The sequence below is a fragment of the Petromyzon marinus genome, unplaced genomic scaffold, assembly GCF_048934315.1.
Source record: "Petromyzon marinus isolate PM22_M1 ecotype Great Lakes invasive population unplaced genomic scaffold, UKy_Petmar_22M1.pri1.0 PM_G_Scaffold_141, whole genome shotgun sequence".
In the NCBI taxonomy this organism is placed as follows: domain Eukaryota; kingdom Metazoa; phylum Chordata; class Hyperoartia; order Petromyzontiformes; family Petromyzontidae; genus Petromyzon; species Petromyzon marinus.
The window spans coordinates 302,774-374,862 of record NW_027422697.1 but is presented as its reverse complement, the minus strand read 5'-3'; the positions used below and the strand labels follow the sequence as shown (position 1 = coordinate 374,862).

Genomic DNA, 72,089 nt, shown 5'->3' with positions numbered 1-72,089 from the left:
GTGGCCAAACAGCGGAATAAAACCCATCGCATTTAGAGGACATTGTCCCTTGTGATGCTTTGAATGTTGAACTGTGTCCATGTACATACAGAACAGAACAAACATACTCGTGATTAAAAAACACAAACAAACATCATCAATACCAGCTAACATCATCAATACCAGCTAACATCATCACACGCCTCACCAAGGAGAAGCAGTTCCAGCCCATCGCATTAGGGGGCGAGTTAATGAAATGTTTGACCAAATATTAACGGGCAAATTTTTAAGGTGATGATTTTGTATGGCCCTGCGAATGATGATGTTATATAAATATCCGAATGTCCCTTGGCAGAAAAAATGTTCCCCACCCCTGCTCTAAGACTTCCAGTGATTTCTTTTCAGCCGTCATTGCTTCAAGGAATGCAAGAGGGCAGCTTTACAGGAGGCACTTAGCACAACAAGTTGCAACCATAACCTGCTGTACCAGCTGGGTTGTGACAAGTGTTGTCGTGGTGTCGTTGTGCACGGTACGATACCAGTTCTCGCTATTACGTACGACGATTGTCGCGATATATGAACTTTCCGTCACGGGAGAGAAAACCACAGACTCGGTATTCATGTCCGTTATTAACGTTTTAATGTTCGGTTTTGCACGACTGCAACAGACGTAAAAAAAAAAACGTTACCGTCAAAATAAACGAAATGTATAAACACTTGAACACGTGGTAGCAGTAGGAAGCTTTTGCGACCAATTTTATCCATGAGGGGGTTTTTTTGGGGGGGAGTTAGATCACTTAAATGTGTGTCGTGAAACCCGCCACCACCCGACAGCCAAACAGGGAGGTTTGTCACGTGAACAAGACGTGCCATTTCGTTACGAGTGCAGCACGACACCGGCTGTGTGTTGGGAAGCCAAATCTGGCTGTCGCCTGATGATGCCGGCTGTAATCACTGGTGAAACGTCGTCCTCAAATAGTAAATGTTGTGGATTTACCCTCAAACACAGCGGTGTGCTGTACTAGTAAGGAATTGTCCACGTTCTATTTACCCTCAAACACAGCGGTGTGCTGTACTAGTAAGGAATTGTCCACGTTCTATTTACACTCAAACACAGCGGTGTGCTGTACTAGTAAGGAATTGTCCACGTTCTATTTACACTCAAACACAGCGGTGTACTGTACTAGTAAGGAATTGTCCACGTTCTATTTACCCTCAAACACAGCGGTGTGCTGTACTAGTAAGGAATTCTCCACGTTCTATTTACCCTGAAACACAGCGCTGTGCTGTACCAGTAAGGAATTGTCCACGTTCTATTTACCCTCAAACACAGCGGTGTGCTGTACTAGTAAGGAATTGTCCACGTTCTATTTACCCTCAACCACAGCGGTGTGCTGTACTAGTAAGGAATTGTCCACGTTCTATTTACCCTCAAACACAGCGGTGTGCTGTACTAGTAAGGAATTGTCCACGTTCTATTTACCCTCAAACACAGCGGTGTGCTGTACTAGTAAGGAATTGTCCACGTTCTATTTACCCTCAAACACAGCGGTGTGCTGTACTAGTAAGGAATTGTCCACGTTCTATTTACACTCAAACACAGCGGTGTGCTGTACTAGTAAGGAATTTTCCACGTTCTATTTACCCTCAAACACAGCGGTGTGCTGTACTAGTAAGGAATTGTCCACGTTCTATTTACCCTCAAACACAGCGGTGTGCTGTACTAGTAAGGAATTGTCCACGTTCTATTTACACTCAAACACAGCGGTGTGCTGTACTAGTAAGGAATTGTCCACGTTCTATTTACACTCAAACACAGCGGTGTACTGTACTAGTAAGGAATTGTCCACGTTCTATTTACCCTCAAACACAGCGGTGTGCTGTACTAGTAAGGAATTGTCCACGTTCTATTTACCCTCAAACACAGCGGTGTGCTGTACTAGTAAGGAATTGTCCACGTTCTATTTACCCTCAAACACACCGCTGTGCTGTACCAGTAAGGAATTGTCCACGTTCTATTTACCCTCAAACACAGCGGTGTGCTGTACTAGTAAGGAATTGTCCACGTTCTATTTACCCTCAACCACAGCGGTGTGCTGTACTAGTAAGGAATTGTCCACGTTCTATTTACACTCAAACACAGCGGTGTACTGTACTAGTATGGAATTGTCCACGTTCTATTTACCCTCAAACACAGCGGTGTGCTGTACTAGTAAGGAATTGTCCACGTTCTATTTACCCTCAAACACAGCGGTGTGCTGTACTAGTAAGGAATTGTCCACGTTCTATTTACACTCAAAAACAGCGGTGTGCTGTACTAGTAAGGAATTTTCCACGTTCTATTTACCCTCAAACACAGCGGTGTGCTGTACTAGTAAGGAATTGTCCACGTTCTATTTACCCTCAAACACAGCGGTGTGCTGTACTAGTAAGGAATTGTCCACGTTCTATTTACCCTCAAACACAGCGGTGTGCTGTACTAGTAAGGAATTGTCCACGTTCTATTTACACTCAAACACAGCGGTGTACTGTACTAGTAAGGAATTGTCCACGTTCTATTTACCCTCAAACACAGCGGTGTGCTGTACTAGTAAGGAATTCTCCACATTCTATTTACCCTCAAACACACCGCTGTGCTGTACCAGTAAGGAATTGTCCACGTTCTATTTACCCTCAAACACAGCGGTGTGCTGTACTAGTAAGGAATTGTCCACGTTCTATTTACCCTCAAACACACCGCTGTGCTGTACCAGTAAGGAATTGTCCACGTTCTATTTACCCTCAAACACAGCGGTGTGCTGTACTAGTAAGGAATTGTCCACGTTCTATTTACCCTCAAACACAGCGGTGTGCTGTACTAGTAAGGAATTGTCCACGTTCTATTTACCCTCAAACACAGCGGTGTGCTGTACTAGTAAGGAATTGTCCACGTTCTATTTACACTCAAACACAGCGGTGTACTGTACTAGTAAGGAATTGTCCACGTTCTATTTACCCTCAAACACAGCGGTGTGCTGTACTAGTAAGGAATTCTCCACATTCTATTTACCCTCAAACACACCGCTGTGCTGTACCAGTAAGGAATTGTCCACGTTCTATTTACCCTCAAACACAGCGGTGTGCTGTACTAGTAAGGAATTGTCCACGTTCTATTTACCCTCAAACACACCGCTGTGCTGTACCAGTAAGGAATTGTCCACGTTCTATTTACCCTCAAACACAGCGGTGTGCTGTACTAGTAAGGAATTGTCCACGTTCTATTTACCCTCAAACACAGCGGTGTGCTGTACTAGTAAGGAATTGTCCACGTTCTATTTACCCTCAAACACAGCGGTGTGCTGTACTAGTAAGGAATTGTCCACGTTCTATTTACACTCAAACACAGCGGTGTACTGTACTAGTAAGGAATTGTCCACGTTCTATTTACCCTCAAACACAGCGGTGTGCTGTACTAGTAAGGAATTCTCCACATTCTATTTACCCTCAAACACACCGCTGTGCTGTACCAGTAAGGAATTGTCCACGTTCTATTTACCCTCAAACACAGCGGTGTGCTGTACTAGTAAGGAATTGTCCACGTTCTATTTACCCTCAAACACACCGCTGTGCTGTACCAGTAAGGAATTGTCCACGTTCTATTTACCCTCAAACACAGCGGTGTGCTGTACTAGTAAGGAATTGTCCACGTTCTATTTACCCTCAACCACAGCGGTGTGCTGTACTAGTAAGGAATTGTCCACGTTCTATTTACCCTCAAACACAGCGGTGTGCTGTACTAGTAAGGAATTGTCCACGTTCTATTTACCCTCAAACACAGCGGTGTGCTGTACTAGTAAGGAATTGTCCACGTTCTATTTACCCTCAAACACAGCGGTGTGCTGTACTAGTAAGGAATTGTCCACGTTCTATTTACACTCAAACACAGCGGTGTGCTGTACTAGTAAGGAATTTTCCACGTTCTATTTACCCTCAAACACAGCGGTGTGCTGTACTAGTAAGGAATTGTCCACGTTCTATTTACCCTCAAACACAGCGGTGTGCTGTACTAGTAAGGAATTGTCCACGTTCTATTTACACTCAAACACAGCGGTGTGCTGTACTAGTAAGGAATTGTCCACGTTCTATTTACACTCAAACACAGCGGTGTACTGTACTAGTAAGGAATTGTCCACGTTCTATTTACCCTCAAACACAGCGGTGTGCTGTACTAGTAAGGAATTGTCCACATTCTATTTACCCTCAAACACAGCGGTGTGCTGTACTAGTAAGGAATTGTCCACGTTCTATTTACCCTCAAACACACCGCTGTGCTGTACCAGTAAGGAATTGTCCACGTTCTATTTACCCTCAAACACAGCGGTGTGCTGTACTAGTAAGGAATTGTCCACGTTCTATTTACCCTCAACCACAGCGGTGTGCTGTACTAGTAAGGAATTGTCCACGTTCTATTTACACTCAAACACAGCGGTGTACTGTACTAGTAAGGAATTGTCCACGTTCTATTTACCCTCAAACACAGCGGTGTGCTGTACTAGTAAGGAATTGTCCACGTTCTATTTACCCTCAAACACAGCGGTGTGCTGTACTAGTAAGGAATTGTCCACGTTCTATTTACACTCAAAAACAGCGGTGTGCTGTACTAGTAAGGAATTTTCCACGTTCTATTTACCCTCAAACACAGCGGTGTGCTGTACTAGTAAGGAATTGTCCACGTTCTATTTACCCTCAAACACAGCGGTGTGCTGTACTAGTAAGGAATTGTCCACGTTCTATTTACACTCAAACACAGCGGTGTACTGTACTAGTAAGGAATTGTCCACGTTCTATTTACCCTCAAACACAGCGGTGTGCTGTACTAGTAAGGAATTCTCCACATTCTATTTACCCTCAAACACACCGCTGTGCTGTACCAGTAAGGAATTGTCCACGTTCTATTTACCCTCAAACACAGCGGTGTGCTGTACTAGTAAGGAATTGTCCACGTTCTATTTACCCTCAAACACACCGCTGTGCTGTACCAGTAAGGAATTGTCCACGTTCTATTTACCCTCAAACACAGCGGTGTGCTGTACTAGTAAGGAATTGTCCACGTTCTATTTACCCTCAAACACAGCGGTGTGCTGTACTAGTAAGGAATTGTCCACGTTCTATTTACCCTCAAACACAGCGGTGTGCTGTACTAGTAAGGAATTGTCCACGTTCTATTTACACTCAAACACAGCGGTGTACTGTACTAGTAAGGAATTGTCCACGTTCTATTTACCCTCAAACACAGCGGTGTGCTGTACTAGTAAGGAATTCTCCACATTCTATTTACCCTCAAACACACCGCTGTGCTGTACCAGTAAGGAATTGTCCACGTTCTATTTACCCTCAAACACAGCGGTGTGCTGTACTAGTAAGGAATTGTCCACGTTCTATTTACCCTCAAACACACCGCTGTGCTGTACCAGTAAGGAATTGTCCACGTTCTATTTACCCTCAAACACAGCGGTGTGCTGTACTAGTAAGGAATTGTCCACGTTCTATTTACCCTCAACCACAGCGGTGTGCTGTACTAGTAAGGAATTGTCCACGTTCTATTTACACTCAAACACAGCGGTGTACTGTACTAGTAAGGAATTGTCCACGTTCTATTTACCCTCAAACACAGCGGTGTGCTGTACTAGTAAGGAATTGTCCACGTTCTATTTACCCTCAAACACAGCGGTGTGCTGTACTAGTAAGGAATTGTCCACGTTCTATTTACCCTCAAACACAGCGGTGTGCTGTACTAGTAAGGAATTGTCCACGTTCTATTTACACTCAAACACAGCGGTGTACTGTACTAGTAAGGAATTGTCCACGTTCTATTTACCCTCAAACACAGCGGTGTGCTGTACTAGTAAGGAATTCTCCACATTCTATTTACCCTCAAACACACCGCTGTGCTGTACTAGTAAGGAATTGTCCACGTTCTATTTACACTCAAACACAGTGGTGTACTGTACTAGTAAGGAATTGTCCACGTTCTATTTACCCTCAAACACAGCGGTGTGCTGTACTAGTAAGGAATTCTCCACATTCTATTTACCCTCAAACACACCGCTGTGCTGTACCAGTAAGGAATTGTCCACGTTCTATTTACCCTCAAACACAGCGGTGTGCTGTACTAGTAAGGAATTGTTCACGTTCTATTTACCCTCAACCACAGCGGTGTGCTGTACTAGTAAGGAATTGTCCACGTTCTATTTACACTCAAACACAGTGGTGTGCTGTACTAGTAAGGAATTGTCCACGTTCTATTTACCCTCAAACACAGCGGTGCGCTGTACTAGTAAGGAATTCTCCACGTTCTATTTACCCTCAAACACAGCGGTGCGCTGTACTAGTAAGGAATTTTCCACGTTCTATTTACCCTCAAACACAGCGGTGTACTGTACTAGTAAGGAATTGTCCACGTTCTATTTACCCTCACACACACCGCTGTGCTGTACTAGTAAGGAATTGTCCACGTTCTATTTACCCTCAAACACAGCGGTGTGCTGTACTAGTAAGGAATTGTCCACGTTCTATTTACACTCAAACACAGTGGTGTACTGTACTAGTAAGGAATTGTCCACGTTCTATTTACCCTCAAACACAGCGGTGTGCTGTACTAGTAAGGAATTCTCCACATTCTATTTACCCTCAAACACACCGCTGTGCTGTACCAGTAAGGAATTGTCCACGTTCTATTTACCCTCAAACACAGCGGTGTGCTGTACTAGTAAGGAATTGTCCACGTTCTATTTACCCTCAACCACAGCGGTGTGCTGTACTAGTAAGGAATTGTCCACGTTCTATTTACACTCAAACACAGTGGTGTGCTGTACTAGTAAGGAATTGTCCACGTTCTATTTACCCTCAAACACAGCGGTGCGCTGTACTAGTAAGGAATTATCCACGTTCTATTTACCCTCAAACACAGCGGTGCGCTGTACTAGTAAGGAATTCTCCACATTCTATTTACCCTCAAACACAGCGGTGTACTGTACTAGTAAGGAATTGTCCACGTTCTATTTACCCTCACACACACCGCTGTGCTGTACTAGTAAGGAATTGTCCACGTTCTATTTACCCTGAAACACAGCGGTGTGCTGTACTAGTGTACTGTTGTAAGGACGAGCAGACTTCTTTAGGAGGCACACTCTGTTTATTGTATTATTTCCTTATACAACGCTTAACACACACAGAGGGATATTCGGTCCCCTCACCCGATACCCTAGCGAGGTACAGCCTCCGGACCTGGCGGGACTCACACGTCTACCGCTAACCTCCTTGATACCTAAGGAGGTACAACCTCCGGACTTGGCGGGACTCACACGTCTACCGCTATCCTAGTCCTCCGGCTAGGACCTGGGGGAGGCTATCTGACCCACCGCTGGCCCGGTGGGTCCTGACCACTGGGTATGCCGAGCCTTAGCCCTTAGAAGGGCTGAAAGGCTGGTCCAGGGTCCTAGCTAGGCTTCAGCCCAGTCTTCTGTCTTCGTGCAGGGAGAGAACTTCCCGAGGTCCGTTGGGTCACCCATCTTATACCCCTTCGTGGCCAGGTAGAACCAATCATACATTCCCACGTGGAACCGTCTGATTGGTTCGCACCAAACCCTGGCCACGATCCGTTTCACCTCGACTGACCCCAACCGTTGTACCCAGGGGTAATGCTGCACTGCCCTGGTGGCAACGCAGGTTACGCAACAGCGCGTAGTTAACACCTCTACATCACCCCCTCCTTCGGAAGCTCCAGCCGTCCCGGCTGCAACAATGGGAAACTCCGAAATTACCAATGGTAGAAGAATTGTGAGTGTGCCTCACGAACAACAAGAACAATTAAACCCCTATAAATACCCCCCTTAACAACATAACGTATGTACAAGGCACTAGACATGCCAAAAAAAAAAACATTATAACAACTGGCGAGATTTTGCGCGCGTGCGTTTCGCGGGGCCATCGTAGGGGATGGCAGGCTTTGTCGGCGGCACAAGGGAAGGAGGAAGATGAGCCAGAGCATCCGGTGGGCCTTTAGTCATCTCCACGGGGACACCTGCTGCTCCACGGTCCATTGAGGCCGAACGTGGCCTGCATGGAGCCGTCACTACCGCGTCATCTGCAGGAGGAATGACATGCCTGCGCTGTGGGTTAGGCACCAACGGGGCAACATCCGGCTCGTCGGACGCGTCGCACACTCGGCCCCCATGTCGTGTGTGTTGTGGAGGGACGCGCGGCGTGACGAAGGGTTTTAACCGAGAGGGGTGAACGCACCAGCGACGCCGTCCCCAGCTAATTTTAACACATTGGGGACGCAGGACTTCCACTACCTCAACCGGGCCTCGCCATGGTCTGAGGAGTTTTGCCGACGTGGACACCGGCACCTGGGGGCAGTGGAGCCATGCCCTGTCTCCCGGTGCCCACCGATGCGTGTACGACCGAGGGTCCCGCAGTCGCAAATTCGCCCGTTGGCGGGAAGCCGAATTTTCAATGGCGGCCTCCCGTGCCTCGGCCAACTTACGGAGGTTGAATCGCAAGTGGTCAACGAGCTTTGACTTTTGCGGTGGCTGTTCGATTTCCAGCCGAACGTCGGCGGGAGGAAAGGCATCCCTGCCGTACATTAGAAAGAACGGGGAAAATCCCGTCGCCGCGTGAGGTGTCATACGGTATGCGGCGAGGACCCCCGGAACCTGCAAGTCCCAATCGAGGTGGGATTCATCGACCTGATGGCATAACATAGCAGTGAGAGTTCTATGAAGGCGCTCCACCATGCCGTCGGTCTGGGGATGGTAGGGCGAAGTGCGCACTTTCTTATTGCCCAACAGGCGGCACACATCAGTCAGCAAGGCTCCTGAAAAATTTCTTCCCTGATCGGTCAGCAACCGTTCTGGTGCGCCCTTGTCCAGGACGTAGCCTTGAACAAAGGCGTCCACAACGGCCGCCGCCGACTGGTTGGGGAGGGCCCAGGCCATAGGCCACCGTGTAAAATACTCTACCCCAACCAGAAGGTACTTATTACCCCGTGGCGTAGTAGGAAAAGGGCCCAAAATATCGAGAGCCACCAACTCATTTATACAAGAGACCGAAATGGGTTGCAGGGGTGGACATGCCGGTTTAGCCGGCGGTTTACGTTGCGCACAATGGGTGCATCCCAGCAAAATGTCAGTGACGTCGCGCAGCATGCCCGGCCAGAAAAATTGCAACCGCAACAACCCAATGGTCTTATGAACACCCAGGTGCAATAAACGCTCATGCGCCGCCCATACGGCCTTGCATCGCAAGGCGGATGGCACGACGATTTTATGTTGACACGAGTCAGCATCCCAATGCATCAACAAGCCGCGCTTCATGACAAATGAATTAAATTTGCCCTGTCTTGGAACCGCATTATTCGCGTGGCGACGCAACCTCAATAACGACATGTCCTCGCCCTGGTGCCGACCCCATTCGGCCAAAGTTAGCCCCAGCAAATCGTCACTGGCCATTGGATCTGCATGATCCAACATCGGCGCTGAGGCGGCGGGAAGTGCGGCTGACACCGTTGTGAGAGGCGCGACCTGCGCAGGCAGTGGCGGCTTACAATGGCCCGAGCCCAAAAAACACGCACATTTTTGAGCCGGCGGAAGGCGAGACAACGCATCGGCATTCGTGTGTTGTGCACCCCTACGGTAAGTGACATTGAAATCGTAGTCCTGAAGGACTTCGAGCCACCGAGAAAGCTGCCCGGACGGTTGGTCAACCCGCAGAGCGTACTGTAAAGCCGAATGATCAGATCGCACGGTAAAATGCTGACCATACAGGTACGGCCTGTATTGCTGAATAAAAAAAACAATGGCCAGCAGCTCACGTCTGGTCACACAGTATCTTTGTTCAGCAAGAGACACGACTCTGCTACCATAGGCAACAACCCTTTCAATGCCATCAACTTTTTGGGACAGAACACCCCCAATCCCCGTATTGCTAGCGTCGGTGTCCAACACGAATGGCACGGAAAAATCGGGGTACGCAAGGGACGGTGCCGTCACGAGCGCGTTCCGCAAGGAGTCGAACGCAGCCTGTTCTGCGTCCCCCCAATGAAACGCCACCCCTTTTGACATAAGGGCGTGGAGCGGCTTGGCAATCGTCGCGAAGCCAGCAACAAACCGGCGGTAGTACGACGCAAAACCAATAAAACTACGAACATCGCCCGCAGATGTAGGGGTCGGCCAATGTTGAACACATTTGGTTTTTTCAGGGTCGGTAGAGATGCCCGAGCGGCTAACTATGTGGCCCAGATAGCGCACAGACTCACGCAGAAGGTGACACTTCTGCGGCTTGAATTTCAAGTTAGCGGCCCGCATTTTCAAGAAGACAGCACGCAACCGTTCGATGTGTTCGCCGAACGTGCGGCTAAAGACGATGACGTCGTCAAGATAAATGAGACATGAGCCCCACTGGAGCCCAGCGAGGACCAGCTCCATGAGCCTCTGGAACGTCGCTGGGGCCGTGTGGAGACCCATGGGCAATCTATTAAACTCGAAAAGGCCCTGTGGTGTCCGAAAAGCAGTCTTAGGTTTTGACGATTCGTCGAGGGGGAGTTGCCAAAACCCCGACAGAAGGTCCAAGGTGGAGAAATAGTGCGCCCCTGCCAGGGCATCCAATGACTCGTCCATACGAGGGAGAGGGTAGGCGTCCGCTACCGAGATTTTATTTAGGCGCCGAAAATCAACGCAAAAACGGAGACTGCCATCGTGCTTTTTGACCAGCACTATTGGAGCACCCCAGGGACTAGTGGAGGGAGAAATTATATCGGCCTTCAGCATGTCATCCACAGCCGATTTAACATGCTGTTTCTCCGCCGGGCTAAGCCGAAACGGGTTTTGTCGAATCGGGGCAGCGTCACCAGTATCAATGTGGTGACGCAGCAGCTTGGTGCAGCCAATATCAAATTTAGATTTAGTAAAGACATCGGAAAATTCTCGCAGAAGAGCGCGCAATTTAATTCGCTGCGAATGAGACAGATCACCCGTGTCTGTGCAGAGCGCGTCCAACCATCTCTCATCCGATTCGGAAGGAGGTGGGACCTGCGGCGTGTCATGCACGTGTCCCGCGACTCCGGTCCCCAACGGCACCGGGGTCGCGTGAGCGAGCACAGTTCCTTGCGGAATGACGGTTGTGGACAATCCGACATTCAAAACCTGCAAGAACGGCTCCCTGTCGGCTGCTACGAGGGTCTGTGCAGCCACCAAATCTAACCCCTTAGCAGCTGCGTTTGAAGGCCCCAGCAAAATGCCATGTGCCGAGGCCTCCGGGGCTAGCGGTTTTTTAAGTTGCAAGGGCACGAGCATTTGTGTCCCTGGTGGAATGCGGACTGTGCTCGCAACAAACGCCTGCACCGAGGCACTAGCCATGCGCGGATGTGAGGGTGTGGGCAAGAACGCCATCCGTCGACCCGACGGGAGTTCGATGCAGCCTTGATCTACAAGGATCTTAATAGGCATTTTCGCGAGAAAATCAGTGCCTAACAAACACGGCACGGCGAGGGAAGAAGAGACCAAAATAGGCCCTGCCAATTTAATGTCTCCAATCGAAATTTGCGCCCGAATTTGCCCAATAATGCCAAGTGAACTGCCATTAGCGGCGAAACACGGGATAGAAACCCGTTCCAAGGGGCGGCATCGTACGGGCAGTATATTGTAAATCAGATCCCAAATGATCGTAGCCGACGCACCAGTATCGACCAACACGCGAAATTCCACACCCTCAATTGATCCGACAACCACGGACGAACCTGCCGTCGCTGCGACTACCCTATGGGCCAACTCAGACCACTGCCCAGGTCCGAGTGGCCGCGAACAAACGCCAGAATACCCCCCATCACACGCCGAATCGCGAGCCCTTCTTATGGTGCGTTGCAGTGTGTATGGTGTGAATGAGGGCCGAGCGTGAGAGGCGTCGCGACTTGCTTGGTTTTGCCGCGATGCCGTGGACGTCCTGTAGTCCTGGCCCCGGGATGCGGAGGGGCGTCGTCAAGGCGCACGGCAGTCAGAGGAGATGTGGCCTCGTCGGCCACAGTTGAAGCACGTCAAGTCGCCGCGTGGAGCAGGCCGTCCCCGCTGCTGGTCGTTGCGGCGACCAGCGTGGTCGGACGATCGCCGGCCCGTTGACCTGGTCGCCATGAAGGCCCGGTCGGGGGAGAACTCGGCGTCCCTGCTGGCAGGCTCCGACGTCGAAGCCGAGGTGGCGATGGTCGATTCCGTGTGGAGCAGCAGATGTGCGTGGATGCACCGAGCGGCTCGTAGCGAGCACATACCGTCGTCGTCCACTGCTTGGATGACGATGCGCAGCTCACGCGCCAGCTCCAGCATCTTCTGGAGAACGATGGCATCGATGGCCTCGTCGTCCATGCGAGGGTAACCCGCTCTTGCCATCGCCAGTAGAGCGGTCCGGAATGCCAACGGAGACTCTTTAGGGCGGCGTCGCCTGTCGTAAAATCGGCTGCGGACGTCGGATGGAGGCCAGTACACGTCGGACATCCGTCGGAGGGCCGATTGAAGAGTCGCCCTTTGTTGCCTGGGGATGGTGAGGAGCGAGGCGAGAGCATCGTCATCCAAAGTGGCCGGTAGTGCTCGGAGCGCCTGTGCGTCCGACCAGCCCACCATCTCTTGGTGGCTCAGGAAGCGACGCTGGAACGCCGCCCAGTTGCCCCCTTCAGATGTGAATTCTCGGAAGATGGGCAGGCGTTGTTGGAGGGCGGACGTCGTCTCCCCCTCAGCTTGTACCGTCTCGAGCCGGAGATCGGCGATTTCCCGGCCGATAGAGTCTACTGTACCGTGTCGGTACAGTGATGACGCGGCGTCTGCTGAGGAACTTGAATCTGCAGCGTCGCGTGCTGATGACGTTGCGGGTTGTGATTGGCCCCCCGCGTTCCCAGGATGCCCCTGGCTTCCGCTTCCGGCGGAATCACGTGGTTCCCCGGCGGGAAAATCAAAATGTCTGCCCCGGCCGATGGCGGGAACGTCTGCCGGCGGTTGACTCGGCCTGCCCGCAACCTCCAAGTTGATCTCTTCGAGAATGGAGGCCGCGGCGTGTAGGAGTTGAGCGAGACGGCCGTGTGCTGCCCTGAGTCCGTCCCCCATGGCAGGGGGAGCAACCGGCTACTCAACCGGTGGCTGGACGGCCGTCAACGCGGCAGCGTTTTCAGCGGAGCTGGCGGTGCTTGCAGGTGAGACAGCGTTATCTTCGTTCTGGCTCTGCGCGTGGGCTGAACTTCTGGTTTCCATTTCCAACCACTTCTGACTCCAGTTGTAGTGTTGTAAGGACGAGCAAACTTCTTTAGGAGGCACACTCGGTTTATTGTATTATTTCCTTATACAACGCTTAACACACACAGAGGGATATTCGGTCCCCTCACCCGATACCCTAGGGAGGTACAGCCTCCGGACCTGGTGGGACTCACACGTCTACCGCTAACCTCCTTGATACCTAAGGAGGTACAACCTCCGGACTTGGCAGGACTCACACGTCTACCGCTATCCTAGTCCTCCGGCTAGGACCTAGGGGAGGCTATCTGACCCACCGCTGGCCCGGTGGGTCCTGACCACTGGGTATGCCGAGCCTTAGCCCTTAGAAGGGCTGAAAGGCTGGTCCAGGGTCCTAGCTAGGCTTCAGCCCAGTCTTCTGTCTTTGTGCAGGGAGAGAACTTCCCGAGGTCCGTTGGGTCACCCGTATTATACCCCTTCGTGGCCAGGTAGAACCAATCATACATTCCCACGTGGAACCGTCTGATTGGTTCGCACCAAACCCTGGCCACGATCCGTTTCACCTCGACTGACCCCAACCGTTGTACCCAGGGGTAATGCTGCACTGCCCTGGTGGCAACGCAGGTTACGCAACAGCGCGTAGTTAACACCTCTACACTAGTAAGGAATTGTCCACGTTCTATTTACACTCAAACACAGCGGTGTGCTGTACTAGTAAGGAATTGTCCACGTTCTATTTACGTGATACCATACCAATTGGTTGGCGGGTTTAACGGCACATTTTTATTGAAGTGATCTCACCCAGAAAATAAAACCATATGGATATATAACAACTGTCTTGGTACGAAGCGTACCAAATGCCACTAGGTTTTTATTTAAATTCTAGTATGCATTATCTCCACAAGGGTGCACACACACACATATACATTGTACCCAGGTTTAATGATATCTTATCGCAAAGAGGAAGCATGGTCTTTGGTTCTTTCGGTAAAGTCACGTAGGTAATAAAATAAATGACGACGTTTCGATTGTAACACAAGCGTCCATCATCATCATTGGGAAAACCACAGCAAGAATTGCGTGGACGCTCCCCTCCCCCTACCCCCCTCTCTTACCGACACTGTATAACCTCTTACCACAGCATCTCTCTCCCACTTCATCAAATAAATGTTCTTTCTGTGTCCTGACTGTAGTGAGTGTCAAGGCACGTGCATGCCGGGTGTGTGCTCACTGTCATCAGGAAACGTTTATTAAGAAGTCTGTTTACTCTTTAATTCAGCAGGACGTGTTTATTTAAAGTTGCGCATTTTGACGTGACGTCACATTTCTCGTCACACATCGTCACAAATGTCTGACCCCTCCCCCACCCCCCCCAGGTGCGTTACGTCATTTATGGACGGCCCCTTAACACATGTTTCAGCTATCATTTGTATTACCATACTCATCCTATCTACGAAATTCATTATATTACCTATCCAGACTAGGATTTAAAGTCTGAATCTTATCCTGGCTATCATTTGTATTGCCCGACTTATCACGTCTATGATAAGCATTAAACAGCCCCCCCGCCATGACTGAGATGGACAATACGAATGTCTTAGCACTGTGAGAATCACTGCAGAGCTTACGTTAACTAGAACCGATAACGCTCGCAATCATTCATCAATCAAGCGATACGTAAGGTCTAACTTACACACGTTACGACTAAGCAAAATGGGCCTCAATTCTGGCAGCCCAAACAAATGAACAATTTCAAACGCCGCAAAATCGTCAACAACTATTTAATACTTAATAAAAACAATTAACAAATAAGTGTACGCGCAGACACACACACAGACACACACACAGACACACATACAGACACACACACACACACAGACACACACACAGACACACACACACAGACACACACAGACACACACACAGACACACACACAGACACACACAGACACACACAGCGATCAAACCCCTAACATCGATGCGCTAGCCATGCGGATCGCACGCCCAGAGAGAGACGAGACATCGCCCTGGAGAGAGACGCCGCCACCACCCATCATCGCCCTCCTCCGTGTTCGCGTGGATCACCTTCGCCACCTTCGCCACTTCCGCCGCCACCGTCGTCGTCCACACCGCCGCCGCGTCCGACTAAAGAGTTTCGTGGGGGGCTACAACAATCGGGGGGGGGGGAGGATGGGGGGGGGGAGGAGGAGGGGGGACAGCCCCCCAGGACCTGGGCAGCTCTCCCTCACGCCAAAAACAAAACCTTCACTCGCGACGTCGTCGCCATCGCCGCCAACGACCGGGACGTGACGAGAGCGGCACGCGGACGAGGGGGTCCCTCTACCGGGGTCCCTCTACCGGGGTCCCTCTACCGGGGTCCCTCTACCGGGGTCCCTCTACCAGGGTCCCTCTACCAGGGTCCCTCTACCGGGGTCCCTCTACCGGGGTCCCACTACCGGGGTCCCTCTACCAGGGTCCCTCTACCAGGGTCCCTCTACCAGGGTCCCTCTACCGGGGTCCCTCTACTGGGGTCCCCCTACCAAGGTCCCTCTACCAGGGTCCCACTATCAGAGTCCCTCTACCAGGGTCCCTCTACCGGGGTCCCTCTACCAGGGTCCCACTACCAGGGTCCCTCTACCAGGGTCCCTCTACCGGGGTCCCTCTACCGGGGTCCCACTACCAGGGTCCCTCTACCGGGGTCCCTCTACCAGGGTCCCACTACCAGGGTCCCACTACCAGGGTCCCACTACCAGGCCTCTACCAGGGTCCCTCTACCAGGGTCCCTCTACCAGGGTCCCTCTACCAGGGTCCCACTACCAGGGTCCCTCTACCAGGGTCCCTCTACCGGGGTCCCTCTACCAGGGTCCCCGCTAGTCTGAGGCGCTAGTCTGAGGCGCTAGTCTGAGGCGCTAGTCTGAGGCGCCAGTCTGAGGCGCTAGTCTGAGGCACTAGTCTGAGGCGCTAGTCTGAGGCACTAGTCTGAGGCACTAGTCTGAGGCACTAGTCTGAGGCGCTAGTCTGAGGAACTAGTCTGAGGCGCTAGTCTGAGGCGCCAGTCTGAGGTGCTAGTCTGAGGCACCAGTTTGAGGCGCTAGTCTGAGGCACTAGTCTGAGGCACTAGTCTGAGGAGCTAGTCTGAGGCGTTAGTCTGAGGCGCTAGTCTGAGGTGCTAGTCTGAGGCGCTAGTCTGAGGCGCTAGTCTGAGGCGCCAGTCTGAGGCGCTAGTCTGAGGTGCTAGTCTGAGGCGCTAGTCTGAGGTGCTAGTCTGAGGCGCTAGTCTGAGGTGCTAGTCTGAGGCGCTAGTCTGAGGCGCTAGTCTGAGGCGCCAGTCTGAGGCGCTAGTCTGAGGCGCTAGTCTGAGGCGCTAGTCTGAGGTGCTAGTCTGAGGCGCTAGTCTGAGGTACTAGTCTGAGGCACTAGTCTGAGGCGCTAGTCTGAGGCGCTAGTCTGAGGCGCTAGTCTGAGGTGCTAGTCTGAGGCGCTAGTCTGAGGCGCTAGTCTGAGGCGCTAGTCCGAGGCGGTGCCCTCGTGAGGACCGCTCCTGCGGCTGCGCTTGCTGGGAATCTCCTCCTGGCTGCAGCCCTGGAAAGGGAGGGGGTGGGGAGTTACCCACACACAGAGACCCATAGACTCACCACATAGAGACCCATAGACTCACCACACATAGAGACCCATAGACTCACCACACACAGAGACCCATAGACTCACCACACACAGAGACCCATAGACTCACCACACACAGAGACCCATAGACTCACCACACACAGAGACCCATAGACTCACCACACACAGAGACCCATAGACTCACCACACACAGAGACCCATAGACTCACCACACACAGAGGCCCATAGACTCACCACACAGAGAGACCCATAGACTCACCACATAGAGACCCATAGACTCACCACACACAGAGACCCATAGACTCACAACACACAGAGACCCATAGACTCACCACACACAGAGACCCATAGACTCACCACACACAGAGACCCACAGACTCACCACACAGAGACCCATAGTCTCACCACACACAGAGACCCATAGACTCACCACACACCGAAACCCATAGACTCATCACACACAGAGACCCATAGACTCACCACACACAGAGACCCATAGACTCACCACACACAGAGACCCATAGACTCACCACACACAGAGACTCATAGACTCACCACACACAGAGACCCATAGACTCACCACACACAGAGACCCATAGACTCACCACACACAGAGACTCATAGACTCACCACACACAGAGACCCATAGACTCACCACACACAGAGATCCATAGACTCACCACACACAGAGACTCATAGACTCACCACACACAGAGACCTATAGACTCACCACACACAGAGACCCATAGACTCACCACACACAGAGACTCATAGACTCACCACACACAGAGACCCATAGACTCACCACACACAGAGACCCATAGACTCACCACACACAGAGACCCATAGACTCACCACACACAGAGACCCATAGACTCACCACACACAGAGACCCATAGACTCACCACACACAGAGACCCATAGACTCACCACACACAGAGACCCATAGACTCACCACACAGAGACCCATAGACTCACCACACACAGAGACTCATAGACTCACCACACACAGAGACCCATAGACTCACCACACACAGAGACTCATAGACTCACCACACACAGAGACCCATAGACTCACCACACACAGAGACCCATAGACTCACCACACACAGAGACTCATAGACTCACCACACACAGAGACCCATAGACTCACCACACACAGAGACCCATAGACTCACCACACACAGAGACCCATAGACTCACCACACACAGAGACCCACAGACTCACCACACACAGAGACCCACAGACTCACCACACACAGAGACTCATAGACTCACCACACACAGAGACCCATAGACTCACCACACACAGAGACCCATAGACTCACCACACACAGAGACTCATAGACTCACCACACACAGAGACCTATAGACTCACCACACACAGAGACCCATAGACTCACCACACACAGAGACTCATAGACTCACCACACACAGAGACCCATAGACTCACCACACACAGAGACCCATAGACTCACCACACACAGAGACCCATAGACTCACCACACACAGAGACCCATAGACTCACCACACACAGAGACCCATAGACTCACCACACACAGAGACCCATAGACTCACCACACACAGAGACCCATAGACTCACCACACAGAGACCCATAGACTCACCACACACAGAGACCCATAGACTCACCACACAGAGTCACAGCATTACCGTCTGACACCAATGAGGTAGGGGATCGTTTCGCCGGACAGACAAACACACGCACACTTACACACAAACACACATACACAGAAACACACGTACACACACACGTACACATCCACACACACACGTACACACACACGTACACACAAACACACGTACACACAAACACACACACATACACACACACATACACACAAACACACATACACACAAACACACATACACACACAAACACATATACACACACACGTACACACACAAACACATACACACAAACACACACAAACACGCACACATACACACAAAGATCAAAGATCCCCCATATAGCCTGTAACAGACTGTAGGGGCAAGTGCTGTTAGCGAGCACCTATGAAGGCCGGAACGGTACACGAGGGGGTGGGTGGCCAGCACCACGCCCGACCGCCTTTGTCTCCCTAGTGGCGATGTTTACACACCGCACCAGGTACTCATTTGAGGCTGAGTCGACCTAGGGGAGGCCCGGGACCGGTTCAGATAATCGTCACTGGTGTTGGCCGTGAGCGGGAATCGAACCCGGGTCGCCAGGTTCATAGCGCAGCGCGCTAACCGCTACACTATCGCTCCCCACACATACACACAAACACACATACACACACACACGTACACACATACACACAAACACACGTACACACACGCACACACACACGCATACACACGCACACGTACACACACACAAACACGCACACATACACACGCAGACAAATACACATACACACAAACACACGTACACACGCACACAAATACACATACACACAAACACACGTACACACGCACACACATACACACACACGTACACACACACACCACGCATCGTGACGGTGCCCTCACCAGGTCAGCCAGCAGTGGAGTGAACTTCCCACTGCTGCTGTTGCCGCTGCTGCTGCTGCTGTTGTTGCTGCTGCTGTTGCTGTTGTTGTTGCTGCTGCTGCTGTTGTTGCTGGGTAGCTCCTCGGTGCCCGGCTCTCGTAGAACCTTGGTTCCACTCCTGGCCAGGGCTGACGCAGGGACGGCGCCACCACCACCACCAGCGACCATTCCTCCTCCTCCGCCGGCAACGAGCTCGGCGCCGGCGGCGCCGTCGGCACCGAGCCGGGGCGCCGGCGACGCCGCCGACGGGCACAGCCGCGCCACCACGGCGCTCACGTTGTCGGCCTTGGTGCCGAGCCGGTGCCAGCGGGACAGCGCCTCCGCCACCAGCGCCTGCGCCGGCGTCAGGTCTACACCGCTGCTGCTGCTGCTCGAACCACCGGCACAACAACCGGCACCACCAGCAGCACAACCACCGGCACAACCACCGGCAGCACCACCAGCACAACCACCGGCACCACCAGCAGCACAAACACCGGCACAACCACCGGCACCACCAGCAGCACAACCACCGGCACCACCGCCGCTGGCCTGCAGGATGAGACGTGTAAGTGCATGTAGACGTGTGTATGTGTGTATGTACATAGTATGTGTGTATGTAGACGTGTGTGTGTGTGTGTAGACGTGTGTGTATGTAGACGTGTGTGTGTATGTATGTATATAGTGTGTGTGTATGTAGACGTGTGTGTGTATGTAGACGTGTGTGTGTGTGTATGTAGACGTGTGTGTGTGTATGTAGACGTGTGTGTGTGTATGTAGACGTGTGTGTGTGTGTATATAGTGTGTGTGTGTATGTAGACGTGTGTAAGTGTATAGTGTGTGTGTGTGTATGTAGACGTGTGTGTGTATGTAGACGTGTGTGTGTGTAGACGTGTGTGTGTATGTAGACGTGTGTGTGTATGTAGACGTGTGTGTGTGTGTATGTAGACGTGTGTGTGTATGTAGACGTGTGTGTATGTAGACGTGTGTGTGCGTAGACGTGTGTGTGTAGACGTGTGTGTGTATGTAGACGTGTGTGTGTGTATGTAGACGTGTGTGTGTGTGTGTGTATGTAGACGTGTGTGTATGTAGACGTGTGTGTGTGTAGACGTGTGTGTGTATGTAGACGTGTGTGTGTGTGTATGTAGACGAGGGGGCTAAGCGGGCGTGGCACGGGCTAGAAAAGAGATGGAGTGATGTGGTACAGGAGGACGTGGAGCTGAGTGGACTTGCCGATGACTGGTACCAGCGGTGTCAAGATCGGCCTCTGTGGAGGAGGCTCGTGAAGGATGCTACTGGGCAGTTGGAGTCAGTCGCCCTCCAACAACAACGGAGGGTGGAGGAGCGACGCTCACAACAGCGAGCGGAGCGCCGGGTGGCTAAAGCACAGGAGGTTGGCACAGTAGGGGGCACAGGTGGTGCATCAGCCAGTCATCTCAGTCAGTCGACCCGTGGCACCTGGGTCTGCCCCGTGACCTCCTGCCAGCGGGCGTTCGACACTTCACGTGGCCTCAGGGTGCACATAGCCTGGCACAAGCGTCGTGGTGACGTCACCGCCACTTAGTGGCGAATGGCGGTTGTTGTTGTTGTTGTGTGTGTATATAGTGTGTGTATGTGTATGTATAGTGTGTGTGTGTATGTAGACGTGTGTGTGTGTGTAGACGTGTGTGTGTGTGTGTATGTAGATGTGTGTGTGTATGTAGACGTGTGTGTGTATGTAGACGTGTGTGTGTGTGTGTATGTAGACGTGTGTGTGTGTATGTAGACGTGTGTGTGTATGTAGACGTGTGTGTGTGTGTATGTAGACGTGTGTGTGTATGTAGACGTGTGTGTGTGTATGTAGACATGTGTGTGTGTATGTAGACGTGTGTGAGTGTATGTAGACGTGTGTGTGTGTATAGTGTGTGTGTAAACGTGTGTGTGTGTATGTAGACGTGTGTGTATGTAGACGTGTGTGTGTGTATGTAGACGTGTGTGTGTATGTATGTAGACGTGTGTGTGTGTATGTAGACGTTTGTGTGTATGTAGACGTGTGTGTGTGTGTATGTAGACGTGCCCGTGCTCGCTGCTGCTGCTGTGCGTCCGCACGATGACAGAGCGCCACGGCCTCTGTGGGCGTGAGGACATCCCAGACTCCGTCGGTGGCCAGCACCAGGTAGCGGTGGTGCCCTGGGTCCAGCCTGTAGGCGCTGACGTCCGGCTCCGGGGAGACCACAAACTGGGCGCTCGCAAAGTCGTAGCTCCAGAGGTCCCCTGTGGGATATCGCCAACACACACACACACACGTACACACACACGTACACACACACACGTACACACACACACGTACCACACACACACACGTACACACACACACGTACACACACACACGTACACACACACACCCACATGTACACACACACGTACACACGTACACACACACACACGTACACACTCACACACGTACACACTCACACACGTACACACTCACACACACGTACACACACACACGTACACACACACACGTACACACACACACGTACACACACACACACACGTACACACTCACACACGTACACACACGTACACACACACACGTACACACGTACACACACACACGTACACACACACGTACACACACACGTACACACACACACGTACACACACACACGTACACACGTACACACACACGCACACACGTACACACGTACGCACACACGTACACACACACGTACACACACACACGTACACACACACACGTACACACACGTACACACACACTTACACACGTACACACACACACACGTACACACACGTACACACACACACACGTACACACACACGGACACGTACACACACGGACACACGTACACACACACGTACACACGCACACACGTACACACACACACACACGTACACACGTACACACACGTACACACACGTACACACACACGTACACACACACACGTACACACACACACGTACACACACGTACACACACTCGTAAACACACACGTAAACACACCTACGCGTACACACACATATACATGAACACACGTTTCACAACAACCGCCATTCGCCACTAGGTGGCGATGACATAACCAGGGCGCCTGTGCCAGGCTACGTGCACTTTTAACGCCAGATGAAGTGTCGAATGCCCGCTGGCAGGAGGTCGCCAGGAGATGCCACGGGTGTGTATAGGTGTGTGTGTAGGTGTGTGTGTAGGTGTGTGTAGGTGTGTGTAGGTGTGTGTGTGTGTAGGTGTGTGTGCCGGACGGGCAACTCTGTCGTGGACAGTGCTGTGGGGGGAGGTCCAATTTTGATTGGCTCCTCCCCTCATGGCATATGTGTCCACCACAGGGGCTAAACGGGGGCTCTGGATGGATGCGAGGGGCTGGTAACCCCTCCACTTCAATTAATTACCACTAAACCACGAATTAAGAATATATAACTAATAAGCTTGTGCCGGAGGCCCGGGGAGGCCAGGCGTCTATGACGTCTCCTGGCCAAACCCCAATTGGCGGAGCCAGGAGATTGAATATCTACCCTCGGGGCTCCTCCAGAAACAACGAAAAACCACTACGGGTGGCCACGTGGAATGTTCGAACACTCACTGCGGAGGAGAGGCTGCCACTCCTCTGTCGGGAGCTGGACCGGTACCGCCTGGATCTATGTGGCATTCAGGAGGTCTGGTGGACCGGCTCTGGCTCCTGCCACTATGAGGGGTGGACAGTCCTCTACTCGGGGCAGCAGACTGCCAAACAACAGGGTGTGGCTCTTCTTTTGAACAAAAGAATAAAGGGGCGTGGGAACATGGCGGTGAGGTGTGGGAAGCTGTAAATCCCAGGCTACTTTGGGCTCTCCTTCCCATCAACTGGAGGCGAGGAATGGTGGTCGTGGTTACTTATGCCCCCACCGAAGATGAACATCCGTGGTGGGATGCAGGCAAAGCCGATGAGTCAGATGCCTTCTATGACCTCCTGTCACAGGTGCTGGCTAAAGTGGCCCCTCGGGATAGAGTCATCATGTTGGGTGACTTCAATGCCCGAGTTGGTCATGATACTGGCACCTGGTCTGGAGTGATTGGAGGGCATGGGCCAGATCAGCTCAATAACAACGGTAGAAGGCTGCTAGATTTTTGTGCAGCCCATGGGCTAGTAATTACCAACACGCTGTTCCGGCATCGGCGCATCCACACAACATCATGGATGCATGCCGGGTCCAAGCAAGAACATCTGCTGGACTACATAGTGACGGACCAGCGGATGCGAGCCCATGTCCTTGACACCAGGACCTACCGTGGAGCTGATCTGCCTTCTGACCATCTGACTAGTCATCTGTAAGATGTGCCTGTTATTCTTAAACTCCGGTGGTGGGTGTACACCCAGGACCCCATTCCAACCTAAAGTGGCCTGGTCTCAGTTATCTGATGAAAGTTGCAAGCGAGAATTTCATCATCGCTTGCGGCTGGGATTGGCATCGTCCCCGACTCCTCCTGATGTCGAGGGTAAATGGGCGAGGTTTAGGACTGTGACTCATGCAGCTGCAATGGCTGCTTTGGGTACGCGGTCCAGACCTCCCCAGAGACCCTGGCTGACAGAGGAGGTGTTCAGGATGGTTGAGAAAAAACGACAGGCCCACTGTCATCGGTTACAGAATCCCACGTCAGAGAATGAGGAGGCTTACTGCAGCCTTCGCTCGGAGGTTCGGAGAGCCATGAGGTGCTGCAAGGATGGGTGGTGGTCGCGGGTTGCTGAGGAGATGGAGTCTGCCTCAGTGGCCCGTGATCACAAATCTCTATTTAACTCCATCAAAAAAGTAATCTGCAGCGCCACACCTATTACCATCATTAGGGGAAAAAACGGTGACCCAATCTTCGACCCCCAGGAACAGGTTTGCAGATTTGCTGAGCATTTCTGTGAGGTCCTGGGGGAGGGAAAATCCCTCAGCCGGGAAAACATCGTGGCACAAAGTGAGGATGACCCTGCTGAGGCTGCGGTGCCTCAAATATTGGAAGAAGTCACCCCCTGTGAGTGGCTGGCTGAGGTGCCATCTGTTGAGGAAGTACTGAAGGCGATCCGGAGTCTGAGACCAGGAAAGGCAGCGGGCAGAGATGATCTCCCAAGTGAAATGCTGAGGGAGGGCGGCGTTTGTGCACAGACTGCCCTATATGACATCATAACAACAGTCTGGACCACTGGACGGGTTCCGCAGGATTGGAAGGATGCCCTGGTGGTCCCCCTTTTTAAGAAGTGGGACCGCACAGACTGTAACAACTACAGGGGCATCTCACTCCTCAGTGTGCCGGGAAAGGTCCTGGCAAGGATTATTCAACATCGCCTTGCCAGGCACGCTGAGGAGAGGCTTGCGGAGCCCCAATGCGGTTTCAGGAAAGGGCGGTCCTGCAAAGATGCCATATTTTCTGTCCGTCTGCTACAGCAGAAGTGTAGGGAATTCCAAAAAGACTACATATCTGCTTTCTTGACCTGGTCAAGGCCTATGATACCATCAGTAGACCTGGGCTCTGGGTTGTTCTTCGTGCTTTTGGAGTACCTGACCCTCTGCTCACGATCATTAAGGACCTTCATGATGGTGAGCGGGCCCAGGTAAAACTACGTGGCCGGGAGTCAGAGCCATTCCCTGTACACCTTGGGGTGCGACAGGGATGTCCTCTGGCTCCCACATTATTTGACATCTATTTTGACCATGTAGTTCATGAAGCCTTCAATAGCTGTACCGGGGGAATCTCCATATGGTACATATATAATGGTAGGCTGATCGATGCCCGGGTGCGGTCAAGGGATGGCTCCCTATTGCTCAATCACGTCATGTATGCTGATGATTTGGTAATAGCTGCTCATTCAGAGGAGGAGTTTGAGACGCTGCTGCTGAGACTGGAGCGTGCCACTAAGAGGTGGAGCGTTACCATCAGCCCCACCAAAACTAAGCACCTGCCTGGGTATTTTGTACCATCGGACACTCCACCCCCACAACTCCCAATCGGTGATGGGGCAGTTGTGGAGAGAGTGGAGAGTTTCCCAAATCTGGGCAGTGTGCTTATGACCGGCTCCAGTTTAACAGCAGAGGTCTCACTCCGAATCAGTCGAGCGGCAATATCTTTTCATCGGTTGCGTAACGCTGTGTGGAAGCTACCTAGTCTGTCGCTCCGCACTAAGCGTCAAGTCTTCTCGGCCACGGTCATTCCCTCCCTTCTCTACGCTTGCGAAACGTGGACCCCCCTAATGGAACATCTTCGCCGGTGTGAAACATTTAGGCTGGCCTGCCTACGATCCATCCTGGGTTTAACCAGGCTGGATTGTGTGAGGAGCTCACAAATTCTTGAAAGATCTGGGCAAGGCACCATCGGTGAGCTCCTCCGGCGGGCAAGGCTGCGATGGCTGGGTCATGTAGCCCGCATGCCCAGCCACCGCATGCCGAAACAGCTTTTGTTCGGCCGGATTGAGGGGGCTAAACGAGCACGGCACGGGCTAGAGAAGAGATGGAGTGATGTGGTACAGGAGGACGTGGAGCTGAGTGGACTTGCCGATGACTGGTACCAGCGGTGTCAAGATCGGCCTCTGTGGAGGAGGCTCGTGAAGGATGCTACTGGGCAGTTGGAGGTAGTCGCCCTCCAACAACAACGGAGGGCGGAGGAGCGACGCTCAGAACAACGAGCGGAGCGCCGGGTGGCTAAAGCACAGCAGGTTGGCACAGTAGGGGGCACAGGTGGTGCATCAGCCAGTCATCTCAGTCAGTCGACCCGTGGCACCTGGGTCTGCCCCGTGACCTCCTGCCAGCGGGCGTTCGACACTTCACGTGGCCTCAGGGTGCACATAGCCTGGCACAAGCGTCGTGGTGACGTCACCGCCACTTAGTGGCGAATGGCGGTTGTTGTTGTTGTTGTGTAGGTGTGTGTGTAGGTGTGTGTGTATGTAGGTGTGTGTGTGTGTGTAGGTGTGTGTGTGTGTAGGTGTGTGTGTAGGTGTGTGTGTGTAGGTGTGTGTAGGTGTGTGTGTGTAGGTGTGTAGGTGTGTGTGTGTGTGTAGGTGTGTGTGTAGGTGTGTGTGTGTAGGTGTGTATAGGTGTGTGTGTAGGTGTGTGTGTAGGTGTGTGTGTGTGTGTACCGAGGGAGCGTGACACGGCCAGGAAGGGGATGTCCTCCGTGGCTGAGCTTTGCTGCCCAGGGCCGCAGTGAGCCACAAGGGGCCTCCTCCAGGCCACACGGCAAGGCCCCCCTGGCTTCCTCATCACCCTGGTGGGCAGACACACAAAGACAAAGATCCCCCGTGTAGCCTTAACAGACTGTACGGGCAAGTGCTGTTAGCGAGCACACACAAAGACAAAGATCCCCCGTGTAGCCTGTAACAGACTGTAGGGGCAAGTGCTGTTAGCGAGCACACACAAAGACAAAGATCCCTGTGTAGCCTGTAACAGACTGTAGGGGCAAGTGCTGTTAGCGAGCACACACAAAGACAAAGATCCCCCGTGTAGCCTGTAACAGACTGTAGGGGCAAGTGCTGTTAGCGCGCAGCACCTACGAAGGCCGGAACGGTACACGAGGGGGTGGGTGCCCAGCACCACGCCCGGCCGCCTTTGTCTCCCTAGTGGCGATGTTTACACTTCGCACCAGGTATTCATTTGAGGCTTAGTCGACCTAGGGGAGGCCCTGGACCGGTTCAGATAATCGTGACTGGTGTTGGCTGTGAGCGGGAATCGAACCCGGGTCATCAGGTTCGTAGCACAGCGCGCTAACCACTACACTACTCCTCCCCATACACCCATACACACACACATACACACACATATATACACAACAACCGCCATTCGCCACTAAATGGTGGTGACGTCACCACGACGCTTGTGCCAGGCTATGTGCACCCTGAGGCCACGTGAAGTGTCGAACGCCCGCTGGCAGGAGGTCACGGGGCAGACCCAGGTGCCACGGGTCGACTGACTGAGATGACTGGCTGATGCACCACCTGTGCCCCCTACTGTGCCAACCTGCTGTGCTTTAGCCACCCGGCGCTCCGCTCGTTGTTGTGAGCGTCGCTCCTCTGCCCTCCGTTGTTGTTGGTGGGCGACTGCCTCCAACTGCCCAGTAGCGTCCTTCACGAGCCTCCTGCACAGAGGCCGATCTTGACACCGCTGGTACCAGTCATCGGCAAGTCCACTCAGCTCCACGTCCTCCTGTACCACATCACTCCATCTCTTCTCTAGACCGTGCCGCGCCCGCTTAGCCCCCTCAATCTGGCCGAACAAAAGCTGTTTCGGCATGCGGTGGCTGGGCATGCGGGCTACATGACACAGCCATCGCAGCCTTGCCCGCCGGAGGAGCTCACCGATGGGACCTTGCCCAGATCTTTCAAGGATTTGTGAGCTCCTCACACAATCCAGTCTGGTTAAACCTAGGATGGATCGTAGGCATGTTTCTAACCGGCGAAGATGTTCCATTAGGGGGGTCCATGTTTCGCAAGCGTATAGAAGGGAGGGAATGACCGTGGCCGAGAAGACCTGAAGCTTAGTGCGGAGCGACAGACCAGGTAGCTTCCACACAGCGTTACGCAACCGATGAAAAGATATTGCCACTCGACTGATTCGGAGTGAGACCTCTGCTGTTAAACTGGAGCCGGTCATAAGCACACTGCCCAGGTATGGGAAACTCTCCACACTCTCCACAACTGCCCCATCACCGATTGGGAGTTGTGGGGGTGGAGTGTCCGATGGTTACAAAATACCCAGGCAGGTGCTTAGTTTTGGTGGGGCTGATGGTAAGGCCCCACCTCTTAGTGGCACGCTCCAGTCTCAGCAGCAGCATCTCCAACTCCTCCTCTGAATGAGCAGCTATTACCAAATCAGCAGACATAACGTGGTTGAGCAATAGGGAGCCATCCCTTGACCGCACCCGGGCATCGATCAGCCTCCCATTATATCTGTACCATATGGAGATTCCCCCGGTACAGCTATTGAAGGCTTCACAAACTGCGTGGTCAAAATAGATGTCAAATAATGTGGGAGCCAGAGGACATCCCTGTCGCATCCCAAGGTGTACAGGGAATGGCTCTGACTCCCGGCCACGTAGTTTTACCCGGGCCCGCTCACCATCATGAAGGTCCTTAATGATCGTGAGCAGAGGGTCAGGTACTCCAAAAGCACGAAGAACGACCCAGAGCCCAGGCCTACTGATGGTATCATAGGCACACATACACACGAATGTCTTACCGCCCGCCCAGCCTCTCGATGCGTTCCCTCTCCACTGGATCCTCCGGCTTGTGGTCGCGCGTCAACGCCACGGCAAGTAGCGGCACCACCTCGTCCTCCACCTCGTCCACCTCCTCATCCACCACCTCGTCCACCTCCTCCACCACCTCGTCCACCTCCACCACCTTGTCCACCTCCTTGTCCACCACCACCTCCTTGTCCACCTCCTCTTCCATCTCGTCCACCACCTCGTCCACCTCCTCCTCCACCTCGTCCACCACCTCCTCCTTGTCCACCTCCTGCCGGGGCGGTGGTGGTTGTGACAGTGGTGGCCGTGATGGTGGCGGTGGTTGTGACAGTGGTGGTGGTGGTTGTGACAGTGGTGGTGGTGGCGGTGGTGATGGTGGTTGTGACAGTGGTGGTGGTGGTGGTTGTGACAGTGGTGGTGGTGGTGGCCGTGGTGGTGGTGGTTGTGACAGTGGTGGTGGTGGTTGTGACAGTGGTGGTTGTGACAGTGGTGGTGGCCGTGGTGGTGGTGGTGGTTGTGACAGTGGTGGTGGTGGTTGTGACAGTGGTGGTGGTGGTGGTTGTGACAGTGGTGGCGGTGGTGGTTGTGGTGGTTGTGACAGTGGTGGTTGTGGTTGTAGTTGTGGTGGTTGTGACAGTGGCGGTGGTTGTGACAGTGGCGGTGGTGGTTGTGACAGTGGTGGCCGTGGTGGTGGTTGTGACAGTGGTGGTGGTTGTGACAGTGGTGGTGGTGGTTGTGACAGTGGTGGCGGTGGTGGTGGTTGTGGTGGTTGTGACAGTGGTGGTTGTGGTTGTGGTTGTAGTTGTGGTGGTTGTGACAGTGGCGGTGGTTGCGGTGTTGCCACGGCTTGGCCGATGGCCGCTATGAAGTCCGCCACAACTTGGCCATGCGTAGGTGGGGTTCCGTCCCAGGCTAGGTGGGCCGTCACAGAAGGGGGGCCCATGTCCGAAGGGGGGTCCGCTGAATAAATGGGGCGCAAGGAAGAAGGGGGGCCCGCTGAATAAATGGGTCGCAGTGAGGAAGGGGGGGCCAATGAATAGACGGGGTGCGTTGAAGGGGGGGGGGGTCCGTCGGCGGGGGTGCCCCCCCCCCGGGGATGCCGCTGGGCGATGACGGCTCGCGAGTCTCCCACGTGGGCGACGTAGAGCTCGTCACCGCCCCTGATGAGGCAGCAGCAAGCCGTGGTGCCTGCCGTGCTGGGATGGCCCAGCGGTGTGCGCGGCCAGTTAACTGTAGGGGGGGGGGGGGGGGGTTAGACAGAGGTGTGGGTGAGTGACTGAGTGGGTGGGTAGGTGGGTGATTGAGTGACTGTGTGAGTGGGTGGGTGAGTAATTGAGTGGGTGGGTGAGTGACTGAGTGGGTGAGTGACTGTGTGGGTGGGTGAGTGATTGAGTGGGTGAGTGACTGTGTGAGTGGGTGGGTGGGTGAGTGACTGAGTAGGTGAGTGAGTGACTGAGTGGGTTAGTGACTGAGTGGGTGGGGTGGGTGGGTGAGTGACTGTGTGAGTGGGTGGGTGGGTGAGTGATTGAGTGGGTGGGTGAGTGACTGAGTGGGTTAGTGACTGTGTGGGTGGGTGGGTGGGTGAGTGATTGAGTGGGTGGGTGGATGAGTGAGTGAGTGACTGTGTGAGTGAGTGGGTGGGTGAGTGACTGAGTGGGTGAGTGACTGTGTAATTGGGTGGGTGAGTGACTGTGTGGGTGGGTGAGTGATTGAGTGGGTGAGTGACTGTGTGAGTGAGTGGGTGGGTGAGTGATTGAGTGGGTGGGTGAATTAGTGGGTGAGTGACTGTGTGAGTGGGTGGGTGGATGGGTGAGTGACTAAGTGGGTGGGTGAGTGACTGAGTGGGTTAGTGACTGTGTGGGTGGGTGGGTGAGTGATTGAGTGGGTGGGTGGGTGAGTGACTGAGTGGGTGAGTGACTGTGTGAGTGAGTGGGTGGGTGAGTGACTGAGTGGGTGAGTGACTGTGTAATTGGGTGGGTGGGTGAGTGACTGTGTGGGTGGGTGGGTGGGTGAGTGACTGAGTGGGTGAGTGACTGTGTGGGTGGGTGGGTGAGTGACTGAGTGGGTGAGTGACTGTGTCGGTGGGTGAGTGACTGAGTGGGTGAGTGACTGTGTGAATGGGTGGGTGGTTGGGTGAGTGATTGAGTGGGTGGGTGAGTGACTGTGTGGGTGGATTAGTGACTGAGTGGGTGAGTGACTGTGTGGGTGGGTGAGTGACTGAGTGGGTGAGTGACTGTGTGAGTGGGTGGGTGAGTGACTGTGTGGGTGGGTTAGTGACTGAGTGGGTGAGTGACTGTGTGAGTGACTGAGTGGGTGAGTGACTGTGTGAGTGGGTGGGTGGGTCAGTGATTGAGTGGGTGGGTGGTGTGCCAAAAAAACCTCTGGAAGGTAAGATGGACAATTGTTGCTCGGAATTTTATGTTATTAAATTTGTTATAACAAAAATTCAATTGTAAAAGTTTTTTTTTGTATTTTGAAACGTTTTACAATTTTCAATGTTATTGAACAAAAATATATCAAATATGAAAAATGTTGCGAGAATCTCTTACACATTAGCCATGGGTGAAATAAATGTATTGTGCAACATTCACTGCCATTAATGCAGTGCTACAGTGAAATGCAGCGAAGTGTTTGATGACATTATTTCTGTCAATATTCCCTGCCATTACATTGAGACAAAATAAAATTAGACTCTGATCAATTTATTGGTAACTCTACCACTTGTCTTTGCTCTTCGTTATTTCCTAAGTAACTTCAGACAGCATCAGCCACACTCACGTTTCTTCACTCTCCGCTATCAAGCAGCATCCATCGGAGAAGATCAAATTCATTATGAGACCTCATTTGCCAGTAACAAGATATAGTAATAGGTTTTACCCTTTTAACTGGCAGAAAAACTGACACCTTTATTCAAGGCATCATGTTTGCAATAACCACAACACAAGCAGTCAAAATGCAAACAAAAGAGACAACTCTGATAATAATATTGGCACTGTCCTTGAATTTTATTGGTCCACACCCGAGACGGCTTTTCTTAGAGCCTTCCCTGATCAACAAATTAAACCAATTTCAATGTTTATTTTGCCTCTATCAGCTACATTTGGCCCCAATCACACGAGAAAATGTTGCGCCTTTTGGCGTCATCATCACCTGGTCTAACACCGCAAGTGTGAGACGTCATCATCATCTGGTCTAACACCGCAAGTGTGAGACGTCATCATCACCTGGTCTAACACCGCAAGTGTGAGACGTCATCATCATATGGTCTAACACCGTGTGTGTGACGTCATCATCACCTGGTCTAACACCGCAAGTGTGAGACGTCATCATCACCTGGTCTAACACCGCAAGTGTGAGACGTTATCATCATCATCTGGTCTAATACCGCAAGCGTGAGACGTCATCATCACCTGGTCTAACGGCTTTTCTTAGAGCCTTCCCTGATCAACAAATTAAACCAATTTCAATGTTTATTTTGCCTCTATCAGCTACATTTGGCCCCAATCACACGAGAAAATGTTGCGCCTTTTGGCGTCATCATCACCTGGTCTAACACCGCAAGTGTGAGACGTCATCATCATCTGGTCTAACACCGCAAGTGTGAGACGTCATCATCACCTGGTCTAACACCGCAAGTGTGAGACGTCATCATCATATGGTCTAACACCGTGTGTGTGACGTCATCATCACCTGGTCTAACACCGCAAGTGTGAGACGTCATCATCACCTGGTCTAACACCGCAAGTGTGAGACGTTATCATCATCATCTGGTCTAATACCGCAAGCGTGAGACGTCATCATCACCTGGTCTAACACCGCCTGTGTGAGACGTCATCATCACCTGGTCTAACACTGCGTGTGTGAGACGTCATCATCACCTGGTATAACACCGCAAGTGTGAGACATCATCATCATCTGGTCTAACACTGCGTGTGTGAGATGTCATCATTACCTGGTCTAACACCGCAAGTGTGAGACGTCATCATCACCTGGTCTAACACCGCAAGTGTGAGACATCATCATCATCTGGTCTAACACCGCAAGTGTGAGATGTCATCATCACCTGGTCTAACACCGCAAGTGTGAGACGTCATCATCATCACCTGGTCTAACGCCGCAAGTGTGAGACGTCATCATCATCTGGTCTAACATCGGAAGTGTGAGACGTCATCATCATCATCTGGTCTAACACCGCAAGTGTGAGACGTCATCATCATCGCCTGGTCTAACACCGCAAGTGTGAGACGTCATCATCATCTGGTCTAACACCGCAAGTGTGAGACGTCATTATCATCACCTGGTCTAACACCACAAGTGTGAGACGTCATCATCACCTGGTCTAACGCCGCGTGTGTGACATCATCATCGTCTGGTCTAACACCGCAAGTGTGAGACGTCATCATCACCTGGTCTAACACCGCAAGTCTGAGACGTCATCATCACCTGGTCTAACACCGCAAGTGTGAGACGTCATCATCATCTAGTCTAACACCGCAAGTGTGAGACGTCATCATCGCCTGGTCTAACACCGCAAGTGTGAGACGTCATCATCATCTGGTCTAACACCGCAAGTGTGAGACGTCATCATCATCACCTGGTCTAACACCGCGTGTGAGACGAGGCTCTAAGGGAAGCTGTCTCGGGTGTGGACTTATCAATTCCACCGCCAATACATTATCAGAGCTGCCTGTTTTTGGTTTGCATTCCGACCGCAGCTATTCTGCTCAATGCACAAACAATGACTCCTTGTACACGAAAAACATTGGTGTCAGTTTTGTTGCCAGATGAAAGGGTTAATTTTTTTTTATCATATTGTGCTACAGGCAAACGAGATTCAAATGGTGGAACAAAACGTTAATTTAGTGTAGTGTATAGTGTAGTGTATAGTGTAATGTAGTGTGTAGTGTAGTGTGTAGTGTAGTGTGTAGTGTAGTGTATAGTAGTGTATAGTGTAGTGTATAGTGTAGTGTATAGTGTAGTGTATAGTGTAATGTAGTGTGTAGTGTAGTGTGTAGTGTAGTGTGTAGTGTAGTGTATAGTAGTGTATAGTGTAGTGTATAGTGTAGTGTATAGTGCAGTGTATAGTAGTGTATAGTAGTGTATAGTGTAGTGTATAGTGTAGTGTATAGTAGTGTATAGTAGTGTAGTGTATAGTAGTGTAGTGTATAGTAGTGTATAGTAGTGTAGCGTATAGTAGCGTATAGTAGTGTATAGTGTAGTGTATAGTAGTGTAGTGTATAGTAGTGTATAGTAGTGTATAGTGTAGTGTATAGTAGTGTATAGTAGTGTAGTGTATAGTGTAGTGTATAGTAATGTATAGTAGTGTAGTGTATAGTGTAGTATATAGTGTAGTGTATAGTAGTGTAGTGTATAGTGTCGTGTATAGTATAGTGTATAGTAGTGTATAGTAGTGTAGTGTATCGTAGTGTAGTGTATAGTGTATAGTAGTGTGTAGTATATAGTGTAGTGTATAGTAGTGTATAGTGTAGTGTATAGTGTAGTGTATAGTAGTGTATAGTAGTGTATAGTGTAGTGTATAGTGTAGTGTATAGTAGTGTAGTGTATAGTAGTGTAGTGTATAGTAGTGTATAGTAGTGTAGCGTATAGTAGTGTATAGTAGTGTATAGTGTGGTGTATAGTAGTGTATAGTGTAGTGTATAGTGTAGTGTATAGTAGTGTATAGTAGTGTAGTGTATAGTGTAGTGTATAGTGTAGTGTATAGTGTAGTATATAGTGTAGTGTATAGTAGTGTGGTGTATAGTGTAGTGTATAGTGTAGTGTATAGTGTAGTATATAGTAGTGTATAGTAGTGTAGTGTATCGTAGTGTAGTGTATAGTGTAGTGTATAGTAGTGTATAGTGTAGTGTATATAGTAGTGTATAGTAGTGTATAGTGTAGTATATAGTAAAGTAGTGTATAGTGTAGTGTATAGTGCAGCGCGCGTGAGACCCACCCAGCTCCTCCCACATGGCGCGCTGGCACGCCAGGAAGCCGTCACGGATGGCGTGGCAAACTCCCGCGGGGTCGGCGGCGCCCCACAGCCCGGGCTGGGCGCGGATCGAGGGCCAGAGGCAGCGGCGGGCGAATCGAGCGGCCTGGGGACCGCCGTGGCCGTCGAACACGGCCAGGAAGATGGCATCCCCGTCGCCCTCGGTGGAGACCTGTGGGCACGGGGCGGCGAGGGGAACGTCACGTGACGCGAGCGGTGCATTGTGGGTCGGTCCTAGGCCTCGACCGGCGACCCGGCGGACAAAGAGGACAAAGATCCCCCGTGCAGCCTTAGCGGACCGTGGAGGCAAGTGCCGTTAGCGAGCGGTGCCCGCGATGGCCGCGAGGGCACACGAGGGGGTGGGTGGCCGGCACCACGCCCGGCCGCCTTTGTCTCCCCAGTGGCGATGTTCACGCACCGCACCAGGTACTCGTTTGAGGCCGAATCGACCTAGGGGGAGGCCCAGGACCGGTTCAGATAATCGTCACTGGGCGTTGGCCGTGAGCGGGAATCGAACCCGGGTCGCCAGGTTCATAGTGCAGCGCGCTAACCGCTACACTATCGCTCCCCACACACACAGAGACACACACAGAGACACACACAGAGACACAGAGACACACACACACACACAGACACACACAGAGACACACAGAGACACACACACAGAGACACACAGACACACACACAGACACACACAGAGACACAGAGAGACAGACACAGACACACACACACAGAGACACACAGACACACACACACAGACACACACAGAGACACACAGAGACACACACACACAGAGACACAGACACACACAGACACACACAGAGACACACAGAGACACACACAGACACACACACAGACACATACAGAGACACACAGACACACACAGACACACACAGAGACACACAGAGACACACAGACACACACACACAGACACACACACAGACACACACAGAGACACACACACAGACACACACACAGACACACATACAGAGACACACACAGAGACACACACACACAGAGACACAGACACACACACAGAGACAAACACAGAGACACACAGAGACACACACAGACACACACACAGAGACACACACACACAGAGACAACAACAACAACCGCCATTCGCCACTAAGTGGCGGTGACGTCACCACGATGCTTGTGCCAGGCTATGTGCACCGTTAGGCCACGTGAAGTGTCGAACGCCCGCTGGCAAGAGGTCACGGGGCAGACCCAGGTGCCACGGGTCGACTGACTGAGATGACTGGCTGATGCACCACCTGTGCCCCCTACTGTGCCAACCTGCTGTGCTTTAGCCACCCGGAGCTCCGCTCGTTCTTCTGAGCGTCGCTCCTCCGCCCTCCGTTGTTGTTGGAGGGCGACTGCCTCCAACTGCCCAGTAGCATCCTTCACGAGCCTCCTCCACAGAGGCTGATCTTGACACTGCTGGTACCAGTCATCGGCAAGTCCACTCAGCTCCACGTCCTCCTGTACCACATCACTCCATCTCTTCTCTAGCCCGTGCCGTGCCCGCTTAGACCCCTCAATCCGGCCAAACAAAAGCTGCTTCGGCATGCGGTGGCTGGGCATGCGGGCTACATGACCCAGCCATCGCAGCCTTGCCTGCCGGAGGAGCTCACCGATGGGACCCTGCCCAGATCTTTCAAGGATTTGTGAGCTCCTCACACAATCCAGTCTGGTTAAACCCAGGATGGATCGTAGGCAGGCCAGCCTAAATGTTTCTAACCGGCGAAGATGTTCCATTAGGGGGGTCCACGTTTCGCAAGCGTAGAGAAGGGAGGGAATGACCGTGGACGAGAAGACCTGAAGCTTAGTGCGGAGCGACAGACCAGGTAGCTTCCACACAGCGTTACGCAACCGATGAAAAGATATTGCCGCTCGACTGATTCGGAGTGAGACCTCTGCTGTTAAACTGCAGCCAGTCATAAGCACACTGCCCAGGTATGGGAAACTCTCCACTCTCTCCACAACTGCCCCATCACCGATTGGGAGTTGTGGGGGTGGAGTGTCCGATGGTACACAATACCCAGGCAGGTGCTTAGTTTTGGTGGGGCTGATGGTAAGGCCCCACCTCTTAGTGGCACGCTGCAGTCTCAGCAGCAGCAGCGTCTCCAACTCCTCCTCTGACTGAGCAGCTATTACCAAATCATCAGCATACATAACGTGGTTGAGCAATAGGGAGTCATCCCTTGACCGCACCCGGGCATCGATTAGCCTCCCATTATATCTGTACCATATGGAGATTCCCCCGGTACAGCAATTGAAGGCTTCACGAACTACGTGGTCAAAATAGATGTTAAATAATGTGGGAGCCAGAGGACATCCCTGTCACACCCCAAGGTGTACAGGGAATGGCTCTGACTCCCGGCCACGTAGTTTTACCCGGGCCCGCTCACCATCATGAAGGTCCTTAATGATCGTGAGCAGAGGGTCAGGTACTCCAAAAGCACGAAGAACGACCCCGAGCCCAGGCCTACTGATGGTATCATAGGCCTTGACCAGGTCAATAAAGTAGAGATGTAGGTCTTGTTGGAATTCCCTACACCTCTGCTGTAGCAGACGGACAGAAAATATGGCATCTGTGCAGGACCGCCCTTTCCTGAAACCGCATTGGGGCTCCGCAAGCCTCTCCTCAGCGTGCCTGGCAAGGCGATGCTGAATAATCCTTGCCAGGACCTTTCCAGGCACACTGAGGAGTGAGATGCCCCTGTAGTTGTTACAGTCTGTGCGGTCCCCCTTCTTAAAAAGGGGGACCACCAGGGCATCCTTCCAATCCTGCGGAACCCGTCCAGTGGTCCAGACTGTTGTTATGATGTCATATAGGGCAGTCTGTGCACAAACGCCACCCTCCCTCAGCATTTCGCTTGGGAGATCATCTCTGCCCGCTGCCTTTCCTGGTCTCAGACTCCGGATCACCTTCAATACTTCCTCAGCAGATGGCACCTCAGCCAGCCACTCACAGGGGGTGACTTCTTCCAATATTTGAGGCACCGCAGCCTCAGCAGGGTCATCCTCACTTTGTGCCACGATGTTTTCCCGGCTGAGGGATTTTCCCTCCCCCAGGACCTCACAGAAATGCTCAGCAAATCTGCAAACCTGTTCCTGGGGGTCGGAGATTGGATCACCGTTTTTTCCCCTAATGATGGTAATAGGTGTGGCGCTGCAGGTTACTTTTTTGATGGAGTTAAATAGAGATTTGTGATCACCGGCCACTGAGGCAGACTCCATCTCCTCAGCAACCCGCGACCACCACCCATCCTTGCAGCGCCTCACGGCTCTCCGAACCTCCGAGCGAAGGCTGCGGTAAGCCTCATTCTCTGACGTGGGATTCTGTAGCCGATGACAGTGGGCCTGTCGCTTTTTCTCAACCATCCTGAACACCTCCTCTGTCAGCCAGGGTCTCTGGGGAGGTCTGGACCGCGTACCCAAAGCAGCCATTGAAGCTGCATGAGTCACAGTCCTAAACCTCGCCCATTTACCCTCGACATCAGGAGTCGGGGACGATGCCAATCCCAGCCGCAAGCGATGATGAAATTCTCGCTTGCAACTTTCATCAGATAACTGAGACCAGGCCACTTTATGTTGGAATGGGGTCCTGGGTGTACACCCACCACCGGAGTGGAAGAATGGCAGGCGCATCTTACAGATGACTAGTCGATGGTCAGAGGGCAGATCAGCTCCACGGTAGGTCCTGGTGTCAAGGACATGGGCTCGCATTCGCTGGTCTGTCACTATGTAGTCCAGCAGATGTTCTTGCTTGGACCCGGCATGCATCCATGATGTTGTGTGGATGCGCCGATGCCGGAACAGCGTGTTGGTAATTACAAGCCCATGGGCTTTACAAAAATCTAGCAGCCTCCTACCGTTGTTATTGAGCTGATCTGGCCCATGCCCTCCAATCACTCCAGACCAGGTGCCAGTATCATGACCAACTCGGGCATTGAAGTCACCCAACATGATGACTCTATCCCGAGGGGCCACTTTAGCCAGCACCTGTGACAGGAGGTCATAGAAGGCATCTGACTCATCGGCTTTGCCTGCATCACTCCACGGATGTTCATCTTCGGTGCGGGCATAAGTAACCACGACCACCATTCCTCGCCTCCGGTTGATGGGAAGGTGAGCCCAAAGTAGCCTGGGGCTTACAGCTTCCCAGACCTCACCGCTACACTCCCACGCCCCCTTCATTCTTTTGTTCAAAAGAAGACCCACACCCTGTTGTTTGGCAGTCTGCTGCCCCGAGTAGAGGACTGTCCACCCCTCATGGTGGCAGGAGCCAGAGCCAGTCCACCGAACCTCCTGAATGCCATATAGATCCAGGCGGTACCCGTCCAGCTCCCGACAGAGGAGTGGCAGCCTCTCCTCTGCAGTGAGCGTTCGAACATTCCACGTGGCCACCCGTAGTGGCTTTTAGTTGTTTCTGGAGTAGCCCCAAGGGTAGGTATTCAATCTCCTGGCTCTGCCAATTGGGGTTTGGCCAGGAGACGTCATAGACGCCTGGTCCCCCGGGGCCTCCGGCACAAGCTTATTAGTTACATATTTCAGTTTAATTCGTGGTTTCGTGGTAATTAATTGAAGGTGGAGGGGTTACCAGCCCCTCGCACCCGTCCAGAGCCCCCGTTTAGCCCCTGTGGTGGACACATATGCCATGAGGGGAGGAGCCAATCAAAATTGGATCTCCCCCCACAGCACTGTCCACGACAGAGTTGCCTGTCCGGCACACAGAGACACACACACAGACACACACACAGAGACACACACAGACACACACAGAGACACACAGACACACACACACAGACACACAGAGACTCCGCCCACCACTGTGATGTCCTCCATGTAGCGCTGCCCCCCACGGTTGGAATCGGCGCTCACGATCAGCTTCAATGGGCTCGACATGGTGCAACCTTAACACACACACAGAGACAGACACATACAGACACACAGAGACACACACACATACACACACACAGACACACACACACACAGAGACACACACACACAGACACACACACAGACACACACACACAGACACACACACAGATACACAAAGACAGACATACACACACAACAACCTGTGTCTCTATGTGTGTGTGTGTCTGTGTGTGTCTTTGGTGCAACCTTACCCCACACACACACACAACCTGTGTCTGTGTGTGTCTGTGTGTGTGTCTGTGTGTGTGTGTCTCTGTGTGTCTGTGTGTGTCTGTGTGTGTGTCTGTGTGTGTGTCTGTGTGTGTGTCTCTGGTGCAACCTCACCCCACACACACACAACAACCTCTATGTGTCTGTGTGTGTGTCTCTCTGTGTGGCTGTGTGTGTGTCTGTGTGTGTGTCTGTGTGTCTCTGGTGCAACCTCACCCCACACACACAACCACCTCTGTGTGTCTGTGTGTGTCTCTGTGTGTCTGTGTCTCTGTGTGTGTCTGTGGTGCAACCTTACCCCACACACACACACAACCTGTGTCTGTGTGTGTCTCTGTGTGTGTCTGTGTGTGTCTCTTGTGCAACCTCACCCCACACACACAACCTGTGTGTCTGTGTGTGTCTCTGTGTGTCTGTGTGTGTGTCTCTTGTGCAACCTCACCCCACACACACACAGACACACAACCTGTGTGTCTGTGTGTGTGTGGGGTGAGGTTGTATGTCTGTGTGTGTGTAGTCGTGCTCTCACTGCGGGCTACTCACAACACTGATGACAAATGTCGCCGTGACTACCACGTTTTTGCCGTCGTAAAATGACAGATTAATAATAAACAAAAATTAGGTTAATAATGAAAAATGACAGATTAATAATACACACAAATAGGTTAATAATGAAAAATGACATATTAATGACAGACTCATAATCAACAATGACAGATTAATAATGAAAACCACAGACTAATCATGGAAAATGACAGATTAATAATAAACAGAAAGCCTTAAAGCCCTAAGCGTGTTGTGGTGGCAGCAGCAGCAGTGACGAGGCACACCACGTGACGTTGCCGGGGCAAGCCAGGGCAAGCCAGGGCAACACACGCCTCACACCACACACACAGCCTCACACTACACACACAGCCTCACAGTACACACACAGCCTCACACTACACACACAGCCTCTCATTTACACACCGACCCCCTGGTTCCATCTGTGGGGGGCTAATGCCCCCCTCCACACTCCCCATTAGGTGGGGGGGGACTGATCTCCCCCTCCCCACTCCCCACTAGGTGGGGGGGGGTCTGATCTTCCCCTCCCCCCTCCCCCGCGAGCGGTTGGGGTGTGACGTCAGCACCCCTCCACCCCCCCCACTCGCCGCTGGCGGCTGCTCAGAGTTAATTATTTATTTATACTAAGCCGTTGTGTCAACAGCCAACGGGCGCTGGACGGCCCTCCCCCACCCACGTGACCCCCCCACCCACGCGCGCGACCACCCACGCGCGTGGGTGCGGGCAGCCGTAGTAGGGTAGTTTAATATGCACGCGCTGGGTAAGCAATTAATTAATTAATCTCTGCGCGCGCTCGGTAAGCAATTAATTAATTAATCTCTGCGCGCTCGCTTGCGGTGAAAGTCAAACGTCCCTCTGTTTAATTATTTATTTACGGGTGCCTATGCTGATTAAAGCCACCCACACACACGCACAGCGTGGTACGCCGATCGCTGTCCCACCGCTCTTCACAAAGATCCCCCATATAGCCTTAACAGACTGTAGGGGCAAGTGCTGTTAGCGAGCAGCACCTATGAAGGCCGTAACCGCTCTTCACACATGCACACACACGCACACACACACACGCACACACATGCGTCACAAAGTCAGTAGTCTGCGCTAAGATTTATTTCCCGTGTATGTCCCCCTCCAGCCAGCAGCAGCCCTTCCTCCTCTCTCACCTACCCGTCTCAGAGTGCGTCCACCGCCTGAGCCCGAGCCGACCGAACTGACCTCCTTTGTCCGTGTCCGCCGCTCACCTCTGCGGCCGCTGCCGCCGCTGCCCGACGGGGCCGAGGGAGATGTTTCTCTCTCTCTCTCGCCTTGGGGGACTTTGTGTCGTCGATCGCTCTCAGCTCCACCCTGCAGGCGTCCCGAGAGCGGACCCTGAGGACGGCTAGCTCCTCTCTCTCTCCGCTGCCACCGCTCCAGAAGGACTCTGCCACAAATTCTCCCTCCTGCACCACACTTATATATGTAGCAAGCCCCTTAACCCCGCCCCCCAACCCCCCTGGGTCATGTGACGTCATCCCACTCATCCAATCGAATCCTCTTTGCGGCCGTTAGGAGCGCTCTGGCCGTTGGGGATGGGGGGAGGGGGGAGTCACGTCATCCCCCTGTTGTATATATAGGTGTTATGAAAATTGATGAAAATAATGAGAATTAAATGAAATTTGAAATTAGCATAATTTATCCGAAATTATGTTAATTGTGTAATTATGCACATAAATTATGCTGATTCAAGAGATAATCGTATTAATTTATGCGAGTGGGCGTGGTTATGATAATGCAGGTCATTATGGATTATAAGGTCGAGCCTCGGTGACGAGGATTGTGATATGAATTGGAATAACGCAATTAATCGTATGCAGTGACGCAGGCGTTGTGAGCGTGAATGAGAGAGAGTCGATTCGACTCTGCTCTTTAATTCCGTATTATCGATAAGGATACGATTACTCTCGATTGAACATTATGAATTGTGTGTTATGGATTATGTGTGGTGATAGTGTGCTTATGATAGGTCCCCAGGATTCAGATCTCATACGCAGAACAATATTATGCAGAATTTCAGGAAGAATCACACACAAACCTTCTGCTTTGATCAATTTTATTTTCTAGCTAACTTTAATTTTTGGATAATATGAAAACTCAATCTCGGGATGTTGGAATTTCAGCACAGCGTTAACATGATACCATCACGATTGCGTTGTTTCACCTCGATAGCGGCACCTGTGGTTAATTCCCGACGCGTAACGCAATCGATCAGTTGTTGAGAGATTAAAAACAAGCGAACTATTCTATCAAAACCTTAACCTTATAATATGCAAACTCGTATTCTTGAATGATTACACAACACGGTACTCGGTCTTTGATTCGTATCCAATCCTTAACACATTCTGATATGCGAAATTATTATGCTTGAAATCGTCAGCACAGTACCACGGCGATGTTCGTTCATTGATTCATCAACGATTATGCAATTAAAGCGTTCGACTGAAATAATTCTGATTGCCTCATCAACGTAACTCAATGGGTGGCGATGTTTTTCATTATCAGCTAATAGTTGACGCAGTTATCATGAGTCTTGTATGTTTAATGGGAGGGTTGTTGATTTCTTGCGTTGAGCAAACGCCTAGGTTGATTTCCTTGTCAAAAAAAATGTTTATTCGTTGTGTAGCGGTGGGGGAGTGAGAAGGGAGTGTGGGGGAGGGGCATACGAACGACTGCCAGTTTCTGTCCACCGCTGGCTGGATGAGTCAGCACGATGCTCGCCGTCGTCGCGCCGATGGGTGTTGAGTGCGGTGCCGCTGCCCTCTCAGCCCTGGTGACGCGAAGTTGCGTGCTGTAGCACGCTGGTGGCACGCTGTTGGCACGCGCTGGTGCTGGTGGCACGCTGGTGGCGCGCTGTTGGCACGCGCTGATGCTGATGCTGGTGCTGATGGCACGCTGGTGGCGCGCTGTTGGCACGCGCTGGTGCTGATGCTGGTGCTGATGGCACGCTGGTGGCACGTGCTCCCTCTCCTTGAAGATGCGCGAACGCGCCCGTGCTGATTCGCTGATAGCAGTTTCTCTCCACTGCTGGCTGAGCTGCTGCACGCTCTTGCTTGGCGTTGCTGGCCGCGCTCTTTCTCCTTGAAGATGCGCGAACGCGCCCGTGCTGATTCGTTGATAGCAGTTTCTCTCCATTGCTGGCTGAGCTGCTGCACGCTCTTACTTGGCATTGCTGGCCGCGCTTTTTCTCCTTGAAGATGCGCGAACGCGCCCGTGCTGATTCGTTGACAGGTCAAGTTTTTCTTCTGCTGAGTGAGCCGAGTCGCACGCGCTCTCTTTGTTGAGGTTGTTGGCGGCTCTCTGACAGCAGGTTTCCTCCACTGCTGTATGACTCAAGTCGCACGCGCTTGGTCACTGGTTTGCTGAAGTTGTTGGCGGCTGCTCGTGCTTTTCCGCTGCTGGTTGAGCCACGTTGCACGTGCTTTCTTTGTGGAGATGCTCGAGCGCTCTCAGCGCTGATTCTCTGATACTTTGTTGGCGGCTGGCCAATCTTTTCCTTCAGTTGAGTGAGTTGAGTCGCACGTGCTCTCTCTGTTGAAGTGCGCGAACGCGCCCGTGCTGGTTCGCTGACAGCAGGTTTCCTCCACTGCTGTATGACTCACTTTTGTTGATACATCGCGACTCAGCGATCCTCGCTACTCAGCGAGGCTCGGAGCCAGCCGCTCCATCCGACTGCTCGTCCTGTGGACGTCTTGACTCGCTGATCTGTCTTGACTCGCTGATCTAACTTCACTCTTGACTGTTGACTTCTCTGACTTTTGAAAATGCGGCTGACCGTTATATTCAAAGACAATTCTCTCTGCGCAGTGGAAAAGGGGGGGGCGGGGTCTGTGTGTGTGAGTTCGTGTGTGTGTGTGTACAGATGGCTCCTGCGATAACGATCTGTTTGCCCTGGCGTGAAATTCCTCTCTCGCGCTCTTCGGGAGAGACAAAGGTGGTCGGGAGCACCTATCTTCTTATACTTTCGACTTTATATTTCTCAAATACCATTTGGTCCCATGTTCGCCACGACTCGTGTTTGTAACTACGTCCTCCTGACACCTCTCGGTTTACCGAGGTTCGAATTGTTATGATGGAATTATTAAAAAGAAAAATAATTTTCATCCTGAGTTTAAGAGGTCCGTTTCCCGATTGTTGGAATCCATATCCCTTGGTTCTGTAAGGTTCTATAATGGAATATCGTTTAAGGTTAACACGTTATTAATGTTATATTGCAATTTCTTTAAAACTTGTTTGTCTGGTTGCCGTGTGTGGGGTGGGGTGTGTTTCCTCATCAAACCCGGCTGGCTTTTCCAGATGGCCCCTTATGATAAGGTGTAATTCCTGCTTCTCCGCGCTGTGAGAGAGACAAAGGTGGTCAGGGTTGCTTGGGATATTGTTTAAACTCTTTCGTAAGTTTGCCCGTTCGCCTCATTCCTTCTCGATAACCTTTGATGTGACTCGGTATTTTGTTTCCAAGCTTTGTTTTAACAGTAAAAGTATTAAAGGTGAAAATCATTTGATAGCGAATTAATTATTGGATAATAATTCACTGATGTATCTGGTGGCCTGGTCTTGATTGGAGTGAGCGCAAGGACCGCTAACTTTAGCTTATTCTTGTTATTGCATTTTAAATTTGAACCGTTGTTTTAAAAAAAAAATAGTTTAACCCGTGGGCGTCCTCATTTCTGGCTTGCGGAGGGCTTCCCTCTGCGTGACCTCCCTTAGGGCACATCAAACTCTTGTTCATCTGGAGATCTTCGCAGATAGCTGCTAACATCCTCGCCTCGAGAGTTTTATTATTTCTTTATTTATTAATGGCCTGTTTATGACCGACACCTGGTTTTTCGTGTGCCTGGCTTACAGGTTTTATCCAGGAGCAAGAGCCAATAAGCTCCCAAGCATTCACTGTGTTATAATAATTGTTTTTACACGGTGCTTGCTTAATCACCTCAGCAACTCGGAGTTTTGTATCTCATCTCAAACACTCGAAGAGCATCCCCAAGTAGCAGCTGCCCCTGTGTGGCACAAGGTGGTGGCCCTGCACCGGCCTGCATGTGGACAAGAGCCTGTCAGCAGGACGCGATGATTGATGCGTCATCTCAGTTGTGTAGTTTGTAGGTAATGTTTAGAATTTGCTACATTTTCACTCAGACGCCAGCATGCAATGGCCTACTCGTTTTGAATGACACAATAGTATGTTTTACATACACTGTGAAGCAGACTGTGCAACTTTTTTTAAAAGCTTCTTGTTAATACGATGTAACGAGATGCAGTATATTTCACTGCAGTAATCGAATTTTGTTAATATGCCTGTCAATAATTTAGAATGTATACTTGTCTGGTTTTGTGCATTCTTGTAACATTTGATCTATAAGGGTCAAACATTGAATAAGTGATGTTAGGACAAAGTGTGTGTGTGTGTGTTTGAAAGTAACCTGTACAGAGAACTCAGGTGAGACCCGTTGTTCTTGTGATACAGGTCAAACGGTGTTTTTGTGTTCCATGAAGCATCTGCAGCAACTCATTGTCTTTGAAATAGGGAGCATGCTCGGATCATTCATCAGTTACAAGGCATACCACTTAAAAGTTACATGTATAGGAGGAGGTACATTCTCTACAACACGAATTGTAGTTTTGTCTTACGTGTTGACGTAGATTTTGTCTAACTAGGACTAGAAATGATCCTTGCTGATTCACGTCTGGATGTTCGTAACCATCGGTTGAAGCAAACCCCACTGCTGTTGTTGAGACGCTGTGCACCAATAAGGGTTCAACATATTGACTGCCTTCAGGCCAGGAAAGTCACAACATTTGCACACGAAGGACGCATTCACGCAAGTACCCCATGCTCTGTTTTTGAAGTTTTAAAATGAAACATCTTTGAATTGTGTTGTGTTTTGAATTAGATGATTTTATTTCCTCATTAAAAGCTTGTATCAATTTACATCTGGAAGACTTCATTGAAAAGGACATTTCGTGTGAATTTTCTCTCGTCATTAAGTAGATGGCCTTGCCGGGGGTTCGGTTCTATGCGGACACAAACAGTGTACACACACACAGTGTGTACACACACTGTGTATACACACAGTGACACACAGTGACACAAACAGTGACACACACTGACACACACAGTGTATACACACAGTGTACACACACAGTGTACACACACACAGTGTACACACACACAGTGTATACACAATAATGTCCACGTTGTTGTAGCTGGGCTCACACACCCAAGGGAGGGAGCAATGGAAAATGAATCTAAATCAACTTAAACTCCAACGCTGTGACGTCACCACTCTGCATTACCTCATCGGCGTGAAATGCCAGGGGGAGGTGTACCTCGCTAGTGACGTCATGTCACCAAGGTATTCACCCCGTCCACCGTGCTCTTGAACGTGACGTCACCTCAGCTCGGGTCACTGCCGATATCGTTCCAGTGGCAATCCTTATATGGGCAAAGCTACGCCCAGTGACTGGCGGCTCATTAACATAATGTGTCCGTTAAAGCCGTCGCGAGCTTATTGCGACGGGTTCAGCGCCCACGCCCCCAGCCCTCGACATATGGGCCGGCCTCATTAACATAATTTAATCAGAGCCGCTCGTGGGGGGAAGTGACGTCATACTACTTCCTGCTGTCGCGAGGTAACAGGAAGCTGCCGTGTGCGCGCTTGCACTGAAATCCGAGGTGAGAAATTCTCATCGTTGTGGTGGTGGTGGTTGTTGTGGTGGTTGTTGTTGTTGTTTACCAAGGTAGAGCCTCTCTCTCGTAGGGATGTCAGTTGAGTAGCAGTGAGCATGGGAATCGATGTCCAGGTTGGAACTTTACAACGCGGGGCCTAGCCACGCGGGGCCTTGCCTCCTGCCCTCGCCTGATTGCGTTTACTTTAATAATCTCGCTTAAGTTTAATTTGTCTTCACCCGGCTTGCCACTTTGTAACTTTGTTTTATTGTAAATATTCACGCAGATTTTATTTTCTTTTGTTAGCAGGCCAAGCCCGCTTGAGCTGCTATATCGCTCTTGTTATCAGAAGCGACCTGCCCACAACAACACAAGGTGAGGCTTTGTCAACGTGTGTGAATGTTTTGACTTAAAACTTTGGTGACTGCAGGAATTAATATTCTTGGTTCTTTTGGTAAAGTCACGTAGATAGAAAATTAAATAAAAATAACAATAAAATGAACAAATAATTGTAAGTAAAGCAAAAAACTCACGTCGTTTTGATCGCAACACAAGTGCTCTTTATTTAATGTAATTGTATTATCTGTTATTGTTATTTTCTATCTACGTAACTTTACCGAAATCAACAAGAATACGTGTGTCAATGTCTTATCGGTCAAAGACGCTAAACGGAGTGACGCGCAAACTCCAAATATACAGCAGGCGTCAGGGTCGGGATCGAACCCACGACTTCCTGTATACCAGGTGAGGTAGTTAACATCTCACCACGGAGAGAGGCACGCAAACTCCAGTTAGCCTCGGATATGTTCGTTGATCCTCAATTAATTACTTGGTGGAGTGAGAAAGCATTCATGCCAAGCAGATGAAGGTGGCCAGGCATGATTCTAGACACGCCACCGCCTGTTTACCCAGTAACAGCATACAGTTTGTGTTTGCAGTAACGTCTATTAACTCTGTTGAACACGAAGGTTATATCAAAGCAATAGTTTATTTTTGTTTTCCTCAGGAACTGTTCATCCCAGCATTTAAGGACATCTGAGCCTGGATTCACACCTCTAAGTTGCGATTTAACATTAATTTCTGCATAACACAAATAGTATTGTTTTCAACACCCTTTGCTATGTCAGCCGAATTGAGCTTTCATAAATATTCCTTTTGTAGTCAGACAGCCGAAATTGTGTGCTTAGAGTTTTGAGTTAACATTCATCTTGAAGATATGAAGGCTCTCAGGCATATTTATGACATTTTCCCTCTCATTGTGTGCCATAACAGCCCGTGGAGAGAAACCCTTCAGGTGCACTCTGTGCGTGAAGGCGTTTGCACGTTCATCAAATCTGATGAATTTGAGAAACTTTTCATTACATCATGAATATATTAATAAGTATAGACGTATAAGTCACGTGTGCATTCCTCTGTGCCTGACGTGTAGATGGTGTGGATATTATTTTTTTCTGTCTGCAGCTGACGCTTCCTCTGCAGAATTGGTCTGATGGAGCAAAGGCACTCAGCGCAGCTCGGTACGACAAGTCAACAATGCGACCAGCGTGCATACGGCACGGATCGGACTGGAAATTTGACACGGCACCAGAGAAGACACACAGGAGAGAAACCCTTCAAATGTACTGTGTGTGGGAAGGCATTTTCATGGTCATCTGCTCTTAAAAAACACCAGAGAACACACACGGGAGAGAAACCCTTCAAGTGCACTGTGTGTGGGAAGGAATTTTCAGATTTATCTACTCTTAAAAAACACCAGAGAATACACACAAGAGAGAAACCCTTCAAGTGCAGTGTGTGCGTGAAGGGATTTGCACAGTCATCTGATCTTGTAAAACACCAGAGAACACACACAGGAGAGAAACCCTTCAGGTGCACGATGTGCGGAATGGCGTTTAAACAGTCATATAATCTCGTATTACACCAGAGAACACACACGGGAGAGAAACCCTTCAGGTGCACGATGTGCGGGATGGCGTTTACACAGTCATATAATCTCGTATTACACCAGAGAACACACACGGGAGAGAAACCCTTCAAGTGCAGTGTTTGTGGGAAGGCATTTGCACGTTCATCAAATCTTGAAGTACACCAGAGAACCCAGAAGCATCAGAAGATCCACAAGGAGTGCAGTCTGAAATCAGCTTGTGAAAGTCAAAGTGCCGCAATGAGCCCATCCCTCATGAAACAAGAACTGGAAGAAAATCCCAGCTTGGACACTTTTAAAGTTATCGAGGTGAAATATGAAGAGGTGATGGTGAAATATGAAGAGGTGATTGTGAAATGTGAAGAAGTGATGGTGAAATGTGAAGAGGTGAAGGTAAAATGTGAAGGTGAAGATTCAACTCCAAAATGGGACCTTCACATCGTGAAGCAGGAGGAGAATTCTGACTGTGAGGCAGAGCGAGGCAACTCCCAGCAGTTTGTGGAAGTGTGGGTGGACTTCCTCCTAGACAATACAAAGTCAAGTGGAGACCCGGTAGATGTGTAAGCCAGAGACGATGTCGCTACAATAGATGCACCTTTGTCACAGGCCTTTAATGACAAGAATGTGAAGTTGAACACTTTGTGGGCCCATGGGTTGGGTCGATCTCTAACCAGGAACAAGAGCCAATAAGTTCCCAAGCATTCACTATGTTATCATAATAATTGCTTTTACATGGTGCTTGCTTAATCGCCTCAGCAACTCAGAGTTTTGTGTCGTACCTCGTCTGAAACACTCGAAGAGCATCCCCAAGTAGCAGCTGCCCCTGTGTGGCACAAGGTGGTGGCCCTGCACCGGCCTGCATGTGGACAAGAGCCTGTCAGTAGGGGGCGATGATTGATGTGTCATCTCAGTTGTGTAGTTTGTAGGTAATGTTTAGAATTTGCTACATTTTCACTCAGACGCCAGCATGCAATGGCCTACTCGTTTTGAATGACACAATAGTATGTTTTACATACACTGTGAAGCAGACTGTGCAACTTTTTTGTAAAAGCTTCTTGTTAATACGATGTAACGTGATGCAGTATATTTCACTGCAGTAATCCAATTTTGTTAATATGGCTGGCAATAATTTAGAATGAATACTTGTTTGATTTTGTGCATACTTGTAACATTTGATCTGTAAGGGTCAAACATTGAATAAGTGATGTTAGGACAAAGTGTGTGTGCGTGTTTGAAAGTAACCTGTACAGAGAACTCAGGTGCGACCCGTTGTACTTGTGATACAGGTCAAACGGTATTTTTGTGTTCCACGAAGCATCTGGAGCAAATAATTGTCTTTGAAATAGGTAGCACACTCGGATCATTCATCAGTTACAAGGCATACCACTTAAAAGTTACACGTATAGGAGGAGGTACATTCTCTACAACACGAATTATAGTTTTGTCTTACGTGTTGAGGCCACGTGATGTGTCGAAGGCTCTCTGCCAGCTCATAGGACAGACCCAAGTTGCCATGTGCTCAATAAGATGACTGACAGAGGCACCACTGCACCGACTTGGTGTGGCTGACGCTCCGCTCGTCGTGAGCGTCGCTCATCCGCCCTCCGTTGTTACTGGAGGGCGACTGCCTCCAATTGCCCAGCAGCGTGCTTCACGAGCCTCCTCCACAGAGGCCGATCTTGACACCGCTGGTACCGGTCATCGGCAAGCCCACTCAGCTCCACATCCTTCTTGTACAGCATCAGTCCATGCATCTTTAAGAGGGTTATCGAAATGCCATGCTACAGACAGATGGGCAGATATGAACGAACAGAGCTAATGCATTAACATCTCAACCTTGGTTGGAAAGCGTTAAAAAGGAATGTCTTATTTGACCTGAACTGCATATTGTTTGATTGGAGTTAAGGACAATAAAAAACTAATACAGAGATCGTGCACTCACATCAGTCTGGGTTAGCGCGTGAGAGGACCTCCTGTAATACTATGATCTTACCAGATACGGAGACAAATTGGCATTAATACAGATTTGAGGCTATGCGGATGGCTTTGAACCCAATGCACCCTTCAATGGTAATGCACATAATAGAGACATGCTTTGATCACTTTTCTAAACCCATGCTTTTAAAATAATCTCAAGCAATTTTCTCTGCCAGTCATTGCCTGATCTTATTGCACACACACAAAAGACAAAGACAAGGATCCCCCATATAGCCTTAACAGACTGTAGGGGCAAGTGCTGTTAGCGAGCACCTATGAAGGCCGGAACGGTACACGAGGGGGTGGGTGGCCAGCACCACGCCCGACCGCCTTTGTCTCCCTAGTGGCAATGTTGACACACTGCACCAGGTACTCATTTGAGGCTGAGTCGACCTAGGGGAGGCCCGGGACCGGTTCAGATAATCGTCACTGGTGTTGGCCGTAGGCGGGAATCGAACCCGGGTCGCCAGGTTCATAGTGCAGCGCGCTAACCGCTACACTATCACTCGCACACACACTCACAAAGATCCCCCGTACAGCCTTCAACAGACTGCTGGAGCGAGTGCTGTTGGTGAGCTCCTTTAAACGCCGGCACGCACGGCACTCGAGGGGGAGGGTAGCCAACACCGCACCGGGCCGCCTTTGTCTCCCCTGATATTTACACACCACACTAGGAAGTCATTCAAGACTACATCGATGTAGGGAAAACCCAGGACTGGTTTAAATATCTGCCACTGTTGTGTGTCATGAGCAGGAATACAATTTGGGTCACCGGGTTACGGAGTGCAGTGCGATAGCCACTAAATTACCGCTCCCCACTCATACACAACAACAAGAACAAAGATCCCCGGTAGAGCATTAACAGACTCTAGGGGCAAGTGCTGTTAGCGAGCACCTATGAAGGCTGGCACGGTACACGCGGGGGGTGGGTTGCCAGCACCGCGCCCGGCCGCTTTTGTATCCCGAGTGGCGATGCTCACATCACACGAAGTACTCATTTTTAGGCTGAGTCGACCTAGGGAAGGCCCAGGACCGGTTCAGATAATCGTCACTGGCGGTGTTGGCCGTGAGCGGGAAACGAACCCGGGTCTCCGGGTTCGTAGCGCAGCGTAGCGCTAACCGCTGCCCTACCGCTCGTACAAAGATACGTTTAAACACGCGCACGCAAATACACATTTTGTTTGACCAACACTTCTTTCAAACCTTACGGAGCCAAACATTTCCATTGAGACACATAGACACATAGACACACACAGACACACATAGACACACAGAGACGCATAGAGACATAGATACACAGACACAGAGACATAGATACACAGACACAGAGACATAGATACACAGACACAAAGACACATGGACACACACAAACACAGACACAAAGACATGGACACACAGAGACAGACACAGACACAGACACACGCAGAGACACATCAACACGTAGACACAGAAACACACAGACACATAGACACATAGACACACGAAGAGACACAGACACCCAGAAACACAGACACATAAAGAGACACAGACACACACGCAGAGACACAGACACACACAGACACACAGACATACAGACACATAGACACACAGACACACACATAGAAACAAACAGACTCACAGACACAGTCACACACACAGAGACACAGACACACAGACAGAGGCGTGTGTCTGTGTGTGTCTGCCAGGATGAGTAAAAAAAAGGTGTCGTCTGTCGACTTGGAAATAATCCCACGGGAACGCTGTCTCGATAAAAAGATGACCGATAAAAGTGTTTTGAAGTTATATCCGTTGATTTGTGAACCAAATAAATCCCGTGTTCTTCACACATTGAGTCTCGTCATCGTTTTTCTTTTCTTACCTATAAAATACATTTTTTTCTGTGTATCTGTCCGTCTGTCTCTGTGTGGACGCACACTTGCTCGCCAACCGTGGAGTTTACTTTTAAAAAAGTAGCCGGGTACCACGCCGTAAGCCCCGTGGTGAGCCAGCGCCATTCCGTTTTCCCATCCGTAAACTTTAAAAGTTGTTAAATTAACAATTTAGTGCTATTTCGCATTATTTAAGTATTTCCTTGCACCGCTAAAGCTGCCCGGGGGTTGCCCCTAGCAACGCTCGCACGTCATCGGTGGAGGGTGGGGGGGGATTTCTCATTCGCGTTCAAAATGGTTTTACTTAACTTGATTCCTCTGTTTGTCGTGGTCAAATGTTGTGATAAAAATTTCGTCTACTTCCCGTCATCCAATCAATTCCACATTTTGCACACGGTACTCAGATCCGGTGACAATGCATGCCTGTATCAAAATCGGCATCAATTAATTGGCTCCCTTAAAACGATTAACATTTTGTATGGACGCCTTATTATTCATATATATTTGTGTGTAGGTCAAAAACGCCGCGGTCTCTAAACTGTGGAATCGCCTCGCCTGCTCCGTGTGAACGAGTTACGGGCACCCTCACTCCACACAAACAAAAGTTGTACATTGAAGATTGATTTATAAAATAACCAATTAATTCAAGTAAGCGTTGATATGTGAGCAGGCGCCGCATCATTGACGTACTTCTTGACGGTGAGTTGAACGAAGTTGTGACAAAAAAGTTACTCAACTTCATTCCTCTGTTTGATGTCGTGGGCAAATCTTGTACTCAAGATGTCGTCCACTTCCCGTTGTCCAATCGAGTTCTTTACTTTTTAGTGCACTTTAAAATAAAACCGTTTTTAAAAGGAGTTTTTCACTATTCAAAAGCCACCACAACCATTTCAATGCTACGATGTTTGGGCAATTATAATTGAGTTAATAAACATTCTTGTCATCTTCTTTGGTTCTTTCGGTAAAGTCACGTAGAATGAGAATAAAATAATAAATTGATAAAATAAAATAACACAATAATATTCTCACGACGTTTCGGCCACAACACAAGCGGCCTTCATCAGGTGAAGGGGGCGAGACTGTCTGGTAGGACAGCGCTGGAGTGAGAGAGCCACGTTCAGATCACGGCTTTTAAGCTGTGTGAGAGGAACAAAGAGCCCTCAAATTTCCGCACCACGGATAGCTACGGGCCCCGTTCAGACGGACGAGTTCGTCCATGGTCGGAACAGAGGAGGGGGAGAGAGACAGCTGCGAGGCCCTAGTATACTCCATGTTGTAAACCATACCATTAACCGTGGTGTGAGAGGTATTAAGAGGCAATGCTGGCGAAAGAGCTGCGGTCTGAAGGTCATCGTAAAATTACAATTAATTAAGAACAGAAATGATTTAACACATCTTTCCAGTGGTTACTAAGCCTGAATCCATCTTCTCGGTTGAAATTGTCTCTGTGCTTGTATATGTGAATGGCCTCATGAACGAATCTCTCATGGTAGCCGGTTGGTTTGCAAAGAACCTCCGTCTTGGAGAAGTCAATGTCATGTGAGCCCACTGAATTGTAACAGTGATCTGCCACGGCAGAGGAGTTCGTCTTACCGTGTTTCAAGTCTGCTTTATGTTCGCGGATGCGGTCCGAGATATGTCTTTTGGTTTCTCCAATGTAGCTACTACCACAGAGGCACTTTAGTTTGTAAATGCCCGGGTACAGTATGTCTGGAAGAGCATCTTTTACAGATGGAACTAAATCACGGATTTTGTGTACTGTGTTGAATCGGACCTGGATCTTGTGTTTATTCAGGATTTTGGAGATCTTTTTAGTGACCCCTGCAATGTAGGGTAAGGTGATGGTTTTGAGTGGCTCCACAAGAGGATCCTTCTTCATGACTGGAGTGATGGCTTTGCGGATTGTGTAGTCGGAGTAGCCATTAGCCCTGAGAGCCTAGTGTACGTGCTTGAGTTCACTGGTAATGTGTTCCTGGTCGGAAATGCATTGGGCTCCATGGTATAGAGTCTTGATGAGGCAGTTCTTCTGGGATGGATGGTGGTGGGAATCCGGTTTCAAGTAAGCATCTGTATGGGTAGCTTTCCTGTAGACAGAGTGACTCATTGAACCATCATGTCTCCTTTTAATTAAGACATCCAAAAAGGGTAGTTTGCCATCTTTTTCGACCTCCATGGTAAATCTGATGGCTGGGTGTATGGAATTGATGTGGTCGCGGAATTGGTCTAGAGCAGGCTGGCCATGTGGCCAGATGACAAAGGTGTCATCAACGTACCTCTTCCATAAGGTCGGGCGTAGAGTGGCAGTCTGGATGGCGTCAGTTTCAAATTTTTCTATGAATACGTTGGCTACAACCGGAGATAGGGGGGGGCCCATTGGGGTGCCCTCAGTTTGTTTGTAGAAAGTTCCATTCCAGGTGAAGTATGTGTTGGTTAAGCAATGTCTCACCAGGGGGGGTACATCAGTATGCAGTCCTTGATGAACCAGGTCTTCAATGATAGCGATGGTGTCAGGTACCGGGACTTTGGTGAACAAGGACACCACATCAAAACTGACAAGCAGGTCGTTTGGGGACAGGGAAATGTCTTTGATTGTCGATACCAGGTGAGTAGAATTTAGTACCGCAGAGGTGTTTTTCCCAGTGAAAGGTCGCAGTATATCAGCCAGAAAACGTGCCAGTTTGTAGGTGGGGGAGCTGATAGTAGAGACGATGGGACGAAGGGGTGTATCTTCTTTGTGTATCTTTGGAAGGCCATATAATCTTGGTGGTCTGGCAGCAGAGGGTTTCAACGAGAACTGTTTGATCTCATCAATTAATGCTGTTGAATCAGAGATAATTTTGTTCGTTTTGGTGACCAGGCTGTTGGTGGGATCTCTTTTTATTTTTGTATAGCTGCCATCATTGAGTAGTTCTTGAATTTTGTTGTTATATTCTGTTTTGTCCATGATGACAGTGGCATTGCCTTTGTCGGCTGAGAGAACGACAATATCATCCCTCTTTTTTAATTGAGATAATTCAAAACGTTCGTCTTTGCTGATGTTGCTGGGTGGCAACTTAGCGTTTTTGAGGGTTGCAGTGATTTCAGATCTTGCTACGTCTGCAGAGATGTGACTCAAGCCCTTGAGTGCAACGTCGACATGGGCAATGATATCATTAACCGGTAAGTGTCTCGGTGTGACAGCAAAGTTTAGACCTTTAGCTAAAACGGATTTCAGACCATCAGAAATGGAACTGTTACTGCAATTAATTACGACTTTGTTGACGTCTATCTTTTCGGTGTGTGGATCCGATTTTTTGCTGGAGAGGTGATTGAATTTGGAAATCAAATTGTCCCTACATTTGTTCGACATAGTGGCAGCCGAAGAGGTAGTCATATTGTCTACATGTTCCCAATCCAATGTAGACATTGTTGCTGTCAATTTTAAGTGTGATTTGTAGAGTGTCTTGTCTAACTGATCGAGTTCGGTGCGTGTAAGTCTGATTTTTTCCGAGATAAGAGCGAAGCTAGTTCTAGCTAGAATTCGTTTTGCATTGAGAGAAGTTGCAACAGCAGAGGTTAGTGTAAATGCGGTTGGTATTACCTTAGAGTCGCGGCATCTCTTCAGAAAGGTGAGAGACTCGATTAGTTGAGCCTTCTTATCCCGAAGTCTGTTGAATGATCTTAAGGATGTGTGGAATCCCTCCCCGTAGAGGCGGTTAAATTTCGATTTAAAGTTTTCGTGACTGCAATGATTCATCTTCTTTGGTTCTTTTGGTAAAGTCACGTAGAATGAGAATAAAATAATAAATTGATAAAATAAAATAACACAATAATATTCTCACGACGTTTCGGCCACAACACAAGCGGCCTTCATCAGGTGAAGGGGGCGAGACTGTCTGGTAGGACAGCGCTGGAGTGAGAGAGCCACGTTCAGATCACGGCTTTTAAGCTGTGTGAGAGGAACAAAGAGCCCTCAAATTTCCGCACCACGGATAGCTACGGGCCCCGTTCAGACGGACGAGTTCGTCCATGGTCGGAACAGAGGAGGGGGAGAGAGACAGCTGCGAGGCCCTAGTATACTCCATGTTGTAAACCATACCATTAACCGTGGTGTGAGAGGTATTAAGAGGCAATGCTGGCGAAAGAGCTGCGGTCTGAAGGTCATCGTAAAATTACAATTAATTAAGAACAGAAATGATTTAACACATCTTTCCAGTGGTTACTAAGCCTGAATCCATCTTCTCGGTTGAAATTGTCTCTGTGCTTGTATATGTGAATGGCCTCATGGACGAATCTCTCATGGTAGCCGGTTGGTTTGCAAAGAACCTCCGTCTTGGAGAAGTCAATGTCATGTGAGCCCACTGAATTGTAACAGTGATCTGCCACGGCAGAGGAGTTCGTCTTACCGTGTTTCAAGTCTGCTTTATGTTCGCGGATGCGGTCCGAGATATGTCTTTTGGTTTCTCCAATGTAGCTACTACCACAGAGGCACTTTAGTTTGTAAATGCCCGGGTACTGTATGTCTGGAAGAGCATCTTTTACAGATGGAACTAAATCACGGATTTTGTGTACTGTGTTGAATCGGACCTGGATCTTGTGTTTATTCAGGATTTTGGAGATCTTTTTAGTGACCCCTGCAATGTAGGGTAAGGTGATGGTTTTGAGTGGATCCACAAGAGGATCCTTCTTCATGACTGGAGTGATGGCTTTGCGGATTGTGTAGTCGGAGTAGCCATTAGCCCTGAGAGCCTGGTGTACGTGCTTGAGTTCACTGGTAATGTGTTCCTGGTCGGAAATGCATTGGGCTCTATGGTATAGAGTCTTGATGAGGCAGTTCTTCTGGGATGGATGGTGGTGGGAATCCGGTTTCAAGTAAGCATCTGTATGGGTAGCTTTCCTGTAGACAGAGTGACTCATTGAACCATCATGTCTCCTTTTAATTAAGACATCCAAAAAGGGTAGTTTGCCATCTTTTTCGACCTCCATGGTAAATCTGATGGCTGGGTGTATGGAATTGATGTGGTCGCGGAATTGGTCTAGAGCAGGCTGGCCATGTGGCCAGATGACAAAGGTGTCATCAACGTACCTCTTCCATAAGGTCGGGCGTAGAGTGGCAGTCTGGATGGCGTCAGTTTCAAATTTTTCCATGAATACGTTGGCTACAACCGGAGATAGGGGGGAGCCCGTTGGGGTGCCCTCAGTTTGTTTGTAGAAAGTTCCATTCCAGGTGAAGTATGTGTTGGTTAAGCAATGTCTCACCAGGGGGGGTACATCAGTATGCAGTCCTTGATGAACCAGGTCTTCAATGATAGCGATGGTGTCAGGTACTGGGACTTTGGTGAACAAGGACACCACATCAAAATTGACAAGCAGGTCGTTTGGGGACAGGGAAATGTCTTTGATTGTCGATACCAGGTGAGTAGAATTTAGTACCGCAGAGGTGGTTTTTCCAGTGAAAGGTCGCAGTATATCAGCCAGAAAACGTGCCAGTTTGTAGGTGGGGGAGCTGATAGTAGAGACGATGGGACGAAGGGGTGTATCTTCTTTGTGTATCTTTGGAAGGCCATATAATCTTGGTGGTCTGGCAGCAGAGGGTTTCAACGAGAACTGTTTGATCTCATCAATTAATGCTGTTGAATCAGAGATAATTTTGTTCGTTTTGGTGACCAGGCTGTTGGTGGGATCTCTTTTTATTTTTGTATAGCTGCCATCGTTGAGTAGTTCTTGAATTTTGTTGTTATATTCTGTTTTGTCCATGATGACAGTGGCATTGCCTTTGTCGGCTGAGAGAACGACAATATCATCCCTCTTTTTTAATTGAGATAATTCAAAACGTTCGTCTTTGCTGATGTTGCTGGGTGGCAACTTAGCGTTTTTGAGGGTTGCAGCGATTTCAGATCTTGCTACGTCTGCAGAGATGTGACTCAAGCCCTTGAGTGCAACGTCGACATGGGCAATGATATCATTAACCGGTAAGTGTCTCGGTGTGACAGCAAAGTTTAGACCTTTAGCTAAAACGGATTTCAGACCATCAGAAATGGAACTGTTACTGCAATTAATTACGACTTTGTTGACGTCTATCTTTTCGGTGTGTGGATCCGATTTTTTGCTGGAGAGGTGATTGAATTTGGAAATCAAATTGTCCCTACATTTGTTCGACATAGTGGCAGCCGAAGAGGTAGTCATATTGTCTACATGTTCCCAATCCAATGTAGACATTGTTGCTGTCAATTTTAAGTGTGATTTGTAGAGTGTCTTGTCTAACTGATCGAGTTCGGTGCGTGTAAGTCTGATTTTTTCCGAGATAAGAGCGAAGCTAGTTCTAGCTAGAATTCGTTTTGCATTGAGAGAAGTTGCAACAGCAGAGGTTAGTGTAAATGCGGTTGGTATTACCTTAGAGTCGCGGCATCTCTTCAGAAAGGTGAGAGACTCGATTAGTTGAGCCTTCTTATCCCGAAGTCTGTTGAATGATCTTAAGGATGTGTGGAATCCCTCCCCGTAGAGGCGGTTAAATTTCGATTTAAAGCTTTCGTGACTGCAATGATTCATCTTCTTTGGTTCTTTCGGTAAAGTCACGTAGAATGAGAATAAAATAATAAATTGATAAAATAAAATAACACAATAATATTCTCACGACGTTTCGGCCACAACACAAGCGGCCTTCATCAGGTGAAGGGGGCGAGACTGTCTGGTAGGACAGCGCTGGAGTGAGAGAGCCACGTTCAGATCACGGCTTTTAAGCTGTGTGAGAGGAACAAAGAGCCCTCAAATTTCCGCACCACGGATAGCTACGGGCCCCGTTCAGACGGACGAGTTCGTCCATGGTCGGAACAGAGGAGGGGGAGAGAGACAGCTGCGAGGCCCTAGTATACTCCATGTTGTAAACCATACCATTAACCGTGGTGTGAGAGGTATTAAGAGGCAATGCTGGCGAAAGAGCTGCGGTCTGAAGGTCATCGTAAAATTACAATTAATTAAGAACAGAAATGATTTAACACATCTTTCCAGTGGTTACTAAGCCTGAATCCATCTTCTCGGTTGAAATTGTCTCTGTGCTTGTATATGTGAATGGCCTCATGGACGAATCTCTCATGGTAGCCGGTTGGTTTGCAAAGAACCTCCGTCTTGGAGAAGTCAATGTCATGTGAGCCCACTGAATTGTAACAGTGATCTGCCACGGCAGAGGAGTTCGTCTTACCGTGTTTCAAGTCTGCTTTATGTTCGCGGATGCGGTCCGAGATATGTCTTTTGGTTTCTCCAATGTAGCTACTACCACAGAGGCACTTTAGTTTGTAAATGCCCGGTACTGTATGTCTGGAAGAGCATCTTTTACAGATGGAACTAAATCACGGATTTTGTGTACTGTGTTGAATCGGACCTGGATCTTGTGTTTATTCAGGATTTTGGAGATCTTTTTAGTGACCCCTGCAATGTAGGGTAAGGTGATGGTTTTGAGTGGATCCACAAGAGGATCCTTCTTCATGACTGGAGTGATGGCTTTGCGGATTGTGTAGTCGGAGTAGCCATTAGCCCTGAGAGCCTGGTGTACGTGCTTGAGTTCACTGGTAATGTGTTCCTGGTCGGAAATGCATTGGGCTCTATGGTATAGAGTCTTGATGAGGCAGTTCTTCTGGGATGGATGGTGGTGGGAATCCGGTTTCAAGTAAGCATCTGTATGGGTAGCTTTCCTGTAGACAGAGTGACTCATTGAACCATCATGTCTCCTTTTAATTAAGACATCCAAAAAGGGTAGTTTGCCATCTTTTTCGACCTCCATGGTAAATCTGATGGCTGGGTGTATGGAATTGATGTGGTCGCGGAATTGGTCTAGAGCAGGCTGGCCATGTGGCCAGATGACAAAGGTGTCATCAACGTACCTCTTCCATAAGGTCGGGCGTAGAGTGGCAGTCTGGATGGCGTCAGTTTCAAATTTTTCCATGAATACGTTGGCTACAACCGGAGATAGGGGGGAGCCCGTTGGGGTGCCCTCAGTTTGTTTGTAGAAAGTTCCATTCCAGGTGAAGTATGTGTTGGTTAAGCAATGTCTCACCAGGGGGGGTACATCAGTATGCAGTCCTTGATGAACCAGGTCTTCAATGATAGCGATGGTGTCAGGTACTGGGACTTTGGTGAACAAGGACACCACATCAAAACTGACAAGCAGGTCGTTTGGGGACAGGGAAATGTCTTTGATTGTCGATACCAGGTGAGTAGAATTTAGTACCGCAAAGGTGGCTTTTCCAGTGAAAGGTCGCAGTATATCAGCCAGAAAACGTGCCAGTTTGTAGGTGGGGGAGCTGATAGTAGAGACGATGGGACGAAGGGGTGTATCTTCTTTGTGTATCTTTGGAAGGCCATATAATCTTGGTGGTCTGGCAGCAGAGGGTTTCAACGAGAACTGTTTGATCTCATCAATTAATGCTGTTGAATCAGAGATAATTTTGTTCGTTTTGGTGACCAGGCTGTTGGTGGGATCTCTTTTTATTTTTGTATAGCTGCCATCGTTGAGTAGTTCTTGAATTTTGTTGTTATATTCTGTTTTGTCCATGATGACAGTGGCATTGCCTTTGTCGGCTGAGAGAACGACAATATCATCCCTCTTTTTTAATTGAGATAATTCAAAACGTTCGTCTTTGCTGATGTTGCTGGGTGGCAACTTAGCGTTTTTGAGGGTTGCAGCGATTTCAGATCTTGCTACGTCTGCAGAGATGTGACTCAAGCCCTTGAGTGCAACGTCGACATGGGCAATGATATCATTAACCGGTAAGTGTCTCGGTGTGACAGCAAAGTTTAGACCTTTAGCTAAAACGGATTTCAGACCATCAGAAATGGAACTGTTACTGCAATTAATTACGACTTTGTTGACGTCTATCTTTTCGGTGTGTGGATCCGATTTTTTGCTGGAGAGGTGATTGAATTTGGAAATCAAATTGTCCCTACATTTGTTCGACATAGTGGCAGCCGAAGAGGTAGTCATATTGTCTACATGTTCCCAATCCAATGTAGACATTGTTGCTGTCAATTTTAAGTGTGATTTGTAGAGTGTCTTGTCTAACTGATCGAGTTCGGTGCGTGTAAGTCTGATTTTTTCCGAGATAAGAGCGAAGCTAGTTCTAGCTAGAATTCGTTTTGCATTGAGAGAAGTTGCAACAGCAGAGGTTAGTGTAAATGCGGTTGGTATTACCTTAGAGTCGCGGCATCTCTTCAGAAAGGTGAGAGACTCGATTAGTTGAGCCTTCTTATCCCGAAGTCTGTTGAATGATCTTAAGGATGTGTGGAATCCCTCCCCGTAGAGGCGGTTAAATTTCGATTTAAAGCTTTCGTGACTGCAATGATTCATCTTCTTTGGTTCTTTTGGTAAAGTCACGTAGAATGAGAATAAAATAATAAATTGATAAAATAAAATAACACAATAATATTCTCACGACGTTTCGGCCACAACACAAGCGGCCTTCATCAGGTGAAGGGGGCGAGACTGTCTGGTAGGACAGCGCTGGAGTGAGAGAGCCACGTTCAGATCACGGCTTTTAAGCTGTGTGAGAGGAACAAAGAGCCCTCAAATTTCCGCACCACGGATAGCTACGGGCCCCGTTCAGACGGACGAGTTCGTCCATGGTCGGAACAGAGGAGGGGGAGAGAGACAGCTGCGAGGCCCTAGTATACTCCATGTTGTAAACCATACCATTAACCGTGGTGTGAGAGGTATTAAGAGGCAATGCTGGCGAAAGAGCTGCGGTCTGAAGGTCATCGTAAAATTACAATTAATTAAGAACAGAAATGATTTAACACATCTTTCCAGTGGTTACTAAGCCTGAATCCATCTTCTCGGTTGAAATTGTCTCTGTGCTTGTATATGTGAATGGCCTCATGGACGAATCTCTCATGGTAGCCGGTTGGTTTGCAAAGAACCTCCGTCTTGGAGAAGTCAATGTCATGTGAGCCCACTGAATTGTAACAGTGATCTGCCACGGCAGAGGAGTTCGTCTTACCGTGTTTCAAGTCTGCTTTATGTTCGCGGATGCGGTCCGAGATATGTCTTTTGGTTTCTCCAATGTAGCTACTACCACAGAGGCACTTTAGTTTGTAAACGCCCGGGTACTGTATGTCTGGAAGAGCATCTTTTACAGATGGAACTAAATCACGGATTTTGTGTACTGTGTTGAATCGGACCTGGATCTTGTGTTTATTCAGGATTTTGGAGATCTTTTTAGTGACCCCTGCAATGTAGGGTAAGGTGATGGTTTTGAGTGGCTCCACAAGAGGATCCTTCTTCATGACTGGAGTGATGGCTTTGCGGATTGTGTAGTCGGAGTAGCCATTAGCCCTGAGAGCCTGGTGTACGTGCTTGAGTTCACTGGTAATGTGTTCCTGGTCGGAAATGCATTGGGCTCTATGGTATAGAGTCTTGATGAGGCAGTTCTTCTGGGATGGATGGTGGTGGGAATCCGGTTTCAAGTAAGCATCTGTATGGGTAGCTTTCCTGTAGACAGAGTGACTCATTGAACCATCATGTCTCCTTTTAATTAAGACATCCAAAAAGGGTAGTTTGCCATCTTTTTCGACCTCCATGGTAAATCTGATGGCTGGGTGTATGGAATTGATGTGGTCGCGGAATTGGTCTAGAGCAGGCTGGCCATGTGGCCAGATGACAAAGGTGTCATCAACGTACCTCTTCCATAAGGTCGGGCGTAGAGTGGCAGTCTGGATGGCGTCAGTTTCAAATTTTTCCATGAATACGTTGGCTACAACCGGAGATAGGGGGGAGCCCGTTGGGGTGCCCTCAGTTTGTTTGTAGAAAGTTCCATTCCAGGTGAAGTATGTGTTGGTTAAGCAATGTCTCACCAGGGGGGGTACATCAGTATGCAGTCCTTGATGAACCAGGTCTTCAATGATAGCGATGGTGTCAGGTACCGGGACTTTGGTGAACAAGGACACCACATCAAAACTGACAAGCAGGTCGTTTGGGGACAGGGAAATGTCTTTGATTGTCGATACCAGGTGAGTAGAATTTAGTACCGCAGAGGTGGTTTTTCCAGTGAAAGGTCGCAGTATATCAGCCAGAAAACGTGCCAGTTTGTAGGTGGGGGAGCTGATAGTAGAGACGATGGGACGAAGGGGTGTATCTTCTTTGTGTATCTTTGGAAGGCCATATAATCTTGGTGGTCTGGCAGCAGAGGGTTTCAACGAGAACTGTTTGATCTCATCAATTAATGCTGTTGAATCAGAGATAATTTTGTTCGTTTTGGTGACCAGGCTGTTGGTGGGATCTCTTTTTATTTTTGTATAGCTGCCATCGTTGAGTAGTTCTTGAATTTTGTTGTTATATTCTGTTTTGTCCATGATGACAGTGGCATTGCCTTTGTCGGCTGAGAGAACGACAATATCATCCCTCTTTTTTAATTGAGATAATTCAAAACGTTCGTCTTTGCTGATGTTGCTGGGTGGCAACTTAGCGTTTTTGAGGGTTGCAGCGATTTCAGATCTTGCTACGTCTGCAGAGATGTGACTCAAGCCCTTGAGTGCAACGTCGACATGGGCAATGATATCATTAACCGGTAAGTGTCTCGGTGTGACAGCAAAGTTTAGACCTTTAGCTAAAACGGATTTCAGACCATCAGAAATGGAACTGTTACTGCGATTAATTACGACTTTGTTGACGTCTATCTTTTCGGTGTGTGGATCCGATTTTTTGCTGGAGAGGTGATTGAATTTGGAAATCAAATTGTCCCTACATTTGTTCGACATAGTGGCAGCCGAAGAGGTAGTCATATTGTCTACATGTTCCCAATCCAATGTAGACATTGTTGCTGTCAATTTTAAGTGTGATTTGTAGAGTGTCTTGTCTAACTGATCGAGTTCGGTGCGTGTAAGTCTGATTTTTTCCGAGATAAGAGCGAAGCTAGTTCTAGCTAGAATTCGTTTTGCATTGAGAGAAGTTGCAACAGCAGAGGTTAGTGTAAATGCGGTTGGTATTACCTTAGAGTCGCGGCATCTCTTCAGAAAGGTGAGAGACTCGATTAGTTGAGCCTTCTTATCCCGAAGTCTGTTGAATGATCTTAAGGATGTGTGGAATCCCTCCCCGTAGAGGCGGTTAAATTTCGATTTAAAGCTTTCGTGACTGCAATGATTCATCTTCTTTGGTTCTTTCGGTAAAGTCACGTAGAATGAGAATAAAATAATAAATTGATAAAATAAAATAACACAATAATATTCTCACGACGTTTCGGCCACAACACAAGCGGCCTTCATCAGGTGAAGGGGGCGAGACTGTCTGGTAGGACAGCGCTGGAGTGAGAGAGCCACGTTCAGATCACGGCTTTTAAGCTGTGTGAGAGGAACAAAGAGCCCTCAAATTGCCGCACCACGGATAGCTACAGGCCCCGTTCAGACGGACGAGTTCGTCCATGGTCGGAACAGAGGAGGGGGAGAGAGACAGCTGCGAGGCCCTAGTATACTCCATGTTGTAAACCATACCATTAACCGTGGTGTGAGAGGTATTAAGAGGCAATGCTGGCGAAAGAGCTGCGGTCTGAAGGTCATCGTAAAATTACAATTAATTAAGAACAGAAATGATTTAACACATCTTTACAGTGGTTACTAAGCCTGAATCCATCTTCTCGGTTGAAATTGTCTCTGTGCTTGTATATGTGAATGGCCTCATGAACGAATCTCTCATGGTAGCCGGTTGGTTTGCAAAGAACCTCCGTCTTGGAGAAGTCAATGTCATGTGAGCCCACTGAATTGTAACAGTGATCTGCCACGGCAGAGGAGTTCGTCTTACCGTGTTTCAAGTCTGCTTTATGTTCGCGGATGCGGTCCGAGATATGTCTTTTGGTTTCTCCAATGTAGCTACTACCACAGAGGCACTTTAGTTTGTAAACGCCCGGGTACTGTATGTCTGGAAGAGCATCTTTTACAGATGGAACTAAATCACGGATTTTGTGTACTGTGTTGAATCGGACCTGGATCTTGTGTTTATTCAGGATTTTGGAGATCTTTTTAGTGACCCCTGCAATGTAGGGTAAGGTGATGGTTTTGAGTGGCTCCACAAGAGGATCCTTCTTCATGACTGGAGTGATGGCTTTGCGGATTGTGTAGTCGGAGTAACCATTAGCCCTGAGAGCCTGGTGTACGTGCTTGAGTTCACTGGTAATGTGTTCCTGGTCGGAAATGCATTGGGCTCTATGGTATAGAGTCTTGATGAGGCAGTTCTTCTGGGATGGATGGTGGTGGGAATCCGGTTTCAAGTAAGCATCTGTATGGGTAGCTTTCCTGTAGACAGAGTGACTCATTGAACCATCATGTCTCCTTTTAATTAAGACATCCAAAAAGGGTAGTTTGCCATCTTTTTCGACCTCCATGGTAAATCTGATGGCTGGGTGTATGGAATTGATGTGGTCGTGGAATTGGTCTAGAGCAGGCTGGCCATGTGGCCAGATGACAAAGGTGTCATCAACGTACCTCTTCCATAAGGTCGGGCGTAGAGTGGCAGTCTGGATGGCGTCAGTTTCAAATTTTTTTCCATGAATACGTTGGCTACAACCGGAGATAGGGGGGAGCCCATTGGGGTGCCCTCAGTTTGTTTGTAGAAAGTTCCATTCCAGGTGAAGTATGTGTTGGTTAAGCAATGTCTCACCAGGGGGGGTACATCAGTATGCAGTCCTTGATGAACCAGGTCTTCAATGATAGCGGATCCACACACCGAAAAGATAGACGTCAACAAAGTCGTAATTAATCGCAGTAACAGTTCCATTTCTGATGGTCTGAAATCCGTTTTAGCTAAAGGTCTAAACTTTGCTGTCACACCGAGACACTTACCGGTTAATGATATCATTGCCCATGTCGACGTTGCACTCAAGGGCTTGAGTCACATCTCTGCAGACGTAGCAAGATCTGAAATCGCTGCAACCCTCAAAAACGCTAAGTTGCCACCCAGCAACATCAGCAAAGACGAACGTTTTGAATTATCTCAATTAAAAAAGAGGGATGATATTGTCGTTCTCTCAGCCGACAAAGGCAATGCCACTGTCATCATGGACAAAACAGAATATAACAACAAAATTCAAGAACTACTCAACGATGGCAGCTATACAAAAATAAAAAGAGATCCCACCAACAGCCTGGTCACCAAAACGAACAAAATTATCTCTGATTCAACAGCATTAATTGATGAGATCAAACAGTTCTCGTTGAAACCCTCTGCTGCCAGACCACCAAGATTATATGGCCTTCCAAAGATACACAAAGAAGATACACCCCTTCGTCCCATCGTCCCTACTATCAGCTCCCCCACCTACAAACTGGCACGTTTTCTGGCTGATATACTGCGACCTTTCACTGGAAAAACCACCTCTGCGGTACTAAATTCTACTCACCTGGTATCGACAATCAAAGGCATTTCCCTGTCCCCAAACGACCTGCTTGTCAGTTTTGATGTGGTGTCCTTGTTCACCAAAGTCCCGGTACCTGACACCATCGCTATCATTGAAGACCTGGTTCATCAAGGACTGCATACTGATGTACCCCCCCTGGTGAGACATTGCTTAACCAACACATACTTCACCTGGAATGGAACTTTCTACAAACAAACTGAGGGCACCCCAATGGGCTCCCCCCTATCTCCGGTTGTAGCCAACGTATTCATGGAAAAAAATTTGAAACTGACGCCATCCAGACTGCCACTCTATGCCCGACCTTATGGAAGAGGTACGTTGATGACACCTTTGTCATCTGGCCACATGGCCAGCCTGCTCTAGACCAATTCCGCGACCACATCAATTCCATACACCCAGCCATCAGATTTACCATGGAGGTCGAAAAAGATGGCAAACTACCCTTTTTGGATGTCTTAATTAAAAGGAGACATGATGGTTCAATGAGTCACTCTGTCTACAGGAAAGCTACCCATACAGATGCTTACTTGAAACCGGATTCCCACCACCATCCATCCCAGAAGAACTGCCTCATCAAGACTCTATACCATAGAGCCCAATGCATTTCCGACCAGGAACACATTACCAGTGAACTCAAGCACGTACACCAGGCTCTCAGGGCTAATGGCTACTCCGACTACACAATCCGCAAAGCCATCACTCCAGTCATGAAGAAGGATCCTCTTGTGGAGCCACTCAAAACCATCACCTTACCCTACATTGCAGGGGTCACTAAAAAGATCTCCAAAATCCTGAATAAACACAGAATCCAGGTCCGATTCAACACAGTACACAAAATCCGTGATTTAGTTCCATCTGTAAAAGATGCTCTTCCAGACATACAGTACCCGGGCATTTACAAACTAAAGTGCCTCTGTGGTAGTAGCTACATTGGAGAAACCAAAAGACATATCTCAGACCGCATCCGTGAACATAAAGCAGACTTGAAACACGGTAAGACGAACTCCTCTGCCGTGGCAGATCACTGTTACAATTCAGTGGGCTCACATGACATTGACTTCTCCAAGACGGAGGTTCTTTGCAAACCAACCGGCTACCATGAGAGATTCGTTCATGAGGCCATTCACATATACAAGCACAGAGACAATTTCAACCGAGAAGATGGATTCAGGCTTAGTAACCACTGGAAAGATGTGTTAAATCATTTCTGTTCCTAATTAATTGTAATTTTACGATGACCTTCAGACCGCAGCTCTTTCGCCAGCATTGCCTCTTAATACCTCTCACACCACGGTTAATGGTATGGTTTACAACATGGAGTATACTAGGGCCTCGCAGCTGTCTCTCTCCCCCTCCTCTGTTCCGACCATGGACGAACTCGTCCGTCTGAACGGGGCCCGTAGCTATCCGTGGTGCGGAAATTTGAGGGCTCTTTGTTCCTCTCACTCAGCTTAAAAGCCGTGATCTGAACGTGGCTCTCTCACTCCAGCGCTGTCCTACCAGACAGTCTCGCCCCCTTCACCTGATGAAGGCCGCTTGTGTTGTGGCCGAAACGTCGTGAGAATATTATTGTGTTATTTTATTTTATCAATTTATTATTTTATTCTCATTCTACGTGACTTTACCGAAAGAACCAAAGAAGATGAATCATTGCAGTCACGAAAGCTTTAAATCGAAATTTAACCGCCTCTACGGGGAGGGATTCCACACATCCTTAAGATCATTCAACAGACTTCGGGATAAGAAGGCTCAACTAATCGAGTCTCTCACCTTTCTGAAGAGATGCCGCGACTCTAAGGTAATACCAACCGCATTTACACTAACCTCTGCTGTTGCAACTTCTCTCAATGCAAAACGAATTCTAGCTAGAACTAGCTTCGCTCTTATCTCGGAAAAAATCAGACTTACACGCACCGAACTCGATCAGTTAGACAAGACACTCTACAAATCGCACTTAAAATTGACAGCAACAATGTCTACATCGGATTGGGAACATGTAGACAATATGACTACCTCTTCGGCTGCCACTATGTCGAACAAATGTAGGGACAATTTGATTTCCAAATTCAATCACCTCTCCAGCAAAAAATCGGATCCACACACCGAAAAGATAGACGTCAACAAAGTCGTAATTAATCGCAGTAACAGTTCCATTTCTGATGGTCTGAAATCCGTTTTAGCTAAAGGTCTAAACTTTGCTGTCACACCGAGACACTTACCGGTTAATGATATCATTGCCCATGTCGACGTTGCACTCAAGGGCTTGAGTCACATCTCTGCAGACGTAGCAAGATCTGAAATTGCTGCAACCCTCAAAAACGCTAAGTTGCCACCCAGCAACATCAGCAAAGACGAACGTTTTGAATTATCTCAATTAAAAAAGAGGGATGATATTGTCGTTCTCTCAGCCAACAAAGGCAATGACACTGTCATCATGGACAAAACAGAATATAACAAAAAAATTCAAGAACTACTCAACGATGGCAGCTATACAAAAATAAAAAGAGATCCCACCAACAGCCTGGTCACCAAAACGAACAAAATTATCTCTGATTCAACAGCATTAATTGATGAGATCAAACAGTTCTCGTTGAAACCCTCTGCTGCCAGACCACCAAGATTATATGGCCTTCCAAAGATACACAAAGAAGATACACCCCTTCGTCCCATCGTCTCTACTATCAGCTCCCCCACCTACAAACTGGCACGTTTTCTGGCTGATATACTGCGACCTTTCACTGGAAAAACCACCTCTGCGGTACTAAATTCTACTCACCTGGTATCGACAATCAAAGACATTTCCCTGTCCCCAAACGACCTGCTTGTCAGTTTTGACGTGGTGTCCTTGTTCACCAAATTCCCGGTACCTGACACCATCGCTATCATTGAAGACCTGGTTCATCAAGGACTGCATACTGATGTACCCCCCCTGGTGAGACATTGCTTAACCAACACATACTTCACCTGGAATGGAACTTTCTACAAACAAACTGAGGGCACCCCAATGGGCTCCCCCCTATTTCCGGTTGTAGCCAACGTATTCATGGAAAAAAATTTGAAACTGACGCCATCCAGACTGCCACTCTACGCCCGACCTTATGGAAGAGGTACGTTGATGACACCTTTGTCATCTGGCCACATGGCCAGCCTGCTCTAGACCAATTCCGCGACCACATCAATTCCATACACCCAGCCATCAGATTTACCATGGAGGTCGAAAAAGATGGCAAACTACCCTTTTTGGATGTCTTAATTAAAAGGAGACATGATGGTTCAATGAGTCACTCTGTCTACAGGAAAGCTACCCATACAGATGCTTACTTGAAACCGGATTCCCACCACCATCCATCCCAGAAGAACTGCCTCATCAAGACTCTATACCATAGAGCCCAATGCATTTCCGACCAGGAACACATTACCAGTGAACTCAAGCACGTACACCAGGCTCTCAGGGCTAATGGCTACTCCGACTACACAATCCGCAAAGCCATCACTCCAGTCATGAAGAAGGATCCTCTTGTGGAGCCACTCAAAACCATCACCTTACCCTACATTGCAGGGGTCACTAAAAAGATCTCCAAAATCCTGAATAAACACAAGATCCAGGTCCGATTCAACACAGTACACAAAATCCGTGATTTAGTTCCATCTGTAAAAGATGCTCTTCCAGACATACAGTACCCGGGCGTTTACAAACTAAAGTGCCTCTGTGGTAGTAGCTACATTGGAGAAACCAAAAGACATATCTCGGACCGCATCCGCGAACATAAAGCAGACTTGAAACACGGTAAGACGAACTCCTCTGCCGTGGCAGATCACTGTTACAATTCAGTGGGCTCACATGACATTGACTTCTCCAAGACGGAGGTTCTTTGCAAACCAACAGGCTACCATGAGAGATTCGTTCATGAGGCCATTCACATATACAAGCACAGAGACAATTTCAACCGAGAAGATGGATTCAGGCTTAGTAACCACTGGAAAGATGTGTTAAATCATTTCTGTTCTTAATTAATTGTAATTTTACGATGACCTTCAGACCGCAGCTCTTTCGCCAGCATTGCCTCTTAATACCTCTCACACCACGGTTAATGGTATGGTTTACAACATGGAGTATACTAGGGCCTCGCAGCTGTCTCTCTCCCCCTCCTCTGTTCCGACCATGGACGAACTCGTCCGTCTGAACGGGGCCCGTAGCTATCCGTGGTGCGGAAATTTGAGGGCTCTTTGTTCCTCTCACACAGCTTAAAAGCCGTGATCTGAACGTGGCTCTCTCAATCCAGCGCTGTCCTACCAGACAGTCTCGCCCCCTTCACCTGATGAAGGCCACTTGTGTTGTGGCCGAAACGTCGTGAGAATATTATTGTGTTATTTTATTTTATCAATTTATTATTTTATTCTCATTCTACGTGACTTTACCGAAAGAACCAAAGAAGATGAATCATTGCAGTCACGAAAGCTTTAAATCGAAATTTAACCGCCTCTACGGGGAGGGATTCCACACATCCTTAAGATCATTCAACAGACTTCGGGATAAGAAGGCTCAACTAATCGAGTCTCTCACCTTTCTGAAGAGATGCCGCGACTCTAAGGTAATACCAACCGCATTTACACTAACCTCTGCTGTTGCAACTTCTCTCAATGCAAAACGAATTCTAGCTAGAACTAGCTTCGCTCTTATCTCGGAAAAAATCAGACTTACACGCACCGAACTCGATCAGTTAGACAAGACACTCTACAAATCACACTTAAAATTGACAGCAACAATGTCTACATCGGATTGGGAACATGTAGACAATATGACTACCTCTTCGGCTGCCACTATGTCGAACAAATGTAGGGACAATTTGATTTCCAAATTCAATCACCTCTCCAGCAAAAAATCGGATCCACACACCGAAAAGATAGACGTCAACAAAGTCGTAATTAATCGCA

At 49.3% G+C, this 72,089-nt stretch overlaps 2 protein-coding genes across 2 annotated transcripts; both read right to left on the bottom strand.

Annotated features, from left to right (window-relative positions):
• Positions 1 to 16,684: 16,684 nt before the first annotated feature.
• Positions 16,685 to 29,807, bottom strand: LOC142910374 (uncharacterized). The gene is made up of 5 exons (XM_076059983.1): positions 28,600 to 29,807; positions 26,505 to 26,632; positions 21,432 to 21,654; positions 19,384 to 19,948; positions 16,685 to 16,808 (listed from the first exon to the last, which is right to left on the bottom strand). The coding sequence occupies exons 1-5, from the start codon at positions 29,547 to 29,549 to the stop codon at positions 16,734 to 16,736; spliced, it is 1,941 nt and encodes a 646-aa protein (XP_075916098.1). The 5' UTR covers positions 29,550 to 29,807; the 3' UTR covers positions 16,685 to 16,733.
• A 3,514-nt stretch (positions 29,808 to 33,321) lies between these two features.
• LOC142910373 (protein phosphatase 1D-like) lies at positions 33,322 to 41,729 on the bottom strand. Its single transcript, XM_076059982.1, has 4 exons — positions 41,558 to 41,729; positions 39,432 to 39,517; positions 34,560 to 34,767; positions 33,322 to 33,326 (listed from the first exon to the last, which is right to left on the bottom strand). Exons 2-4 carry the CDS (start codon positions 39,507 to 39,509, stop codon positions 33,322 to 33,324), a joined length of 291 nt encoding a protein of 96 aa, XP_075916097.1. The 5' UTR covers positions 39,510 to 39,517; positions 41,558 to 41,729.
• Positions 41,730 to 72,089: the final 30,360 nt, after the last annotated feature.

What these genes read in the sequence shown, in the direction of transcription:
- LOC142910373 (XM_076059982.1), bottom strand. Translation starts at nt 39,509, where the DNA reads ATGTCGAGCCCATTGAAGCTGATCGTGAGCGCCGATTCCAACCGTGGG. An exon ending in ACATGGAGGACATCACAGTG is followed by an intron (nt 34,768 to 39,431) that starts GTGGGCGGAGTC and finishes CCGTGCCCACAG; the next exon opens with GTCTCCACCGAGGGCGACGG.
- LOC142910374 (XM_076059983.1), bottom strand. Translation starts at nt 29,549, where the DNA reads ATGGGCCCCCCTTCTGTGACGGCCCACCTAGCCTGGGACGGAACCCCA. An exon ending in GGCCGTGTCACGCTCCCTCG is followed by an intron (nt 21,655 to 26,504) that starts GTACACACACAC and finishes GATATCCCACAG; the next exon opens with GGGACCTCTGGAGCTACGAC. An exon ending in CTACATACACACACACACAC is followed by an intron (nt 19,949 to 21,431) that starts GTCTACATACAC and finishes CCTGCAGGCCAG; the next exon opens with CGGCGGTGGTGCCGGTGGTT.